The sequence below is a fragment of the Phyllobates terribilis genome, unplaced genomic scaffold (assembly GCF_046119375.1).
Source record: "Phyllobates terribilis strain yellow unplaced genomic scaffold, ASM4611937v1 Scaffold_1__5_contigs__length_1240528914, whole genome shotgun sequence".
Lineage (NCBI taxonomy): Eukaryota > Metazoa > Chordata > Amphibia > Anura > Dendrobatidae > Phyllobates > Phyllobates terribilis.
The window spans coordinates 902,176,137-902,248,225 of record NW_027362761.1 but is presented as its reverse complement, the minus strand read 5'-3'; the positions used below and the strand labels follow the sequence as shown (position 1 = coordinate 902,248,225).

Here is a 72,089-nt window from a genome sequence, read left to right as displayed (position 1 = left end):
ACAGTACTCCCTTCACAGGGAGAGACCTACGGGCTCTCACCACCCACCTTGTCCGGAAACCTCTTATGGAACTCACTGATGAGACGATTGGCATGTATATTACCTCTCGAGACCCAGGACCTCTCCTCAGGATCGTACCCCTTCAATTAATCAAATACTGAATGTAGTTCTGAACTCTAGAAGAGTCCACAATACTTTCTATCTCAAATTCCTCAGTATTATCTACCAGAACAGGATGCAGGGTAATAACCTTCTTTAATAATGTCTTGTAAAAAACATCGGGAACCCGCATAGAGGAAAGCAGAGCTATCCAAAAAGCCACCTTGTTGAAAACCTTGATAATGGGAAATGGTCCTATAAACCTGGGTGCGAGATTAGGAGATGGTACCTTAATCTTGAGATTCTTTGTAGACATCCAAACTCTGTCTCCCAAGGTTTGCAACCTTGATGATGCTTATCGGCCTGACTCTTCATGCTCTCCCCTGCTTTCTTGAGATGTATACGGGCTTCCCCCCAAACCTTCTGGAGGCGGTGGCTAGTATCAGAGATCGCCAGAAGTACATCGTCCACTCCATCAAAACAACCTAGGAAGAAATCCTAGATTACAGAGGAAGGGAAACATTCCCAAGCCCTGGTGGTGTCTAGGTATCTATTGTTTAGGGCGAACTCTGCCAAGGCTAAGTACGATCCCCAATCATGCTGAATATGGGAGCAAAAACATCCTAGATAGGACTCAAGACACTGGTTGGTTTGCTCCGTTTTCCCATTAGTTTGAGGATGGTATGCAGATGAAAACGAGAGTTCCGACCCAAGGCATTTACAGAAAGCCATGCAGAATCTGGAGACATACTGGGACTTACAATCGATCTGAGACAATATTCATAGGAACCCCCTGCAATCTTACAACCTGAACAAGGAACAAATCTACCAAGTCCTGCGCACTGAAAAACTGAGCCAAGGACCAAGGACGTACAGGAATGCGTAAAGGGAGAAATTTCCCTGCCGAGGGGACTCCACTCACCTTGTTTCTGACACAGATCTCACATGCCTTAACATAAGCTTTCACATCCTTACCCAAGGACGGCCACCAATACTTTTTGCTCAACAAGTGACATATCCCCTTAATGCCCGGGATGCCCTCTGTGACCAAGTCATGACACTCTCTGAGTAAGCCCAAACATAACTGCACCATCACGAATAATTTATCATGAGGTGTGCTGGACAGAGCCATCCCCTTGTAGACCGTGTACCAGGGTGGTCTCTCCCAGAATACATCAGGCTGAGGACAAAGTACTTGACCAGGCAATTTAAGTAACTACTTTTTACTAAGAATGAAAACTGAATTACCCTGACGACGCACGAAAGAAACACAGTTAAATTTCACACACACCTAGCCCAGGTCGGCTAAGACCTTTGCGCTGCACAACTGATAGGCCCAGTATGTTCTATAGGATACACTATAATTTGCCTGACCTGTGGTTCTGCCTGATGTTATAACCGAGAGTTACCCAGAGCAAGGATGTAATTAGATGGGTGCAATAGGCAGTCCCTGCAATGGTGCAGCGCAGAGATTCACAAACTTAACAACTCTCTAACATTACAAGTCTGTTATGCTAGCTGTACACAAGCTTACCCACTGGGGGGAGTATCTAGCTAAGGTTTGCACAGTCATATTAAGCAAATAATGTCTCTTACTGAGAATCTATGTTTGTCGCCAAACTCTCTCTAAAATCTGTGTGCACACTCCCACCGGGATCCCTGTGGTGGGGCCTGAGCTCAGGACTTACCAGCCATAACCTGATCGCTGAAGAGGCTGCCTGATCATCGGTTCAGCCGTTTAGCTGGGAGGCCGAAGAGTGGATACTTGACTTGTCACCTGGAGCGCAGTTTTAGCCTTATAGCCCAGCAGAAGGCCATTCACGTCACAGCAGATGCCAGGGGGGGAATCCAATTCTGCATGCAAACGTAGTCCCCCCCCCAAAGTAGTTCTTCCTCTCTGACAGGAGTCACAGGAACAGCTATATCGTTCCTCAGTAATCTGATCATCTCCTAGCACACTGCACACACTGAGCTTCCAGGATGTCACAATATTGTCCTGCTCAGTCAGCTTCCTGCTCCAACTGACTAAAACACTATGAGGTCTGCCATAGAGTCTATTCCAGACGCAACAGTGACCTCTTGTGGCCGGAGTCCGATACTGCAACAATGTCCAATCATTCCCATCTTACACGCTGAGCCTTAACCACCTCCCAAGATAAATTAACAGAAGAGACTACAATGCCCCTAGGAAGAATTAAATCAGGTTCTGTAATTTCAGACTCACTGGGACAAAGACTCAGAGAGAGAGCATCTGCCCAAACATTCTTGGTCCCAGGGAGGTAAGAGATCGAAAAATTGAATCTGGTAAAAAATAAGGCCCATTGGGCTTGTCTCGAGATCAGTCTCTTAGCATTCTCTTAAAAATAAACAGATTCTAATGGTCAGTAAGCACCATGAATAGGTGCTTAGCTCCCTCAAGGAGATGCCTCCACTCTTCCAGAGCTAACTTTATGGCAAGAAGTTCACGATTGCCAATGTGGTAATTGAGCTCTGGAGGAGAGAATTTCCGAGAAAAATAATGCACAAGGCCTCAAATGCGTTAGGGTGGTGAAACCTTGGGAGAGCACTGCTCCCACCCCTACCTCAGAAACATCAACTTCCACCACAAAAGGCTTATTGACATCAGGCTAGACCAAAACTGGAGCGGAGGAAAAGGCCTTCTTAAGTGTATTAAAGGCATTAATGGCCTCCAGTCCCCAATTAAACACGTCTGCCCCCTTATGGATGAGATCGTTGAGGGGTTTCACCACCTTGGAAAAACGCTACTTCGGTCGGGGACAAAGGCCTGGGCCAAGACATTTTCAGCATATAATGCTGCCAGCAGGGAAATTCGGGATTACCTCCCCTGTCCCTTTAGACTTTGCATGCCCCACCCCCATTTGGGCCTCCTCACCTGTTGGGACCCTCAGTATGGAGTGGGTTGCTTTCCCAACAAACCATTGTCCTTCTGATACCTCTCGACCAGTCTGACCAGTTCATCGGTGTTCTGGGGATCATCCTGGGCAACCAAAGTCTGTATTGGCCTCGAAAAGAAATGCAAGAATCGGTTCATCACCACTTGCTATACCATCTACGCAGGGGTAGAGGACTCTGGCTGCAACCATTTTTGAACCAGGTACAGTAGGTTAAACATTTGGGAGCGAGGGGGTTTATCATGGTGATATGCCCAGTGGTGCACCCGCTGCGCCATGACAGTCATCGTCACACCGAAGTGCGCCAAAATTTCAATTTTTAGCTTGCCCTATTTCCTGGTGTCTTTGAAGGCCAAATCATAGTAGACCTTCTGGGGCTCCCCCGTCAAGTATGGCGCCAGCACCTCTGCCCATGGCCATGACCTCTGCACAGACCACGTGTCAAACAACGGACTCTATCTTAACAAGTTAACCACACCCAGAGGTGGGGTATGTGTGCAGCCAGACCCGACCATCTCTCAGGCTGCTCGTAAAACATGGCCCAGATGCACCAAACAATCCTCTTAGCGCTATGTGCACTAGAGCAATACTCCAGGATTACATCACAGATGACAATCATCTCTGTGATACATACCTTCCATCAACTGTGTCCGGTGGCTACCTTACAATGTGTATGTAGCGTATAAATGATGTATGTGCATATGTGTCTCACGCATATGACGCGCCCCTGGGCCTGTGTCGCGCTGCGATGCACACGCGGGAGCTTACCCGGAGCCGGATCTCTTGAGGGTTGTAGTCTCGTGGCGGCGACCCGGTCCGTGCCCAGGGAGTCAAACTGAGCGGCGATGTACTAGCAGTAGATGGTTGGTGACTACGCCACCCGTTGAATGCAGCTATAGAGCTGCCGCTGCAGGGCAGACCGCTGAGGCCGGTGGAAGGATGGTGCAGCGTGGATGGTATAACCCCCAACGGGAGGGGTATGGCCTCAGGGCAGCCGACGTGGATGATGGGGGTAGCAGGAACCACTCAGAGACGGTGCGGTGTAGTTCAGGGTCTTTACTGGTGACAAAGAAAGACCCTCCCGGAGTACTTGCTAGTGAACGGGGCCTGGTCAGTCCTTGAGCAGATGGGATTTCCCCTGGCCAGGCGGAGTTGTAGGCCTTCCCAACTAACTGTACTCTTCTGGCTACCTTGCTAGAGGCGGGAATAAGTAGCCCACGTCCCTGAGTGTACCGTGTGGTGCTCACCCGTATGGCCGGTGACTCGGGGCCTTCTAATGGCTTCCGCTCCACGATGGCGGTGCTGGTCCCACGCGTGTGACCGTGCCTTCGGGCTTCTGGGCCAGAGGACCTGAAATCCTCTGCCGGACGGTTTCTGCTGCTGGGTAGGAGTTAGTCCCCACAGCCTCGGACTCCGGGTCCGGTTAGAAATCTTCTCAGTCAGGGCGAGCTCTGCAGCTGCCAGCCCCTGACTCATTGTAACACTGCTCCCCACAGAGCTCCTGATGTCTCTTGCTATGCTGCTTCTCTTCTCTACTCTTGTTCTGTCTTCTTTCTCACTCACTCTGCATCAGCCCCGGGTTTATATAGGGGAAGTCCTTCCCCTCCCAAGACTGGGCAGGAGGTGTGGCATGCACAGGATCCCCGACCAAAGGACCTCCCACCTGCTCTCAGACGTAATATCTCTATCACTGTGGCAACCAGACCCCTGGGGTGTCACATTCCCCCCTAGTGAAATTTAGTACTCCGGGACTAAACATATTTTTTTTTTTTTTTTTTTTTTTTAGAAAAACATAACAAGGTATAACAATAACAATACAATAAGAAAAACACATAAGATGGTTACGGCGTGTCCGCAACCGGGTGCAGTTTTGAAAAGCAAGGTGTCCATTTCACCAAAACAGGGAGACGTAACCAGGTAGGGGCCTGTCCTGCCCCGAGTCCTTAACAGTCTTTAGTCCATCCTGGGTTACGCTCCAACTATGTACAAGGATTCCCGGTAAATCCACCAAGGACTCCTAAAAAGAACTAGAAACACAAAATTATACACAAGCAACTATAAACAAGTAAACATATAAGATAGCTTGAACATTTAGATCCTCCAACGTGCGGGTAGCTGGCCTCTAGTGGCCCTAGTGGACCTACGGAGCTGACTGTCTGGCCCTGAACTACAGGGTGTAGGGGCTGTCGAGGGTAAACTGGGCAGCTGTCTATGGGCCCTCTGGCTCACTAGGGGTATGGCAGGCTCACTATAAGCAGAGGGTTGATTTTCCGGGTCTGCTTGTGTAGAGTCTTCTGCCTCCTGGACCGGCTGTTCTTCCAGCTCTACCGGTTGCTCCGTAGGTTCTTGGGATGATGGTTGGAGGAAGGTGAGTACGGGTACCACAACTGCACCATTGACTTGAGTCCAAGACCGAGGGAAGTCCCCGAGCACGGTACTAACCATATCTTCCCTTTCCTCTACGGATCGATGGTCTTCTTGTTCCTCTTCAGGGTTCCTCAGTTGTTCGGGACACTTCTTCAGGTGGTCCCGGGATACAATGGCTGTGGTTTCCCCTCCGTCTTTACTGATGGTACAGACCTTCGGGTTTTCGTGGCTTGAGGGCAGTACGGTGTACGGGTCCTTCTCCCACTGGTCGTCCAACTTGTGGAGCCGTCTCTTCCTCTTCAAGACCTGCTCTCCGGGTACCAGGGGAACAGCGGGAGCATACTGGTTGTAAGTTTTCTCTTGTCTTTCCCTAGCCTGACAGAGACTTCGCTCCACGCTCTCCTGTACTCTCCGGTACTGCTGCTGCCTCTCTGTGTCCCAGTCTGTTTCTGGTGAAGTGTCCTCGGGTGTCAGGACTCCCATTTCCAGGTCAACAGGTAACTTACCAGGTCTTGCCCTCATTAGATAAGCCGGGGTACAGTTGGTGGAACCTACCGGGATGTGGTTGTATAGGTCCACCAGATCGGGCAACTTTTCAGGCCACAGACTGCGTTCTTCCAGGGGCAACGTTTTTAGAAGATCCATCACTACCTGGTTCATTTTTTCACAAAGTCCATTAGTCTGCGGATGGTAGGGTGTCGTCCTTATCTTCCGGCAGCCATACAGATTGCAGAATTCCTGGAAGACCTCCGCTTCAAAGGCAGGTCCCTGGTCCGTCAGCACTTGGTCCGGGTACCCGTGTGGACGGCAAAAGTGCTGCTGGAAGGCTCTAGCTGCTGTTTGAGCCGTTAAGTCCTTGACGGGGACGACAACCAGAAACCGGGAGTAATGATCCACGATGGTTAACGCGTAGACGTAGCCACTTCTGCTTGGGGTCAGTTTTACATGATCCAAGGCTACCAGTTCCAACGGTTGCCGGGTGACGATGGACTGCAGGGGAGTCTTCTGGCTGGCGCGGTCCTTCCTTCTCAGGTTGCATGGGCCACAGTCTCTGTACCACTTCTCAATGGTTCCCCTCATGCCTACCCAGTGGAATCGCTCGCGCAGCAGGAACTCCAGCTTCTTCCACCCGAAGTGTCCAGCTCCGTCGTGGTATGCCTCCATCACCATGGCTGCGTCTCTTCGTGGCACCACTACTTGCCAGAGTAATTCATGCGTCCGGGAGTTAACCATTCTACGGCACAACTTCCCTTTGTAAAGGAACAGTCGACTCTTCTCTGCCCATAGTTGTTTGGCTTCCTCCGGAGCGTCTGGTTCAAGGCGAGCCTCCGGCCGAGTCAGCATCTCCTTCACCAGTCGGACGGCAGGGTCGCTGTCTTGCGTTTCCGCCCAGTTGTAGTGAGGTAAGGGGTTCAACGTAGCAGCCTGCTTACTCCTTACCCGGTGGGAATACTGGATAGTCCCATGACGGTGGAACGCAGGGAGTTCAATTTCTTCCAGTCCCTCCGGATCTTCTCCTTCGTCCGGCAGGTTGGGCATCCTGGACAGGGCGTCCGCGTTAGTATTGGAGCGCCCTGCCCGGTATTTGATTATGAACTCGTAGTTGGACAGACGGGCCATCCACCTCTGCTCCAGGGCACCGAGTCTTGCCGTGTCCAGGTGTGTCAACGGGTTGTTATCCGTGTACACGGTGAACCGGGAAGAAGCAAGGTAATGCTTAAAGCGCTCAGTGACTGCCCATACCACGGCCAGGAACTCTAGCTTAAATGAGCTATAATTCTCGGGGTTCCTTTCGGTGGGTCGCAGTTTTCGGCTGGCGTAGGCGATTACTCGTTCTTTCCCCTGCTGGATCTGGGACAGTACGGCTCCTAGCCCGATGTTACTGGCGTCGGTGTAGAGGATGAAGGGCTGGCTATAATCCGGGTACGCCAAGATTTCATCCCCCGTGAGGGCCATCTTCAGCTGGCGGAAGGACTCTTCTTCTAGCTCTTCCCATTTGAAGGGCGGCTTCTGGTTCTTGGCCTTCCGGGACTGGCCTATCAGGAGGTCCTGCATAGGCGCTGCCTTTTTGGTGAAACCGGGAATAAACCTTCGGTAGTAGCCTACCAACCCGAGGAACTGCCGCACTTCTTTTACGCTGGAGGGGCTTGGCCATCCCTTAATTGCGGTGATCTTATCGGGGTCGGGAGCCACTCCGTCAGCGCTCACCACGTGTCCCAGGTACTGCACCTTTGGTTTCAGGAGGTGACACTTGGAGGGTTTCACCTTTAGGCCGTAACTCGCCAGAGCTTCGAACACCTCCGCCAGGTGTTTCAGGTGGTCCTCATAAGTTTTGGAGTATACGATGACATCGTCCAGGTACAACAGGACCGTCTCGAAGTTTCTGTGGCCCAGACAGCACTCCATTAATCGTTGGAAGGTTCCTGGGGCGTTGCAGAGTCCGAACGGCATGCAGGTGAACTCACTAAGTCCCATCGGGGTGGTGAATGCGGTCTTCTCCCGGTCCGCCTCTGCTACAGGAACCTGCCAGTACCCGCTAGTGAGATCCAAGGTAGAGAAGAAGTTAGCAGATCTTAAAGCAGCCAATGACTCCTCTATCCTTGGTAAGGGGTACGCATCCTTGTGTGTGATACGGTTGATTTTCCGGTAATCTACACACATCCTCATGGTGTTGTCTTTCTTTTTGACTAAAACTAGCGGGGCTGCCCAGGGGCTACAGCTATCCCGGATTACCCCAGCCTCCTTCATGTCTCTAAGCATCCCCTTGGCGTGTTGGTAATGTGCAGGGGGTACGGGTCGATACCTCTCTTTTATGGGAGGATGATCTCCCGTGGGGATGCGGTGTTCTACCCCCTTGACTCGCCCGAAGTCTAACGGGTGTTTACTAAACACTCTCTCATACTCTTGAACCACCCGGTAGACTCCCTGTTTCTGGTGGGAGGGAGTGGAGTCAGTTCCCAAGTGTAGTTGCTGACACCAATCCTCCATTACTTTCTTAGAGCCGTTACCTTCCTCCGGGTGAGATGGAGGCAAGGGTTCCACAGACTGTATAGAGTTTTGGTTGATGGTATATAATTTTGCTAGCGTGGCATACCGGGGCAGGTACACTTCCCTCTCCCCGATATTGATTATGCGAACGGGCACCCTCCCATGGCGTACATTGACCACCCCCCGTGCTGTCAAAATGGTGGGCCTACTGTCTGAGTAAACTGGTTCTACCATTGCCTGGTAATCTCTACCTCTCAGACCAATAGCTGCCCGGCACCAAATCATCATTTCGCTTTTTGGGGGCATGGCAATAGGGAAAGGGTCACACATTCTTACGCTACCAATCTCACCGCCGGAGAGTTCCACCTGTTGCCGTCGCATCAGTGCCCGGATCTCTTTCTGGAGCACTCGCTGCTCGCCGGAGCTGGCGTTCTTGGCAACCTGCTGTAGAAGGAAAATCACCTCTGCAAGACAATTCTCAATTACATTAGTTCCTAGAGTTATTTTTGGGTGGCTTTCATGTTTGTCAATGTCTACAATGATCAGTCCCTGTGCTGCCAGTTCGACTCTACCGATTTTGATGGTCACCTCTTTAAATCCGATCTGTGGCACGGGCTGGCCATTGCTGGCGATGATACTCAAGTCGTCGTCAGGGTAGCGGGTAATATCCGAGTCATTCCAGTACTGCTTAAAGAGCACGTACGGGATAGTGGTGACCTGTGACCCGGTGTCCAGTAGGGCACTCATGGGAATGCCATCCAGTACCACAGGCAAGACTGGACGTCCTCCCACATATCTGTCGCGCCAGTTCGATGGGCCTGGTGATCTTTTTCCTGGGGGTTGGCCCTCTACCCCAGGTTGTGCCCGTTTAAAGAACAGTACCTTTCCATATGTCCGGGTTGATTGCAGCGGCGGCAGATGGGTCGTCCGTCCTCGCTGTATCGGTCACTGGGTCTTCCTCTGGCCGGTGGGGTTCTCCTTGGTCGACGCCACGGGATGTCCTCCGGTCCGGATGCCAGCTGGATCTTCCCTGGGGTGGAAACCTGTAAAGACTGCACAGTTCGGGTTAGCGCAGCAACGCTCTTAGCTAGCTCTTGGACCTGATGGCGTAGGTCTGGAGCCGGGTCATTGTCCAAAGCCTGCGCATCAGCTCCCACAGGTCCTGCCGACTACGCCAAATGTTGACGCGCCCCTGGGCCTGTGTCGCGCTGCGATGCGCACGCGGGAGCTTACCCGGAGCCGGATCTCTTGAGGGTTGTAGTCTCGTGGCGGCGACCCGGTCCGTGCCCAGGGAGTCAAACTGAGCGGCGATGTACTAGCAGTAGATGGTTGGTGACTACGCCACCCGTTGAATGCAGCTATAGAGCTGCCGCTGCAGGGCAGACCGCTGAGGCCGGTGGAAGGATGGTGCAGCGTGGATGGTATAACCCCCAACGGGAGGGGTATGGCCTCAGGGCAGCCGACGTGGATGATGGGGGTAGCAGGAACCACTCAGAGACGGTGCGGTGTAGTTCAGGGTCTTTACTGGTGACAAAGAAAGACCCTCCCGGAGTACTTGCTAGTGAACGGGGCCTGGTCAGTCCTTGAGCAGATGGGATTTCCCCTGGCCAGGCGGAGTTGTAGGCCTTCCCAACTAACTGTACTCTTCTGGCTACCTTGCTAGAGGCGGGAATAAGTAGCCCACGTCCCTGAGTGTACCGTGTGGTGCTCACCCGTATGGCCGGTGACTCGGGGCCTTCTAATGGCTTCCGCTCCACGATGGCGGTGCTGGTCCCACGCGTGTGACCGTGCCTTCGGGCTTCTGGGCCAGAGGACCTGAAATCCTCTGCCGGACGGTTTCTGCTGCTGGGTAGGAGTTAGTCCCCACAGCCTCGGACTCCGGGTCCGGTTAGAAATCTTCTCAGTCAGGGCGAGCTCTGCAGCTGCCAGCCCCTGACTCGTTGTAACACTGCTCCCCACAGAGCTCCTGATGTCTCTTGCTATGCTGCTTCTCTTCTCTACTCTTGTTCTGTCTTCTTTCTCACTCACTCTGCCTCAGCCCCGGGTTTATATAGGGGAAGTCCTTCCCCTCCCAAGACTGGGCAGGAGGTGTGGCATGCACAGGATCCCCGACCAAAGGACCTCCCACCTGCTCTCAGACGTAATATCTCTATCACTGTGGCAACCAGACCCCTGGGGTGTCACACATACAGTACAGACCAAAAGTTTGGACACACCTTCTCATTTAAAGATTTTTCTGTATTTTCGTGACTATGAAAACTGTACATTCACACTGAAGGCATCAAAACTATGAATTAACACAGGTGGAATTATATACTTAACAAAAAAGTGTGAAACAACTGAAAATATGTCTTATATTCTAGGTTCTTCAAAGTAGCCACCTTTTGCTTTGATGACTGCTTTGCACACTCTTGGCATTCTTTTTCTAAATATATACACCAACCCATAGACAGCCATGATCCGATCATCAGATGTTTGACTATATGGTAATACGTTCAGTTATTCAGAGAAGGCTGAGCCTCAGGAGACATATGTGAATAACCATCTTACTTCTGTGAGGTTCTGGTCATTTAAATGCCTTTTTGCCGGTGACTACCTCTTGAAGCTCATCATTTCTTTAAATGAGAAGGTGTGTCCAAACCTTTGGTCTGTACTGTATGTAAGGGGGGTCATAAACTTCACAGCCTTCAGTTCTTAGTGAGGTGTTACCACAGAACTGTAGGTAAGGCTATATTAGCGGTGAGAGATAACATGTTTGAGATCTTACACAGAACATTGCTCCAGTTCTTCTCCACAGACATAGTTTGTCCCATCTCTAGCTCCCGTTATAAATCTGTAGGCAGATAATGATTTTTTTTGAGATTATCACAACATTGCATATGCCAAAGTACCGCAATAATAAATGAAGCATATTAGAAAGACGTAGAGTAACCGTCGCTTTCATGTTTATCCCATAAATCAATAGTGCACAAGGAAATAAGCAACTTTGTAATATATCTTATCAGAGAAATCTGCTTTTGTGAACCATGGTCCCTTCTAACAGGTGATCATTGGTGGACACTTACAAAAGGGACCCTGCACAGGAACAATATATGGGGCCTTATGCAGTACATGAGCTCATCACAATGCTTTGGAGGTGTTAATGGGCCTCCTTACCTCTTGGCCCCTGTGTGGCCGCATAGATGGCGTCAATGATATGTCCGTCCATGTGGCTAATTATTGGTGGTGATGGGAGTCTGACTCCTACTGATCTAATATGAAAGATGTACCCTGTCTATTTATCAATGTCCAGAAAAAAATCAGCTGTGATCTTACATTTTTGGTCAACAGTCACTGTAGTTGACTGTACTTGCAAAACATGTGCACTACACGAACAATCATCCTTGAAAGAAGAACAAACGGGGGAGACATGCAAACATGTACATGCCTGATGAACATTGGTTTGTCCTTCACCTCATTGATCATGCATGGCCACACACTGTAACTATCAGTATCCACTAAAATGTGTAAGGCTGCATCAGTGTAATGATTTTTCACCAGACAAATGTTCATTTGATGGCTGTGAAACTATCATCCTACTTAAAAGGGTTGCTCCAGTCCAGTTATATCAATAGGATAGGTCATCCATATCAGATCGCTGGGGGTCCTACACCCAGAACTCTCACTGATCAGCTGTTCACAGTGCTGGCCCCGGACGGATGTCACCAGTTGTAGGGCTGAGCAGCACCGCTTGATCAACTGTGTAGTGTCTGTGGCCAGTAAGTGCACAGGTGCTCCTATTGGAATGAACAGGAGTGGATCAGTATTACCTGGCTGGACACTACACCGCTGACAGAGCTGTGCTGTCCAGCCCTACAACTGCCAACCTCTATCCAGTCGTCACCGGCACAGAGAACAGCTTATCAGTAGGGGTGCCAGGTGTTGGACATTCAACGATCTAAAACGAATCACCATTCCTTACGATAGGTTATAAATGTAAAAGTAGTGGAACAACCCTTTAATCTAATTTTTATGGCTTTAAACCGGGTTTGTCACCGTATTTCACAATACAAACAGCATACATTAGAAAGATCACTTAGATCTGGTGCAATTACCTTTTTAATATCCATGTCGGAATGGCTGCATAATCCTTTTTGAAAGTTTAAACTCAATCTCCACCCACCTAGCCTGGTTGATAGCTCCTTGGTGCTCCTCTGTGCTGCTGCTGAGATCTCACACTGCTCAGTACACGCTTCAGCTGTAAGACAAGATGGTTGGAGACTGGATGAGATGTCTTTCTTTAGCTGCGCTCATAGCATGTTCATCTTAATATCATGATAGAACATCCATTTTGACATGTATTTTTATAATAAGTACACCATTCCCATCAAGTCTGAGATCTGTTTAATAAGCTATGCAGCTTGTATTGAGAAATCTGGTGACAAATGCAATATTATGACCTAACCAAAAAGCCATTTAAAATTTTATTGAGATATAAATCAGATTTAGCTTTATTCCAAATGTAGTGAATATCTAGCCTCTCCCCATATTAATAAGCTGTAAATATAGCTGCTCCTATTTTTTTCAGGATGTTGCTTGCTCATTGAGCAGATACATTATCTAAAGATATGTCACAAAACAAGAGTCTCTACAATTTGAATATAGAACATTGCAGTCTTTATCTGATAAAGGCCTTATCAAGGTATCGATTCATCTTGCGCAAAGTAGGGAGTCTTTAGGGCAATGTTCCCTGGGAAAAGAGTATGTAACAACTTTCCAGTAGGAAGTAGATTGTCTCATCTGAACCACCTATGTTTGGATACCTAAAGGGAGTCTGTGACCCCCAAAACTGAAATTGAACTATTTAGTCATACATTTAGTGGACCTCGCATCTATGAAAATCATACTGGTACTGTAAAACTGTAGATTTTAGTACGTTTGTTTTTTATAAAAAGTTTTATTAGATATGTAAATGAGGGGGTTAGTGCAACTTTGGCGTGGCTAAGGGCACGGTGCACCGTCCCACCTCTTGATTACCATTCTTTGCTCCTCCTTAGGCTACATACTCACAATGAGTTTTTGATGAGTATTTGAAAAAATGCTAGTAACTTATCTTACTTAATGGTGCAGAAATTATGCAAAAAAATCTGCTACATCAAAAACTCACCAAAAAGCTCATCGTGGGAACTTAGCCTTATGGTGATTGACAGGGCTAGATTTAAGTGCTGCCTGATCTAAATCCCAAGCTCTGCACATACTGACAATTCAGGGGCTGAGAGCCAACAGTGTCAATGTGTACAAGGGCCGAGCACACAAAATGTCTGTGTAAGAGCGTTCTCATCCTTCCCCCTGTGTGCAGCGGCCACTTGCTGCACATAAGATCACACAGCAGCGGACGGCAGGAGAGGGATGAGAATGCACTCGCAAGCACTGACACTGACAGTTGTGTGTGCAAGGCTGGGGATTTAGGTCAGGCAGTGCTCCAAAGCTAGCACCGTCAATCACCATAAGGGGAGGGGTGAATGATGGTACTTGAAGGGTCGGAACGGTGCACTGAGCCTTTTGCCATGCCAATAAGGTGCACCTAGGAAATCTAGAAACAGCAACTGCAATCCTGTCACAGGTTGTCCTTAGTGTGCGCTGTCTGTATATGTGACGCCCGGGTGGAGGAGAGACGATGTCGGGGCAGACACCTCTCCTTCCCCGCTCGCTAGCCCACCCTGAGAGTTCGAGGGTACTCGGAGCCGGGCCTTCAGTGGAAGGTGGATGCAGTCGTGGCCTAGGCCCGGTCCGTGCCCAGGATTGTCACATAAAAATAAGGGCTAGGAGGGACGGTGGTATTCGAGTGGATTTGAATGACTACGCCATCTGTGGTGTCCGATGATCCGCCACCAGCATTGCGGCAGTCTTCTGAGGCGGGTGTTACGGCAGCCGAAGGTAGTACTACTCCCCACAGGCGGAGCAGGGCCTCAGGGCAGAGGAAACAGGAGGATGGGAGTAGTGGTAGGAGATGTGGTGCGGTGTGGTGCAGTGCCGCGCTTCAATAAGGAACCGGAGGCAAGGGATGCAGTCTTCCAAACTTTACTCACGTTGTTAGGCGTCAGCTGCAAGGCTTCTCCTTGTTCCTCACGGTGCGCTGCGGCCACCAGGAAAGCGATTCGGCACACTCCGGGTAGTTCGGGTGCAACAATCAGGACCCCCCGCACAAGAGTGTTCCTAGCAAACTCCCACTAGGTCCTCTCCTGTCCGTGTGTGCTACGTGTGGTAAGGCCGGGTCTCCCTCTGGACTATGCACAGAACAAGGGTACGGGTGGCGTCTCCACTCCGTCCGTTACCCGATGGGATCCACTGAGCCTCTGGGCTTTTCTGACTGAGACATGAAGTAACAGAGTCAGATATCGGGGGCCGGTACCCCTTTTGCAGCAGGAGTCCCTCTGACTAGGCCAGAATAAAGAGTACAGGTGGCGTATGCCGCTCCGTCCGTATTCTCCGGGATCCTTTTGCCTGTGGAGCTTTACTCCTCCGCTCCCCTCCAGGCCATCTTAGGTAGGGACCTTGACCGTGTAGAGACAGCCGTTAACTCTCACCCGCTCCTCGCCTCAAGGCCAGAGTACGAGGACCGTGTATCTCCAACAGCTGCAGGTTCTTACAGAAAGCCACGTTCAGTGATGAAGATCACAATCAAAGACCTTGAACCTAAGATGGCTGTTTGTTAGATATGAATTAGTAAGTGTAACCTCTAGGTGTGTCCTCCACCCTCACCCACTACTAGGTTCCCCCTATCTTTTGTTCCCCCCCATCTCCACTTATCCCGGCTGGGGCAGCACCCTGGTGAATATTAGCCCCCCTACAGGTGGGAGAGGTGTAGTGTTGAATGCAGAGGTGGGGTCCTGACAGGCGCTCCATCCTTACAACGGAGAGGAGATACCACACCTCATTAAAGAGATGCAGTACCCCTGTGGCGACCGAACCCTCAGGGGCGCCACATATAGAGAGACTGATTAACTCTTTATAGACAGCCATTGTCGTCTTATGCTCCATTATGCATAGGGACATCTTATTACATGACTGATAAATAACCACATTCAGTCAGCGAGCAAGTTTAGTCTCCTGGGTTGTTGGGAGGTAAATGTTTGGCTGATTTACTTTTGGTGAATTTCCGAGAAAAATTGGTGAACCAATTCTCACATTCTATTAAATAGACTAATGAGTTCCCAAAATGGCTAAGCAGGCCAAACCCTGAAGGATCTGAGCACAAGGTTCCATAGGATTATAGAATTGGCTCCCCCCTCGCAGTATACACCCCACCAGATTTTCGCTCACTCTGGTAAAGTGAAAGCAAAACCTTTGTCCCTGTAATACTGAGAGAAATAATTGTACTTGCTGATGTCATATATTTGAAACCATTTTTAATTTCATCTACTGTCAATTTTTTATGTTTTTCTTATAACTGATACTTCTTCTTTAAAGAATTTGACACATATTGGACATTTATGACTTTTCAATTAAAATTTTTGCAGGGGACATTTATGGCATAGCCATAGAATAAGCAAAAAAAAAGTCTGATAAATGTGAGTCCCACTGCTGGAATCCATATCTGTCTTGAAAACATGATTCTGCCATGATAATCTGAATCTTAAAGGGGTTTCTCCCTTTTAATTAAGTTTCTATCCTGGTTGCCGTTAGTTATAAAAAAACAAAAAACAATCCGTGCTATAACCACCTTCTCCAGGTCTCCTTGCAAGTCTCCGCCACTGCTCCCGGTGTCTGGTGTTGACGGCCTCCGCCCCTGGTCAGGGAATCAGGACTGCCAAAGCTTTCCTCTTGTTCATAGTAAATTGCCGATACACTTCCCAATAGGAGTTATTCTTAGAATGTACCGTATTTTTCGGACTATAAGACACATCGGACCATAAGACGCACCTAGGTTTTAGAGGAGGAAAATAGAAAACAAAATTTAAGCAAAAAATGTGGTCACGATACACTGTTAAGGGGGAGCGGGTCTGCTGCTGGCACTGGATAGGGGTAATGTCCCCCAATTCTGATAATATCCCCCATCCTGGTAAATATGCCCCCATTCCTATTACACGTGGCTCCCATCCCCATCCTGATATGCATGGCACCCCTCCATCCTGATATACATGGCACCCCTCCATCCTGATATGCATGGCACCCCTCCATCCTGATATGCATGGCACCCCTCCATCCTGATATGCATGACACCCCGCGTCCTTATCCTGGTATGCATGGCACCCCTCATCCTTATCCTAGTATGCATGGCACCCCTCATCCCTATCCTGGTATGTATGGCACCCCTCATCCCTGTCCTGATATGCATGGCACCCCTCATCCCTGTCCTGGTATGCATGGCACCCCTCATCCCTGTCCTGGTATGCATTGCACCCCTCATCCCGGTCCTGGTATGCATGGCACCCCTCATCCCTGTCCCGGTATGCATGGCACCCCTCATCCCTGTCCCGGTATGCATGGCACCCCTCATCCCTGTCCTGGTATGCATGGCACCCTTCATCCCTGTCCTGGTATGCATGGCACCCCTCATCCCTGTCCTGGTATGCATGGCACCCCTCATCCCTGTCCTGGTATGCATGGCACCCCTCATCCCTGTCCTGGTATGCATGGCACCCCTCATCCCTGTCCAGGTATGCATGGCACCCCTCATCCCTGTCCTGGTATGCATGGCACCCCTCATGCCTGTCCTGGTATGCATGGCACCCCTCATCCCTGTCCTGGTATGCATGGCACCCCTCATCCCTGTCCTGGTATGCATGGCCACCCTTCATCCCTGTCCTGGTATGCATGGCCACCCTTCATCCCTGTCCTGGTATGCATGGCCACCCTTCATCCCTGTCCTGGTATGCATGGCCACCCTTCATCCCTGTCCTGGTGTGCATGGCCACCCTTCATCCCTGTCCTGGTATGCATGGCCAGCCATCATCCCTGTCCTGGTATGCATGGCCACCCTTCATCCCTGTCCTGGTATGCATGGTTACCCTTCATCCCTGTCCTGGTATGCATGGCCACCCTTCATCCCTGTCCTGGTATGCATGGCCACCCTTCATCCCTGTCCTGGTGTGCATGGTCCCCCTAATCCTCATCAGGCTGAAAATAAAAAAAAATAAACACTCCTACTCACCATTCTTCCCTCCTCCAGCACTGCGTCCTGTCTGCCCGCACTGATCTGTACATGTGAGCCGCGCATGACGTCACTGCCATGTGTTGCTCACAAGGAGAGATCAGCTGCCGGAAGTCACTGCTCCCCACGCCGGGACTGTGTGCTCGGGGAGCAGTGACTTCATGCTCCTTAATAGCCGGCACACAGCGTAGCCGCAGTGCGGCTCCTGCTGCAGCCGGGCGATCGCGTGTGCCTGCTGTTAAAGGGCATGAATATTCACACCCTACCCACTCCCATGGGTGTAGAGAGGGGGTGAATATTCATGCCCTTTAATAGCGGGCACACGCGATCGCCCGGCAGCAGCAGGAGCCGCGCTGCTGATACACTGTGTGCCGCTATTAAGGAGCCTGAATATTCACTGCTCCCCACGCCTATGGGCGTGGGGAGCAGTGAATATTCATTGTTTTTAGCAGCGGAGACAGTGTAGGCTGCAGCAAGCGGCTGCTGCCTACTGTGCCCCGCTCCTCCGTCGCTGTCGCTTCACCCACCACCCACAGCATGTGTGTATATGTATGTGTGTGTGTATATATATATATATATATATATATATATATATATATATATATCCAAAAAGAGAATGGAGGCAGCACACAAACGGATGATAAAAAGACGTTACCATTGATATTCTATTTAAATTTCCATGTTTTTTCACTGGTTTATTCAGCAAGCAATTGCGGTCCACTCCCTTCACTTTATCCTTCCATTTATCTAGGAGTTTACATGGGTAATTCCTCACCTTGAATTTATCAATCATTGAATCCAAAGAAACCTCCAACATAGTATCCTCACTTACAATCCTCCTAACTCTCAACATCTGGCTATAGGGAAGCGACTCAACCATTTTACGTGGATGGTGACTATCATATTTCAATAAATAGTTTCTATCCATAGGCTTAACAAATAGTTCTGTACTTAATCTATATATCACGGCGCCGGCATTTCCGGTCTTTGGAACGCAATTGCGCTCCAGAATCATTATATTCCTTCCGGACATGCGCAATAGAGATAGCGGGGACGCCGAGATTTCGGCTTTTCTCCCGTTTACATTATGGGGTGAGTCATGTGGTTTTCTAAATATGTACAGCTGGTGATTATGATCAATTACTAATAGAGTTGAGCGATACCTTCCGATATCGGGAAATATCGGATCGGATTAGATCGGACCGATACCCAAAAAATATTGGATATCGCCGATTCCGATACCGGAAACCAATGCAAGTCAATGGGACACAAATATCGGAATGAAAATAAACCTTTTCTTTCCTTGTACAGTAGGTTAATTCTACATGAAGGAAAACAACTAAGAATAATGTAGAATGTATTGGGGGAGGTGGAGGAGACATTAAAGGCATAGAGGTTTAGCCCAATCAAATGGAATAGCAGGAATTAATATTTTTTTTAAGACGTTCGGAGTTACAAAGATATTGACTATGTTAAGCTTTTTTATATTTGGTCAGATATTTATGTTTCACTACTTCCATTCTCTTCACCTTCTTTCTCCCACACTTTCTCCTTCATCATCCTCAGCAGCAGCATCTTTTTCATCAACTTTTTCTTCACCTTATTCATCTTCTTCTTCTTCATCTTCTTCCTATTATTCTTTTTTTTTACATTCTTCATATTCTTCTTATTCAACTATTATTCTTCTTCATATTCTACTTCTTCATCTTCTTCATCTTCTTCTTCTTCATCATATTCTTATTTGTGACAGGCATTGCTGTAGCTGTTATCTATAAAAGTTTGATGATTACACCTTCCGTTCTGCCTGTCACAAAAGATTTACAACAGGATTTGTCCGCGTTCAGTTTGGCCTGCAGCAGCAGGTCTTTTCCAGGGGCACCACGAGGAGGAACGGACTCACCCCCATACACTGCTTAGTTTTCTTCTGCTTATAATTTAGATAATATCTTTTGCTCTGATTTTTAGTCTTATGCTTAATGTTCTGCTTTTTGTTCTGCAGCTTCTTTTTCTTCTGCTTCTTGGTCTTCTGTCTCTTGTTCTTCTGTATCTTGGTGGTTGTCTTCTTGTTCTATGTCCTCTTGGTCATCTTCTTCAGGGTAATCTTCTTGGTCTTCTTTGGGGTGGTCTTCAGGGTCGTCGTTTTCGGGGTCCTCGTCTTCTTTGGGGTGGTCTTCAGGGTCGTCGTCTTCGGGGTCCTCGTCTTCTTCGAGGTGGTCTTCAGGGTCGTCGTCTTCAGGGTCCTCGTCTTCGGGGTCCTCGTCTTGTTTGGAGTGGTCTTCAGGGTCGTCGTCTTCAGGGTCCTCGTCTTCGGGGTCCTCGTCTTCTTCGGGGTGGTCTTCAGGGTCATCGTCTTCAGGGTCGTCGTCTTCGGGGTCCTCATCTTCTTCGGGGTGGTCTTCAGGGTCGTCGTCTTCAGGGTCGTCGTCTTCTTTGGGGTGGTCTTCAGGGTCGTCGTCTTCAGGGTCGTCGTCTTCAGGGTCCTCGTCTTCGGGGTCCACGTCTTCTTCGGGGTGGTCTTCAGGGTTGTCGTCTTCAGGGTCATCGTCAGGGAGATCCAGAGTGATTACCAAAAACCATTTCAAAAAGCTTGAACTTGGAAATGTAGCAGAAGGTACAAGAAGGCTGAGGAACTACCGACAACCAGCTGACGGTACTGGAACCCGGATGGGTAGCAGAAGGTACAAGAGCCAATGGAACCACAGAGGACCAGCTGATGGTACTGGAACCCGGTTATTAAGCAGGAGGTACCTGTGCCAGAAAGCACTACCAAGGACCAGCAGACGTTGGTGGAACTCGGATACCGAGAAGGAGGCACCTAAGCCAAAGGCACTGCCGAGAACCAGCTGACGGTACTGAAACTCGGATGGGTAGCAGAAGGTACCCATGAAAAAAAAAGTTGCAAGGCCTCGAGCCGGCCGGAGTTACCGAAACCCACAGTCCTACAGGGGGTGCTTGTCCTATTGGCACTATGGTACCAGCCTTCATTGCCAGATCCCGCAGCCCACATAGGAGTCACCTAAACTGCAGGCACCATAGAGTCGGCTAACCCGACTGCAACACGACAGGACAACGTATTGGAGGCAAAGTGACGTTGACACTATCTGGAAACAGCTGGCATGCTGGAACCAGGCTGGGCAGGAGGGAGTACCCGTGCCAAAGACACTGCTGGGAAACAGCTGGCGGTGCTGGAACCCAGGGTAAATACTAAAAACAGAGTGGAGCCAGAGGCCTAATTGGAGCAACTTTAAAATCAGTAGTAGTGACAATGTGGACAGAGCAGGAGAAATTGCCGGACACACAGCAGGGGATCAGCTGACGTTACTGAACCCCAATAACACTGGAGCAAGCGTTGACTGTGCAGACGGCACTTCTGAGCAGCAACTGGCGGTGTTGGAGCTCAGGGTAAATACTAAAAACAGAGTGGAGCCAGAGGTGTAATTGGAGCAAGTTTTAAATTAGTAGTAGTCTAGATGTGGACAGAGCAGGAGATATTGCCGGGCACACAGCAGGGGATCAGCTGACGTTACTGAACCCCAATAACACTGGAGCAAGTGTTGACTGTGCAGACAGCACTTCTGAGCAGCAACTGGCGGTGTTGGAGCTCAGGAATAATACTGAAAACAGAGGAGCCAGAGGTGTAATTGGAGCAAGTTTAAAATCTGTAGTAGAGTGGATGTGGACAGAGCAGGAGAATTTGACGGGCACACAGTAGGGGATCAGCTGACGTTACTGAACCCCAATAACACTGGAGCAAGTGTTGACTGTGCAGACAGCACTTCTGAGCAGCAACTGGCGGTGTTGGAGCCCAGGGTAAGTACTGAAAACAGAGTGAAGCCAGACAGAGGCCTAATTGGAGCAACTTTAAAATCAGTAGTAGTGACAATGTGGACAGAGCAGGAGAAATTGCCGGACACACAGCAGGGGATCAGCTGACGTTACTGAACCCCAATAACACTGGACCAAGCGTTGACTGTGCAGACGGCACTTCTGAGCAGCAAATGGCGGTGTTGGAGCTCAGGGATTACAGTTCAGGTGGTGGAAACATGAACACAACAGGAGACCTGGATACTGTTGCCAACCAATTATTTATTCTGGAAGAGGACTGGCAAATTCATGCGACATCCAGGCCTCGTTCATTTTCAGAAAAGTAAGCCGGTCAACGTTATCGGAGGATAGGCGCATGCGACGGTCTGTTTGTACACCACCTGCGGCACTAAAGACGCGTTCCGATAATACACTAGCAGCAGGGCAAGCCAGCACCTCCAATGCATACTGGCTAAGCTCTGGCCATGTATCCAGCTTAAAGACCCAAAACTTGAAGGGGGAAGAGCCGTCTGGGAGTACACTGAGAGGGCAAGACATGTAGTCTGTCACCATCTGACGGAAACGTTCCCTCCTGCTGACTGGAGCCGTCTTTGATGGTGTAGACATTTGTGGCGGGGACACAAAACTTTGCCACTTTTGGGCCATACTGGTCTTGCCTTGTGCTGAGGCGTTGCTTCTGCTCCCTCTTTGTGCAGAGCTTCCTCCACTGCCTCGACGCACTGAGCTGCTTTGTAAAGCACTAGCAGCACTGCTCTCGGTTGGAATGGAGAACATGATGGAATGCACCAATGTGTCTTGGTACTCCCGCATTTTACGCTCCCGGTTCAACGGTGTTATGAGGCTTTGTAAGTTGTCCCGGTAGCGAGGATCTAGGAGGGTGGACACCCAATAATCAGCCGTGTTGAGAATGTGGGCGATGCGGCGGTCGTTTCTCAGGCACTGCAGCATGAAATCAACCATGTGCTGCAGACTGCCAACTGGCCAAGAAACGCTGTCCCCTGCTTGAGGCGTGATCTCTGCCTGCTCTGTATCACCCCACCCTCGCTCTAAATACTGACTACTAGAACATTGTGTACCTCCCTCCTCTGGACAGATGTCTTCCTCCTCCATTGACTCCTCCTCATCCTCCTCACAAAGTGTCCCCTGCCTAGGCCTTTGTGAGGAACCACGTTGCGCAGACTGTACAGAAGCAGATGGCATTTGTGACTCCTCATCCTCCACCTCTTCCAAAACCTCCTCCCTTAGTGCTTGCAGTGTTTTTTCAAGCAGGCAGATAAGGGGGATAGTCATGCTGACTAGTGCATCATCTGCACTCGCCATCCGCGTGGAATAATCGAAGGCACGCAAAACGTGGCAAATGTCCTTCATAGAGGCCCACTCAGTGGTGGTGAAGTGTGAACGGCGCGCACTGCGACTTGTTTGCGCCTGTTGCAACTGGTACTCCATTACTGCTGCCTGCTGCTCACACAACCTCTCCAACATATGTAACGTTGAATTCCACCTGGTGGGTAGGTCACATATGATGCGATGTTCCGGAAGGCGTAATCGGTGCTGCAGAGCTGCAATGCGCAATCTTGCGTTGCTGGAACGCCGCAAGTGAGCGCACTCTATGCAGACCTTGTGCAGCAGTGCATCAAGATCCGGATAGTCCCTCAAAAAACTCTGCACGACCAAGTTGAGCACAGGTGCCAGACATGGGATGTGAGTGTGGATGCCTAGGCCCAGAGCTGCCACCAGATTTCGGCCATTGTCACACACTACCATGCCTGGCTGGAGATTCGCTGGCACAAACCACACGTCGCTCTGCTGCTTGATGGCATTCCAGAGCTCCTGCGCTGTGTGGCTTTGATTCCCCAAAGAAATTAATTTCAATACGGCCTGTTGACGTTTGGCCACGGCTGTGCTCATATCGGTCGTAACAGGTAACCGTTCACGGGTCGATGTGGAGGTAGGCCGTGACGGCTCCTGCAGCGCTGATTCAGAGGAACTGGAGCATGAGGAGGAGTCAATGTGTACAGACTGGATTCCTGCAATCCTTGGAGTTGGCAGAACACGTACAGCGCCACTCTCAAGATCTGTACCCGGCTCCACAACATTTACCCAATGGGCAGTGAGGGAAAGGTATCGTCCCTGTCCATGCTTACTGGTCCACGCATCGGTGGTCAGGTGGACCTTGCTACTGACGGCGTTTTGTAGTGCATGTTTAATTTTTCCCTCCACATGCTGTTGCAGGGCAGGGACGGCTTGCCTGCTGAAATAAAAGCAGCTGGGCACGTTGTATTGTGGGACTGCCAATGCCATCAAGTTACGGAAGGTGTCAGTCTCCACCAGCCTGAATGATAGCATTTCAAGGGCCAGTAGTTTTGCAATGCCAGCATTCAGAGCCTGTGCTCGGGGGTGGTTTGCCGAGTATGGGCGCCTTTTCTCCCATGCCTGTGCTAACGATGGCTGTAGACTGGCCTGGGAGTGTGAGGATGACAGGGAACGTGGTGCTGTGGGTGGAATTACACTGTGTCTCTGTACAACAGTGCCAGAGGTTCTTCCATGGTGATCCTGTGAGGAAGCCGAACCAGCTGTGTGTGAGCTGGAGGAAGAGGCTACAATATGAGCTGAAGAGGTGGTAGGTGGCGCTGTAGGTTGGCCTAGGTCTTCAGTGTGTCTTTGTAACTCCACCACGTGCTTGGTCCGCACATGCTTCCACATATTTGTGGTATTGAGGTTGCTGACACTTTTCCCTGTTTTCACCTTCTGATTACACAGCTTGCATTTGACAAAGCAAATGTCATCTGCAACTGTGTCAAAAAAGGACCAGACACTGCAAATCTTGGGAGCGCCCGTTTTGGATTTTGGAAGAGGCATGCTCCTAATGGATGCCGAAGTGGAGGCTACAGGCAACCAAGTCTGCCCCCTCCCTCTCCCTCCTTTTTGGGCCATTCGGGGAATCTCTTCCTCAGAGCTGCTCCCACCACCTTCCTGTCCCTCACGCCATGATGGGTCAAGGACCTCATCTTCTACACCACCCTCTTCAAACAACTGCTTCTCCTGGGTAGTCTCGACAGCACAGTACGCACCAGAAAGTGGCACCTGAGTCTCATCATCAGATGCGTACTGAGGTGTGCTGCTGACCATAGGCGCTGGCCCACCTGCCTCTTCAGATTCAGAGAGACAAAGCGGTTGCGCATCACTGCATACTACCTCTTCTTCTAATTCTAGAATTCTACTTGGCTGGCCCCCTCTTTCCAAGCTAAGAGATTCAGAGAACAGAAGTAGAGATGGCTCCTGTGCAGGGCTCTCTGACTGCCTGGGCAATTTGGCAGGTGGTGAAGAGACAGAAGGTGCTCTTCAGTGCTCAGGACCTGAGAGGATCTGGAGAGTCGATGCGTTAGCTGCCATCCATCTGACAACGGCTTCAATTTGGTCCTCCCGCAGCAGTGGGGTAGAGCGACCTCCTAAAAAGCTGCGCATAAAGGACTGTTGCCTGGTAAAACTGGGGGATGCTGACAGGGCCGGCTCCAAGTTTTTCTGGGCCCCAGGTGAAAGAGTCTCAGTGGGCCCCTTTAATACATACCATTATTCATGATGCAGAGATACCGCAGAGAAATATATATATATATAGTACAATGTAAAGATTTCACTTCTGACATTACATGAGCGATATCTATTGTAAATTCCACAATAGCTCAGAAACCGGCGAATCGCTCCACACAGAATACTGGCCCCCATATAAAGCCCCATACGGAATACTGGCCCCCATATAACGCCCCATACGGAATACTGGCCCCCATATAACGCCCCATACGGAATACTGGCCCCCATATAACGCCCCATACGGAATACTGGCCCCCATATAAGGCTCCATACGGAATACTGGCCCCCTTATAAGGCTCCATACAGGATACTGGCCCCCATATAACGCTCCATACAGGATACTGGTCCCCTTATAACGCTCCATACAGGATACTGGCCCCCATATAATGCTCCATGCAGGCTGTTACCCCCCACATAATGCCCCATACAGGCTGTCCCCCCCCCTTATAATGCTCCATGCAGGCTGTTACCCCCCACATAATGCCCCATACAGGCTGTCCCCCCCTTATAATGGTCCATGCAGGCTGTTCCCCCCACATAATGCACTATGCAGGCTGCCCCCCCCTTATAATGCCCCATGCAGGCTGTCCCCCCCCCTTATAATGCCCCATGCAGGCTGTCACCCCTCCTCTTTATAATGCCCCATGCAGGATACACCCCCCTCTTTATAAGGCCCCATGCAGGATGTCATCCCCCCTCTTTATAATTCCCCATGCAGGATGTCACCCCCCTCTCTTTATAATGCCCCATGCAGGATGTCACCCCCTCTCTTTATAATGCCCCATGCAGGATGTCACCCCCCTCTCTTTATAATGCCCCATGCAGGATGTCACCCCCTCTCTTTATAATGCCCCATGCAGGATGTCACCCCCCTCTCTTTATAAGGCCCCATGCAGGATGTACCCCCCTCTTCATAAGGCCCCATGCAGGATGTCACCCCCCTCTTTATAATGCCCCATGCAGGATGTCACCACCTCTCTTTATAAGGCCCCATGGAGGATGTCACCCCCCCTCTGTTTATAATGCCCCATGCAGGATGTCACCCCCCCCCTCTCTTTATAATGCCCCATGCAGGATGTCACCCCCCCATATTATGCCGCATGCAGGATGTCACCCCCTCTCTCTATAATGCCCCATGCAGGATGTCACCCCCTCTCTCTACAATTCCCCATGCAGGATGTCACCCCCTCTCTCTATAGTGCCCCATGCAGGATGTCACCCCCCCCTCTCTTTATAATGCCCCATGCAGGATGTCACCCCCCCTCTCTTTATAATGCCCCATGCAGGATGTCACCCCCTCTCTCTATAATGCCCCATGCAGGATGTCACCCCCTCTCTCTACAATTCCCCATGCAGGATGTCACCCCCCTCTCTTTATAATGCCCCATGCAGGATGTCACCCCCCCTCTCTTTATAATGCCCCATGCAGGATGTCACCCCCTCTCTCTATAATGCCCCATGCAGGATGTCACCCCCTCTCTCTACAATTTCCCATGCAGGATGTCACCCCCTCTCTCTATAGTGCCCCATGCAGGATGTCACCCCCCCCTCTCTTTATAATGCCCCATGCAGGATGTCACCCCCCCTCTCTTTATAAGGCCCCATGCAGGATGTCACCCCCCACTCTCTTTATAATGACCCATGCAGGATGTCACCCCCCCATATTATGCCCCATGCCTCCATACATTAAAAAAAAAAAAATCAAATACTCACTTCTCCTCACCTGCTGCAGCTGCTCGGGTCTGGACTCTAGCGTCGCCAGCCTCCTCCCACTCTGCGCTGCCTGTGACGGCTCAGGGGAGGGCGCGATTGAAAGACGTCACCGCACCCTCTGACCTGAGACGTCACAGGGAGCGCAGAGTAGGAAGACAGCGGATCTGCGGAGGCACGGGGAGAGGTTAGTATCCGGCTGCCGGGGCCCTGAGCAAGCGGGGGAGAGGGACGGGCGCTGGCACCGCTCTCCTCCGCCCATAGCCCGGCGGGGTGCGCGACCGCCAGTGGGCCCCCCTGCCTCCTCAGGGCCCCGGCACTTGCCCGGGTGCGCCGGGTGCTGATGCCGGCCCTGGATGCTGAGTCACTGGTGCCTGCAGCAGGCAGAGAATCCCCACATCCTCTCCCTCCAGAAACTCCATGCCCACGCCCACGAGCCTTACTCCCTGCCTTCTTCATCTTGGTAGACTGATAAAGATAGGCAGAAAAGTAGTAAGGGCTTAGTGTGCTTATTCCTGAACAGCTGCTAACAGGTATAAGAAACACTAATTTTATAAAGTGTGGACTAGACTTTAATATGAGCTAATGTGGCCTACACAACTGTAAAGTGGAGTGTTTGGTGAACTTTATTTAGGTTTTTTTGTCACAAAAAGACACTGGATGTGCCCAAAAATTTAATACCGATAGTATCACAAACTTTTTGTAGCTATTACAATGCAGGAAGGTAACCTACAATGCAATAGATGAGGCTACAAAAAATAGGCTAATACTAATCTGGATGGGGTTGCAGGGCACAAAGCAGCAGAAAGGCTCCTCTATCTACTTCTATATAGTGTGTTTGGGACCAATTTAGCTGAATACGGAAGGAACCACCACACTAATAGGAGATATCAGGAAAAATTATGAATTGGCAAAAAAGGACAATGTATGAGGCAGTGACGCACGCTGAGTGCACTACAACCAGACGTGGCTGAAGCACACACTACAGCGTGAGCTGCACTCACACACACAGACCTTGCAGAAAGCGGTGAACAGCACAGAGAACTGTGCACTAGCACTGCAAGGCACAGCGATTTATAAAGTAGCTTGGGTAAAGCAGAATAGAGCAAATAGGTAGCTAAAACTGTCCCTCAGAACAACAGCGTCCTATCCCTAACTGAATTCACAGCAGAGTGAGCCCAAAATGGCGGCGGCAGCTTTTATAGTGCATCATGACATCATTTCAGCAGCCAATCACAGCCATGCCATTAGTTAACATGCCTACATGCCTAACAGGATGTGCCCACACTTCTTAGGATCCTCATTGGCTGAATAAAATTACACTGGCTCATTGCATTATGGGAACTTCCGATTAAGGTATCCGATATTGTAAAAGTATCGGAACTCAGTATCGGAATTCCGATACCGTGAATATCGGTCGATACCCGATATTTCAGTATCGGAACGCTCAACACTAATTACTAATAGAAATGGTTTTTATAATGATCGGAACTTTCTTTGTCTCTTTAGCACTTTTGCACTTTATATATTGCACAGATTGTATGAATCATGATAAATAATGTATTGATTGTATTTGTATCATGTCTAAAATGTATATGTTATATTAATTACTGCTAATCAATTTGTGTGATTAAGCAGGCTTAAATACTCTGCACATTGCACTTTCACATTGCTTGAGAAAGGTCCACATCTTGGGAGCGAAACGTTGCTACAGCCACATGGGCTATTAAAAGACAATTTTTTCATCATCCGTTTGTGTGCTGCCTCGATTCTCTTTTTGGATATATATATATAGGACTGGTGTGTACCTGCTGGGGGGCTTTGCACCTCTTTCTGTTTTTTCTGTGCTGCTTTTGATCTATTTTTATATATATGGCAGGTCCAACTGTTACTCCCCAACTGCCGGTCTGCTCTCCACAACCAACTGTCTCTTTCGCACGAGCCCAGACACCTGACTTTCTCTCTTCTGCCCCCCTCCTCTGTCCCCCAGCACTGTCCAGGAAGTCCCCCGTGCACTCTTAATCCCGTCCCCTGACACACTGGGCAGGACCCTGGCAGTTTCGGCGCCGGAGCTCCCCACCTGGCCCTAGGCAAGTCTTCCTTCTTACATATATATATGTGCTCATGATCATATTTAAGGTGTTGAGCTCTGTAATTGCCGGTAAATGCTTTGACAGTTCACACCATCAAGCCATAAATTTATGTTAGCACAGATTAAAGAGGCTGACAGATTAATAGTGTGAAGTGTGGTCTCGGGATGGTATTCCCTAGCCAAACTATTTATCTTCAGTTCCTCTCCTGAATTTGCGATCGGTGCGCCCGGCCGCACATGAATAGCTGGGCTGATAGCAGCACGTGCTTACTCATAAATCTCCAGGATAGTTCACACATGAGATTGCAGGGTCAGTATGCTCTATTATGTCAAAACCACAAGACAGTCGGTCAGTGCACAATGCTGCAATGATCGTAGGTAAGCTAAATAATGAAGTCTCTAGGTACCACACACATAAGACTGCGGTCTGCATGCTATACCACGCTAAGATCACAGAGCACCTGAACTGCACGTGTGCTATATGGATCACAAGCTAGCCTGAGGACCTTAAATCAAAGTTGCTTAGAATATGATTCACTGTTATTCATTGGTATAATCAAAATTCCCTATCCACCTATACTATCAGAACACGGGACTCAGTCCCTGACTCGCGTTTCGCCGGTATACCGGCTTTTTCTAAGGGCCTTAGAAAAATTTTCCGTTCACATCTTTTCCTCTTTTCCCTTCCCAATCTATAGTTGATTTACCATACGTGTAATTTCCATGGGAGTAACCTATTAACGGGGTTGTGCAGTCACAGATTGATGACCTATCCTTTGGATAGGACATCAGTATTCTATTGGTGGGGATTTGACATCCGGCACACCCTCTATTGAGCTGATTTAAGCTATGGCGACAGCCAGATTGAACTGTGCTGCAAATTGCAGCTCCATTCAACTGACTGACTGGTACTGCACATTAATTCCTGTTATACTGAATTCTCTTGTATGGGAGCTGTTCTGCAGTACCCCACAGCAGCCACTACACATTGTATGGAGCTGTGCTGTGCAGCTCTGTAATGTGTTCACATTTTTACACCATCCAGAGCTAATAACAGCTGATCGTAAGGGAGTCTGGTGTCCGACCCCCACTGATCTGATATTGATGACTTATCTCCAGGATAGGTCATCAAAAACTCGGGACAGCCCCTTTAAACATGCCACACCGCTGTAAAGAAAGTACTCCTCAATCTCTGTGCAAATATGAATTTAGTATATGACCTGTTTAGGAAGATGTTAGCTAATCACTGACAGATTTGTGATTTTTCTTTTTCTCATAACAGGTGATTTTTGTTGTCCCAATGGATACTATTGAGACTGCAGTCATTGAAGTACATAAAGAAACTCCAGGCAGCGAAACACACAACGGCTTTCCAAGATCTGTCTCCTCAAACAGTGAAGATGACAAAAATATTAAAACTAAACCCAAAACTTTATCCAATGGTCTACGTAAAGGTACAAAGAAGTATCCAGACTATATTCAGATAAGGTTGCCAGAAGACGCTAAAAATAAATATCCTCTAGAATGGTGGAAAACTGGAGTTGCCTTTGTCTATGCGCTCTTCAATATGATCCTCACCACAATAACGATCACAGTTGTTAATGAAAGAGTTCCTCCTAAAGAGGTGAGCCCACCTTTACCGGACAAGTTCTTTGACTACATTGATCGAGCACCATGGGCATTTACTGTCTCGGAGATAAATGGAATGATTTTGGTTGGAATATGGTTTATCCAATGGGTTTTTCTAAGATATAAGTAAGTACTGGTGATATTTCAGGAACACACTACCTTTTAAATAGTTAATCTTGTCTTAAAATAATATATTTTTTCTATCGTTTTTGGGGGCTTTTTTTTATAAGGCACCAAATAAACTGTTTCTGAAAATGCTGTATAATTTTCAAGAGGATAGAATCCTGAAATTTGTGGTTTTAAGGCAAACCATCAAATAGGGCTGATTTGCAAAGCCAGAATTTAGGATTGTCTAGGTAGCAATCCCAATACACCAAACTATTTTGTTGGTTCTTATACAGAGCACGGTCTGACTACATTGTTCACTGGTAAAGCCGCTAATGGTGTGTTCAGACAAGGCAGAGAATTATTGAGGCAGAATTTAGCTGAGAGGAAGCTGCAGATGTGTCAGGTATAATCACACACAGCTCTGCAGGGAGATCAGGAGAGCAGAGAGCGGCCATTATATGTCTCACACTGGTAATATCTTCTATCATTTATGGTACGTTCTGGAGGTAGATCCAGCACTTCCAATAAAACGTATATTTTTATTCAGAAAATTTCATCCATAAAAGATATATAATTCCATAAGAAATCCACAAAAGCATATGGAAAAGTGTCATCTGAGGAAATAATCCCAAGGGAGATACATTCAACGTATTGGTTGATGCGTTTCAAAGTGAATAAGAAGTATCACTTCGAAACGCGTCAACCAATACCTTGAATGTATCTCCCTTGGGACTATTTCCTCAGATGACACACTTTTCCATATGTTTTTGTGGATTTCTTATGGAATTATATATCTTTTATGGATGAAATTTTCTGAATAAAAATATATGTTTTATTGGAAGTGCTGGATCAACCGCCTCTGTTATAGGGTTGATCCTACTGGCAGATTCTCTTTAAGAATTTGAAATATAAAATGATTTCTTGATGTTACCTGCCATTCAAGGTCCTGCACCGTGTAAGTTCCCATGTTGAGCATTTGGTGAATTGTTGATGTTGCAGATTTTCTGCAACATTTCTGCACCTATTAAATGATTTGTGTTTTTGAGTGCATTATTTTTACATGTGTTCTTATTGCATTTTTTTCTGTGGTTTTTGTCTCCTTTTTTGATGTGTCCTGCTTTTAAATGAAGTCACTTTGTTTTGAATACACAATAAATAAAGTTTTATCGACGCTAAGTAACTTGTGTGCGGACTACCTTCAATTTTTTTTTGTGCATGTCTGCTACGGAAGCACACTAAACACTTCTGTGTGGTTTTTTTTTACCTGAAGATTTTACTGATAAAATGCTTATTTATTGCAAGAGAAATTGACTTTTTGTGGATTTCAGTAGCGTAAAAAAAGCACAGGGAGCATGAGATTTCTATCATTTATTCACTTTGCTGTAACTCTGATATGAAATATCAAAAAAGAAGCAAATACTTATCATGGGAACTTTTTTTAAGGACTGCTGTCAACTACTTGAGAAGTAATTATACTTGAATTATACATAATAAATAGATATGGATGGTTTGCTGTAAGCCAACTTTACAGTTGATATATGAAGGAGGCCTCCTGTCTTCTGTTTTATAGGATATTTGTTCTCCTGGCAGGTGGTTAATGTAATGTTTCACAGAATGGTCTATTTAATACAGAGAGCTGTAATAAATGGAGAGAAACTCATTTTATCTATGTCATCCATACAAATGCACAATGGCTGCAGATAAATATAGGTTGTTTTTCTTAATTACTGGCTCCCTTTAAAGCGAATCTGTCACCCCCTGGGACTTTTCAGACCGATAATATGGGCATACAGGTGATAGAAATGTGAATCTATACTTACCTGTATGGCCCATATTAAAGGTCTTGTTGCTAAGCTTCGCGTCCCCCGGACGACAAGAAATCCCCGCCTACTAGCCCTATTTCCATATTCACCCCACCTCCCCTGCACAGGGCGCTGTGAGGTGCAGTTCCCGGCCGGATCCCGCGCCTGCGCTGTTTCCTCTGTACGGGCGGAGCTCTTCTCCCTGCCGTCAGTGTAGTGTTGTGCACCAGGGATCTTCTGCGCAGGCGCCGTTGAGTCACTCTGCCTTCCCAGCGCCTGCGCAGAAGATCCCTGGTGCATGTCACAGGGCCCTGTGATGTGCAGGGGAGGTGGGGTGAGTATGGAAATAGGGCTACTAGGCAGGGATTTCTTATCGTCCGGGGGACGCGAAGCTTAGCAACCAGACCTGTAATATGAGGCATACAGGTAAGTATAGATTCACATTTCTATCACCTGTATGCCCATATTATCGGTCTGAACAGTCCCAGGGGGTGACAGATTCCCTTTAAATCACCACTCCAGCAGTTTGTATTTTTTCAGCACTGGAGTGGTGATTCTAATTTAAGGTCCCTGCCCCTAATGTCATACTTACCAGCCGCCGTCTTCACCTATGATCGGTGCCACTCTGGCCCGCTCCGTCATGTTGTGACCACAACTTCTGACTCAAGTCAGAAGTACCGGTCACAAGCTCCCAATGCACGTCTATGAGTGGCAGAACGAGGCTGTCATAGACTTACATTGAAAAGTGACCACCAGATCGCTCCTTAGATTAAAAGCACCACTCCAGCAGTAAAATAAATAAAAACGCTGAAGTGGTGCTTAAAAGGAAAGGTTTTTGATACCCTGATTCTAGTGATGTGTTACTTACTAGTCTGTTGTTGCTTTTTCAATAAAATCAGTGTTTTATCAGCAGCACATTATCACTTGAGGACTAGATGTCTGATGCCATGTAGTCCTCCTTTTTTTTAATACCGTGCCCCTACCACTGATTGGCTGCTTTCTGTGTACACTGTGCAAAGGCAGAAACCTGCTAATCGGTGGTGGGGGCGCGGTTATACAGGGGTCAGCATTCTGAGCATTTCTACATCTGCTGCAGAGAAAACGGTGACCTATCACTGGAATCAGAGTCTCTGCCCCTACAACATGCTGCTCTCAGATTACATAGAAACACATGGTGACAGATTCCTTTAAACAGTACAAGTAAATTAGCATAGATACAAATGTCTATGGAGTTTGCACATCATGTATTTATACACCTGTTGCGGCTCATAAGACTTTCTTCCTTTTTTGCTTACAGATCCATTGTGGGCCGCAGATACTTTTTTATTGTCGGGACTTTGTACTTGTACAGGTGTATTACAATGTATGTTACGACGCTTCCTGTGCCCGGAATGCACATCCAATGTGCCCCAAAGGTGAGGACTTTCACATTCCCACAGGTCTTATTTTTTATATTTAGACCTAAATGTCACACTGTCTTATATTATGCAGAGTGATCCAAAGACTTCTATTTGAACCATATTATCTTTTGTATACCCCCAATTTCACTTCAGTTGTCATGATATGACATTTTGTCTTTTTATACTCCTTGGGGAGAATAAGTCTGCAATATGGCGCCGTACGGAGAACCATAGTGGCACATGGCTTGCTTACTGTTTTGCAGTTTAGAATCAAGTAAATGTTGTGAGCCTCTTTAAAGCCTCTTGCATGTGGTACTGCCATGTGCGGGAGGCCTAAAGATGGCTATCTGGATCATTACATCCACATCTACCTAATTCTTTACCTGTTTAACTGGTCTGGTAATGGGACTGCTAGAGCTTTATCTTTGGTTTAGTGTAGCTGATAGACTCCCCATCTAATGATCCTTAGAATGGTAGAAAAGATGTGTAAGAGGGCATGATGTGTTCAGAAATTGCCTAAACATTTTTTCGGAAATACACATTTTCTATTTTCCATTACATTTTCTTTAGTGATTTTGCAGTAATTGACCTAAGCTGAAAGTATTTGCTTGCCAAGTCCCCAGAGGCAGGGTTGGTGTGCTTCACTAACCATGTCCATCCATCTCTGAGCAGTAGTTGCCATGGTCCGGGTTAGCCATGTCATTCGATGTATTCATGAGACAGTGTAATATAAGAAGATCATGTACTATTATACCAGTATAGACTGGAACATATGAAAAGCACTTTTGATAGCATCCTATCAGTTTTTGAGCTGGGAAGGTGTCTGGTATCTGTTTAGTAACGGGGAATTTATGCATAGCAGTCATATAACTGTTTTTTTCTGCAATTTTGTGAAAATCACAAAAATCAATGCAATTACTCATATCATGTGAATAATTCCATTTACGTGAAGTATGTTATATAAAGTCAGGGCTGGACATATTCAAGAACCACCTATTCAGTTCAGACAGATGTCTTCTATTGCCATTCTTAGGGTGTATCTTGATTAACATCTATGGGCATTTAGTCCTACTCTATTTTATCCATTCCTGACTTGAGTCAAATTTCAGTCTATAGAACAGTGTCTCCCCAGAACCCACCACTGTTCTGCTCAGACCTGCTGTGTGCTCCTTGAAGGGTGATGTTGGTAGAATTTGTTGTTGGCTGAAACGAGTAATCTTGGCCGCCATTTGTTTGTATGGCCAAGTTGCATACCCATAGTTCAGGGTTAAACAACATTTTTGCCATGAGGACACATTTTCACTATGTCACATAACAGTTTTCTGAAAACAGTCAACGTCAATTTTCAATTTCTTCACAAGTCACATGCTTGTACATCCCAGGCTTGTTCATGTGCATATCGGGAAGAGCTCAATATGTATGGGTACTTCTGGCCACTCACTTATTCAAGGAAGGCAGATGCACCCTGGGTTTCTGCCTCTGCTTGGATTAAGGCTTAGAAGGGTTGTCCAGTGAATAAAAGTTATCACTCATTCGCAGGATAGCTGATAATTAGCTGATCGGTGGGTGTCCGACTCCTGGGACTGACACCGATTGGCAGATCGGAGAATTTTTATCCCTGACTGGGAACACTTCTCCCCAATACAAACTGGAACTATCACTCCATGCATTCTTTATGGGGCAGCTGGAAAAAGCTGAGCCTAGCTCTTGGCAGCACCATAGGGAACTAATGGTCCGGCTGTTGAATAGTATGAATTAATATCTCAGATGAAAACCCCTTCAGACCAGTTGGGACAAGTGAAAGAATAAGTGTCCAGAGAAGAAAAGGTGAGCGCTACCATGAGTCCTGTGTCATGCCAACAATAAAGCATCCTGAGACCATTCATGTGTGGGGATGCTCTTCACCCAAGGGACTTGGCTCACTCACAATTTTGCCTAAGAATACTTCTGTGAATAAAAAAGGATATCTAAATATCCTACAAGAGCCCCTTCTCCCAATGATCCAGGAGCATTTTGGAGTGAACAATTCTTTATCCAGCACCATCTGAGAATGCAAAAGTGATAACTAAGTGAATCGGTGAACAAAACACTGACATTTTGAGTCCATAGCCAAGAAACTCCCCAGATCAATCCTATTGAGAACTTGTGGTCAGTCATTAAAAAGTAGATGGACAAAGAATAACACATTGAGATAAACTTCAAGCACTGATTAGACAAGAATTCGTTGTCATCAGTCGGGATTTGGGCCAGATGCTGATATCCAGCCTGCCAGGGTGGATTGCAAAAGTTTTGGAATAGAAGAGTCAATGCTGTAAATATTGAGCCTTTGCAGAAACATGATGTATTTGTCAGTAAAGGTTTAAATATGTATGAATGCTGATAGTTGTACTTCAGTAACCGTCGAAACATTCGACTAAAAGATCTAAAAACACTGAAGCATCAAACTTTCTAAAAAACAAAATTTGTGTCAGTCTCAAAACTTTTGGCTACGACTGTAGGTTGGTAAAATTATGTATTATGTGTTGCTTTCTTCTCATCTGCTTTATTTGGTAATATAATGTAGGTAGACTACTGCTGGAGCCATTTCGCTTTTCTTTACTGCATTGCGTTGTCTGTGAACACCCATTTCTTATGTTCTGACGTTTGTTTTTTTTCTTATGTTTTTAGTCAAATGGAGACTCGTATGCTAAATTACAAAGAATCTTTCGATTAATAACAGGAGGAGGATTGACGATAACAGGATCTCACGTCTTATGTGGAGATTATCTGTATAGCGGTCATACTGTCATTCTCACGCTCACTTACCTATTCATCAAAGAATGTAAGTTGTGGGCTTTACGATAGGTTATTTGCACCTATTGTGAGTTATCTATTTTAATTCTAAATATTTTTATGTCTCAAAAGTACAAAATTGTCTATGCGAAGCCTAGGGATATCTTAGGAATGCAAGAATTTTAAATCTACACTTGCTATGAGCAGTCATGGATTAGCACTATATAATTACACCAAATTTTTGCTGTAAATTTATAGTAAATCTGTGGACTACAGTTGGTCATGCCATCTAGCTCTAAAAGGGAACCAGTCAGCAGGATTTTGCTATTTAATCTGAGAGCAGCATAGAATAGAGCAGGAGAGCCTAAATCCAGTGATATGTCACTTATTAGTCTGTGTGTTGTAGTTTCATTGCAATTAGCATTTCATCAGCAGGAAGATAACACTACAGGACTAGGTCTCAGGTGCAGCCCAGGCCAGCTAATCTGCGTAAACCCACCCCCACCACTCATTAGCAGCTCCCTCACATTGGAAAGTGACGCATGAAACAGCCAATCAGGGGTGTGGGCCGGATTTACACAGTTTAACTCTTAGCTCTACTACATCTCCAGCAGACAAGACAGATATTCTAGGAAAACTACACCAAGCAGCCCAGTAAGTGAAACATCCCTGGAATCAGGCCTTCTTGCCCTCAAATTATATAGCACTCAGATTATATAGCAAAAACTGCTGACAGATTCACTTTAACCTCACCAACCCCTTTTTATTCTTCTAGAAAATGGGTATAGAATTAAAAGTGGCATGAAGCCAAATTTCCCCCAATAAGTCCACCCTGGGACAGAGCAATGGACACATAGCTGAGCTATGGTGCACACATTAGCAGTCATGCCTTCCCTGGAACTGGTGCTAATGATTATGAGGCTGTAGTCATCACAGGAATGATTGTATCTGATTTCTTTCAAAATGCTATTGCTAAAAACCAGAACACCATTTATGTAGCATCCTGTACCATTAGATGAATATTAGCTTGGAAGCCAAGTCACTTATCAGTGCTATGAAATTCAGGATGTTAAATGAGGTAATGATGTCTTTTTATAGGCCCATGTTCTCGGGATGCTGGAGTGATGTCTTGATAATTAGATGATTTTTTTTTTTTTATAAACAGTTGCAACATCACTATACAGGTGCATCTCACTAAATTAGAATATCATCAAAAAGTTAATTTATTTCAGTTCTTCAATACAAAAAGTGAAAGTCCAATATATAGAGTCATTACAAACAGAGTGATCTATTCCAAGTGTTTATTTCTGTTAATGTTGATGATTATGGCTTACAGCCAATGAAAACACAAAAAAGAACTGAAATAAATTAATTTTTGGATGATATTCTAATTTAGTGAGATTCACCTGTATATGGGCAAAGAGGCTTGGGTCAGCACCAACAAAAGGGCCCACATGTGCGAGGGTGCCCAGGCAAACGATCCAGCACACCGAATCCAGAGTAAATGCCAAAAAAGCGGTTTGCCAGAATGCATGCAAAAAAAGGCCTCAGTGCAAACCAATACATGTTGTGTATGTAAGGAGGTGGAGGTGTTGCTCACGTTCCCTCTGGAGGACATATGTTTTGTTCCAGTGTATTTTTATGTGCAATGTGTTTAGTAATGTGCTTTATTAGTGAAAGGTTGTGTTCTGCACAGCCACAGGTAGTTGATAAAGACAGGTAGAGTTAATGGTTGGGACTAGCCCAGAGTGGAAGGAGCTAAAGTGAAGGAACAGAGGGAGTTCCCTGTCAGGAAGACAGATTGGGCCTAGCCAGGAGCTAGAACAGACCTTTTGGGCTGAGTAGTCAGCAGAGTCGTATGTATTGAGTTTCCCGAAAGTAATCTGAGACCGAGATAAAAAATGGCGTAATTCAGAGGGGAGATGAGGAAAAGCATTAGAAGGAGAGAGTGATTCTCTGGAGACGAGGTCTGAGGCAGAAATTCTAGCAAGACGGTACAGAGTTATTTAACAGTCAAGTGACTGAGCATCTCTGAGAAGGAAAGCGGGATGAAGAGAGAGTTCCCTGTGAGGTAGTTCTAAGGTGTTGGCAAGTAGAGAAGCTAAGTAATGGCCATAGTGGCGCAAGTAGCTCCCTAAGGGGGAAAGGACGTGGAACTGTGGGTTGAAGAATATGACTCTTGCCTACTCGTTAATGGTGATGTTGGAGGCTAGGAAAGCTCCAGAAGTGTTGTGCTGGGAAGAGGTGAACCCAGAGAGAGAGGTTACCCTGACAGAGAGCGAAGCAAGCTCAGGAATGAACGGAATGTGTATGAAGATGTTCTATGTTTTAAAGGAAACGTCCACAAAGTGTTGTACCCACTATCCACTGTACATACTCCTCCCCATGCTCTTGTTCAGTAAAAGACAGTTTGCTTTTGAATGGTGGTCTTCTTCATTGAACCTTATATCACCTAGTCCTGGCCAGCCGAAGTCACCCGCATCATGCGGTCTGCAAGGGCGTATCGCCTCTACAGTTACAGCCCACACACCCAGCCAGAACCCCTATTTTCCTTTAGCGTACCAGGGCGTTGGCATATTTTGTGCTTTACTACCTCACAACCTGAAATTCCACCGTTTTTTTTTTTTTTTTTTAGGGTATTCATCAGTTCCTTTAAAGAACATGCCGGCAACTGTCAACATTTGGTTTTCTTTTTATTGTGTAGCAAACAACAAATAGGACAAAATAACTGAAAACTTCAGTGTGCATGACTATTTACCCCCTAAAGTCAGTACTTTCTAGAGCCTTCCTTTTGTAGCAATTACAGCTGCAAGCCACTTTGGATAAGTCTCTATGAGCTTTCCACATCTTGCCACTGGGATTTTTGCCTCTTCAAGGCAAAACTGCTCCAGCTCCTTCAAGTTAGATGGTTTCCTCTGGTGAACAGCAATCTTCAAGTCTGATCACAGAGTCTCAATTTTATTAAGGTCTTGGCTTTGACTAGGTAACTCCAAAACATTTCCCCTTAAACTACTCGAGTGCTGCTTTAGCAGTATGCTTTGGGTCATTGTCTTGTTGGAAGGTGAAAATCCGTTCCAGTCTAAAATAACTGACAGACTGAAACAGGTTTTGCTTAATAATATCCCTGCACTTGGACCATTTTCCCTGTCCCTGCTGCCGAAAAACATCCCCACAGCATGATTCTGCCACCACCATGTTTCACTGTGAGGATGGTGTTCCTGGGGTGATGAGCTGTGTCGGTTTGACGCCGGACATAGTGTAATGCAGGTGCCGGAATGCAACGCACAGAGACACAAGGCGAGAACAGTCAGAAATGTTTGTAAACAGTTTTATACAACAGGTATACTGAAACAAGGGATTAGCAACAAGGGTAATGAACAGTGGTTTGAAATATCAGAAAAATACGAAATTTCTCAAAATAAGGCGCAGTCTCTTAAAATAAGGCGCAGTCTCTTAAAGTAAGGCGTAGTCTCTTAAAGTAAGGCGCAGTCTCTTAAAGTAAGGTGATGCCCTCAAGCATGAGAAGCACCACACAAGTTCTTTAACCGTGAATTTGGCCCTAGCGGGGGTCACCGGTTATTCCCGCTAGGCCGTGAGTCTCTTTCCGGATGAATTCAATTAAATCACGTTGTGCTACTTTAGCCCCAACCGTCCCCCTCCCAACCTGAGTACTTAAACCCAATTGTCCCCGGTACCGTGGGTGAGCAGTGGAAGTGACGGCCCTGCTCACGTATGCAGCTCCTCTCTGCTTGGCTGTTGGGGGCAGTCTCTCGAGCCTTGGATAGGGGGGTCCAGGCCTCGTCTGTCGGCGGCCGACGTCGGGTTCCGCGAACTCACTCAGCACAGCGATCAGGTTCCTAGTATCCTCAGCAGGCACAGCACTCGAGTCACAACTGTGAGGGATCCGGAGCTCTTTTACCGGTGCCCGGCTGGAGCACCTCTCAGGCCTCTGGATTTGGCCTGTCACACGGGGTTTCTCAGGACGCAGGGAGCACGTCTGCTCCTCTCTGCTGCTTGGCGCCAAAGACCCCTCAGGTTTGGCGCGCTGGCCTCTTATCTCTCTGAACTCCTTCCTGGAAGTCACCTGATCGGGTCCAGCCTCTGAATCTCCCCTGCCTGCAACTTCCTTTGTGTATTTTGGTTCCGCTTGACTGTCTCTGGCCAGTAGATGGCAGTCTCGCTCCATCCTTGAAACGTCATGTTGAAGTTCTGTTACAAGCTTTTTAGCTCGTTCTACATTCCTCCCTCCTTTTTGCTCGCCAGTCCTCGGGCGAGTGGACTCCTCGCAGAATTGATGTCTCCTTCCAGGCAGTGCAAGCTCAGACAGGAGTTGGGCACACTCCTGCGTTTTCTGTTGGATTCGAGACCAGATAAACTCTTCCTGAGCATACCGGTTAGGAGGAATTCCGGCATTAGCCCGCTCAGTTCTGCGGGGCTCTTCTTGCGGAGGAGACTCCGGGAGATCCGAGGAATCAACTACTGGGGATTGCAAATCATTTCCTGACTCATTCTGACTTCCACTCGGGAGTGGCACCAACGGTTCTGACGGGCCCAACTGCATTGTGGCCCACCCTTCTTCATCCCCCAAGGTTCCTGTATGTGGCACTTCAGCCAACACGTCTGAGGGCCCAGCCCTGTTACAGACTTCTGCTTCAGAGGAGCAAGGTCGCAACATATTACGGTGCAACACCCTGGATGTCGCGGTGTCATCCCCTTCGGGCCTAACCTCGTAGACGGGGTTGTCTGGGTGAACCTTCTTCACCACCCGATATGGTATTGCCTCCCAACGATGGTCCAGCTTACTCCCAAATCGTTTAGCCCTCACCAGCACTCGGTCTCCTGGCTGAAGCGATCCACCTGTGGTCGGGGGCCGAACTGCATGCTCTACTTCCTGAAACTTCTGAGCAACCAGTCTTCTCACGGTATGGAGTTGACGCTGGTGTTCTCGAATCCAGGTACTTGGGCTACTGCCCGGACCGGGGTCTTCTGAGTCTAGCTCCAGTTCGGTGATTTCTCGGCCACTTCTTCCAAACAGCAACATGTAGGGGGTGTAGCCGGTGGTTGCATGAACTCGATTATTATACACCCACACCAGCTCGGACACGAATTCGGGCCACTTCATCTTTTTGTCCGCTTCCAGTGTTCGCAACATTTGCAACAGGGTTCGGTTAAAGCGCTCGCAAGCCCCGTTCCCTTGCGGGTGGTAGGGCGTTGTCCGGGAACGGTCGATCCCATAGATGCGGTATAGCTCATCCATCACTCGTCCTTGGAAGCAGGCCCCCTGGTCAGAATGTATTCGCTTCGGGCACCCATAAATCCGGATGAAATCTTGACAGATGGCCTTGGCTGCGGCTTCTGCCGTCTGATCTTTAGTGGGCGTCACTACTGCAAACTTGGTGAAGTGATCAGTCATGACTAAACAGTGTCCATAACCGTTGTATGAAGTTCCTACCATCAAGTAGTCAATCATCAAGACTTCCAAGGGGGCAGAAGTTCGGATGGTCTGAATGGGAGCTCTTTGCTCCGGGGGCTTGTTCAATTCACACTGGCAACATGTTCGGCAGACCCCCTCGACTTCTTGTCGCAGTTGAGGCCAATACACCAGCCGTTGCAACCACCGGAAGGTCTTTTCTACTCCGAAGTGAGCACCTCTTCTATGAGCTTCTTGGGCTAGCTGTGTTACTAGTGCTCCTGGAACTACCACTTGCCAGGTAACATCAAACTCTCGAGGCAGCTGGATTCTTCGGCATAGCAAGCCATCCTTCAGGAGGAGCCTCTCCCACTGGCCTAGGATTTGTAGGGTAGTTGGAAGTGAAGCGGCTCTGGTTTCCTCGTCGGGTCTCTGATTAAGGGCGACCCATTCTCTCAACTTTGCTAGCTCCGGGTCGGATTGCTGCATATGTATCCATTCGTCTCTTGAACGTCCCAGAATCTGAGTGGGCCTCGGCTCCCCTCTGGTCTCTTGGGCGTCGACCACAGCAGCGGCGAACTGGCTGAAATCCGGGATCTCGTCGCCTTCGAGCTCCTCATCTCTGTCCTTCTTCGGCCCCGCCTGAGTGACCCGGGACAGGGCATCTGCATGTGTGTTCAGGGCCTTGGACCGATAGGCGATTTTATACTGGAATTTGGACATCCTTGCGACCCACCGCTGTTCTAACGCGCCCAGTTTGGCGTTCTCCAAGTGGGCCAAAGGGTTGTTATCTGTCCGCACTTGCACTTCTGACCCTGACAGGTACTCAGCAAACTTCTCGGTCATGGCCCACACCAGTGCTAGTAGCTCCAGCTTAAACGAACTGTAGTTGTCCGGATTCTTCTCCGTATCTCGGAGTGACCTGCTGGCATACGCGATCACTCGCTCTTTCCCTCCTTGTACTTGAGCCAGCACTGCTCCCAGCCCATGCAAGCTTCCATCAGTGTACAACATGAACGGCTGCGAAAAGTCAGCGTAGGCCAGAATCGGGGCATCTGTTAGCGCCATTTTCAATGCTCGGAATGCCTCTTCTTGTTGTGGGCCCCACTGAATGGGCTGCCGCTTGGCTCCCCCGGCTGTTCCTCTCAGCAATTCATTGAGCGGGTTCGCAATCTTAGCGAAGTCTTTAATGAATCTGCGGTAGTATCCAGCGAGCCTCAGGAATACCCTTAGTTCCCTTAGATTGGCGGGCGTGGGCCACTTCTGCACGGCAGCTACTTTCTCCGCAGTGGGGTGCACCCCTGCACTGGACACAGTGTGCCCCAGATATTTAATTTCTCGTTTGAAGAGACGACACTTACGAGGCTTAATTTTCAGGCCGTGCCTTTGTAGCCGTTCTAACACTTGTTCCAATCGGCGGAGATGATCCTCAAACGTTGCGGAATAGATAATTATATCGTCCAGCAGGGCCGGCGTCAGCACCCGGCGCACCCGGGCAAATGCCGGGGCCCTGAGCAGGCAGAGGGGCCCACTGGCGGTCGCGCACCCCGCTGGGCTATGGGCGGAGAAGAGCGGTGTCAGCGCCCGCCCTTCTCCGCCGCTTGCTCAGGGCTCCGGCAGCCCGATACTTACCTCTCTCCGTGCCTCCGCAGATCAGCTGTCTTCCTGCTCTGCGCTCCCTGTGACGTCTCAGGTCAGAGGGCGCGGTGACGTCTTTACACCGCGCCCTCCCCTGAGCCGTCACAGGGAGCGCTGAGCGGGAAGACGCCGACAACGCTGGAGTTCGGAGCCGAGCAGCGAGCAGCGAGCGGCGGGCAGCAGGCAGCGGGCAGCGGGCAGCAGGTAGCAGGTGAGGAGAAGGGAGGTGAGTATTTGATTTTTTTATTTTTTTTTTAATGTATGGAGGCATGGGGCATTATAAAGAGGGGAGGGGGGGCATCCTGCATGGGGCATTATAAAGAGGGGAGGGGGGGCATCCTGCATGGGGCATTATAAAGAGGAGGGGTGACAGCCTGCATGGGGCATTATAAGGTGGGGAACAGCCTGCATGGGGCATTATAAGGTGGGGAACAGCCTGCATGGGGCATTATAAAGAGAGGGGTGGCATCCTGCATGGGGCATTATAAAGAGGAGGGGTGACAGCCTGCATGGGGCATTATAAGGTGGGGAACAGCCTGCATGGGGCATTATAAAGAGGGGGGGATTCCTGCTTGGGGCATTATAATGAGGAGGGGTGACAGCCTGCATGGGGCATTATAAGGTGGGGACAAGCCTGCATGGGGCATTATAAAGAGAGGGGGGGACATCCTGCGTGGGGCATTATAAAGAGGAGGGGTGACAGCCTGCATGGGGCAGTATAAAGAGGAGGGGTGACAGCCTGCATGGGGCATTATAAAGAGGAGGGGTGACAGCCTGCATGGGGCATTATAAAGAGGAGGGGTGACAGCCTGCATGGGGCAGTATAAAGAGGAGGGGTGACAGCCTGCATGGGGCATTATAAGGTGGGGAACAGCCTGCATGGGGCATTATAAAGAGGGGGGGATTCCTGCTTGGGGCATTATAATGAGGAGGGGTGACAGCCTGCATGGGGCATTATAAGGTGGGGACCAGCCTGCATGGGGCATTATAAGGTGGGGACCAGCCTGCACGGGGCATTATAAAGAGAGGGGGGGACATCCTGCATGGGGCATTATAAAGAGGAGGGGTGACAGCCTGCATGGGCCAGTATAAAGAGGAGGGGTGACAGCCTGCATGGAGCATTATAAAGAGGAGGGGTGACAGCCTGCATGGGGCATTATAAAGAGGGGGGGCAGCCTGTATGGGGCATTATGTGGGGGGAACAGCCTGCATGGAGCATTATAAGGGGGGGGGGGCAGCCTGTATGGGGCATTATGTGGGGGGTAACAGCCTGCATGGAGCATTAAAAGGGGGGGCCTGTATGGGGCATTATGTGGGGGGGAACAGCCTGCATGGAGCATTATAAGGGGGGGGCAGCCTGTATGGGGCATTATGTGGGGGGTAACAGCCTGCATGGAGCATTAAAAGGGAGGGGCCTGTATGGGGCATTATGTGGGGGGTAACAGCCTGCATGCAGCATTATATGGGGACCGGTATCCTGTATGGAGCGTTATATGGGGGCCAGTATCCTGTATGGAGCGTTATATGGGGGCCAGTATCCTGTATGGAGCGTTATATGGGGGCCAGTATTCTGTATGGAGCCTTATATGGGGGCCAGTATTCCGTATGGAGCCTTATATGGAAGCCAGTATTCCGTATGGAGCCTTATATGGGGGCCAGTATTCCATATGGGGGCCAGTATTCCGTATGGAGCCTTATATGGGGGCCAGTATTCCTTATGGAGCCTTATATGGGGGCCAGTATTCCTTATGGAGCCTTATATGGGGGCCAGTATTCCATATGGAGCCTTATATAGGGGCCAGTATTCCATATGGGGCCTTATATGGGGGCCAGTATTCCGTATGGAGCCTTATATGGGGGCCAGTATTCCGTATGGAGCCTTATATGGGGGCCAGTATTCCGCATGGAGCCTTATATGGGGGTCAGTATTCCGCATGGAGCCTTATATGGGGGTCAGTATTCCGCATGGAGCCTTATATGGGGGTCAGTATTCCGCATGGAGCCTTATATGGGGGTCAGTATTCCGCATGGAGCCTTATATGGGGGTCAGTATTCCGCATGGAGCCTTATATGGGGGTCAGTATTCCGCATGGGGTCTTATATGGGGGTCAGTATTTAGTATTCCGCATGGAGCCTTATATGGGGGTCAGTATTCCGCATGGGGTCTTATATGGGGGTCAGTATTCCGTATGGGGTCTTATATGGGGGCCAGTATTCCGTATGGGGTCTTATATGGGGGCCAGTATTCCGTATGGGGCCTTATATGGGGGCCAGTATTCCGTATGGGGCCTTATATGGGGGCCAGTATTCCGTATGGGGTCTTATATGGGGGCCAGTATTCCGTATGGGGCCTTATATGGGGGCAAGTATTCCGTATGGGGCCTTATATGGGGGCCAGTATTCCGTATGGGCGTTATATGGGGACCAGTATTCCGTATGGAGCCTTATATGGGGGCCACTATTCTGTGTGGAGCGATTCACCGGTTTCTGAGCTATTGTGGAATTTACAATAGATATCACTCATGAAGTGAAATCTTTGCATTGTACTATATATATATATTTCTCCGCCGTATCTCTGCATCATGAATCGTGGTATGTGTTAAAGGGGCCCACTGAGACTCTTTCGCCCGGGGCCCAGAAAAACCTGGAGCCGGCCCTGTCGTCCAGATATATTAAAGTGGCTTCAAAGTTGAGGTCCCCCAAGCATCTCTCCATCAGCCGTTGGAAGGTTCCTGGCGCATTTGTTAGTCCAAACGGCATTCGATTGAACTCAAACAGGCCCATAGGGAGAACAAAAGCTGTCTTCGGACGATCCTTCTCAGCTACTGGGACCTGCCAATAGCCACTGGCCAGGTCGAGGGAGGAGAAGAATTTGGCGCTCCCTAGTGCAGATAGAGACTCTTCGATTCGGGGGAGTGGATAGGAGTCCCGTACTGTACAGGCATTCAGCTTCCGATAGTCTACGCAGAATCTCAGGGTACCGTCCTTCTTTCGGACCAGCACGATCGGAGCCGCCCAGGGGCTCTGGCTTTCACGGATCACACCGTTCCGCAACATGTGGGCCAATAGCTCTTTCACCTCCTGGTACATTTGAGGCGGGATCTGCCGATATCTCTCTCGGATGGGAGCAGTATTTCCGGTGGGTATTTCGTGCTGAATGTCCCGAGTGCACCCGAAATCATCTTCATGCTGTGCAAACACTCCCTGATATCGCTGTAGAAGTTGTTCGATCTGCCTCACTTGTCCAGCAGAAAACTCAGTCAGGTTACCTTCCATTTCTTCCAGGAGGTGGCGTCCAGCCAACGGTTCTCTTCCATGTTCCTGGCTATTGAGGGACACCTCTAGGGTCCATGGTTTTCCTTCCACAGGTGCCAGCCCTATAGCGTCAGCTCTAGTAAGGGCCTCCGGCATTACGCACACTCGCGCCACCTCTTGTCGGGGCAACAACTGTAAACTGGTGCCACTTAAATTGATGCAGCGCACGGGTACTCGACCGTGCCGCACGGTGGCCAGAGTTCGAGCAATCAGGAGTCCAGAGGGCGCTTCTTCTCCCTCCATTGGTTCAACTTGAATGTCCACGCCCTCTAAGGACACATGTGCCAGCACCGGCAAAGTGAGTACAGTCTGTCCCACCGGCAGTGTTATTGTGGCTTCGGGCGGTATCGATACCTTACCAAGGTACTGGGAGGTAGTGGACAACTTTTGAATCTGACTGACCCGCACGAGGTGCTGGAACACTCTCTTGTTAGCTGGGTCTCGAGTGGCGCGGGTCCAGTTGTTTTTGCTACAGCCCTCAGCCAGGAACTGTCCGACTTCTTTCAGCACATTCATGCCCAGGGTTACAATGGGCCCATCGCCTCCGGGCCCGGTGGTCAGTACAATCCCTTTTCGACCGAGGTCCTTTCCACATGCCCGCACAGACATCCATACTACTCCCGCTACTGGGATAGGTAGTTGATTAGCCGCCACCAGTTTGACAGTGGGTTCCCGGCAGGAACGAGCGACTTCAGGAAAGTGACTTTGGAAGTACGTCTCAGGCATAGTGGTCACTTGAGACCCAGTGTCCATCAAACAACGGATCCACTGCCCATTGAATTCAGCCCAGATAATGGGCCTCTCGGAGACAATGTCTTCAGAGCTCCCTCTTCTACTCTCTGAAGCTCGAGACCCCACGGTATGCTCCACAACCGTGGGGCATTTTAGTTTAACAGCTGTCCCCTCCTCCTCCTTTCTCGGTTGGGACAGTCTTTGGAGATATGCCCCCTACCTCCGCAGGTCCAGCACTCCGGTCCTCGTTCTGCCGATAGGTCGGGTACATGTCGTGCTGGGGCTGGATAGGAACGTCTTTCTCGTTCTGGTCTCCGTCCGCGTTGAGCAGTACGGTCCGTCGGCAAGGGGGCAGTAGGAGTCTTCCTAATAGAATTCAGCTCACCCCGAATGTCTCGAATTTCCTGACGTATTTCCCGTACCCAATCAGGCTCTTGGTTGGTGAATCCAGGAGCAATTGCCTCATGACTTCTAACTGTGGCTTTGAGAACAGGAACTTCTCTCTCCAGGACTCTAGCTTCAGCCCCTACCTCCAGGAAGCCCATATCAGGGCTCAGTCGCAGCCGCTCCTTCAGGATCTGCCTCAAGGAAGGGTCTTTCAAGCCAGCAATCAGTTGGTCACGCAACACCTCATCCAATGGTCCCAGTCCTCGGTTCCCATCTCGAGTTTTCTTAGTGATATGGGCCGTCACTTCCTGTAATGCATTAACATACTGATTTACTGTCTCATTTTCCCCTTGGACCCGCTGAAACAACCGTAAGCGCAAGTGTCCCAAATCTGTAGTGTCACCGTGCATGTCCTCTAGAATTTTTATCACTTTATCCACGGTGTCACGGTCCCCAGGTGGGCGGTACATCACAGTCTGTCGGGCCTCTCCATCAAGGGTTAGGAGGGCCAACTCCGCCTGGGCTAGAGGGTCAAGGGGATACATACGTAGCATACTTCTCAGTCTTTCTGCCCAGTCCCAAAGTGACATGCCATCCCCTGTAAACTTGGGAAGATGGCTGAGCATAGCCCCCAGGGGTATATGGCTCCGGCCGGACCCAGCCATAGACTGATCCGCCATCTCTGCGTCTGAATGTTGCATCCTGCCGACTACGCCAAATGTAATGCAGGTGCCGGAATGCAACGCACAGAGACACAAGGCGAGAACAGTCAGAAATGTTTGTAAACAGTTTTATACAACAGGTATACTGAAACAAGGGATTAGCAACAAGGGTAATGAACAGTGGTTTGAAATATCAGAAAAATACGAAATTTCTCAAAATAAGGCGCAGTCTCTTAAAATAAGGCGCAGTCTCTTAAAGTAAGGCGCAGTCTCTTAAAGTAAGGCGCAGTCTCTTAAAGTAAGGTGATGCCCTCAAGCATGAGAAGCACCACACAAGTTCTTTAACCGTGAATTTGGCCCTAGCGGGGGTCACCGGTTATTCCCGCTAGGCCGTGAGTCTCTTTCCGGATGAATTCAATTAAATCACGTTGTGCTACTTTAGCCCCAACCGTTCCCCTCCCAACCTGAGTACTTAAACCCAATTGTCCCCGGTACCGTGGGTGAGCAGTGGAAGTGACGGCCCTGCTCACGTATGCAGCTCCTCTCTGCTTGGCTGTTGGGGGCAGTCTCTCGAGCCTTGGATAGGGGGGTCCAGGCCTCGTCTGTCGGCGGCCGACGTCGGGTTCCGCGAACTCACTCAGCACAGCGATCAGGTTCCTAGTATCCTCAGCAGGCACAGCACTCGAGTCACAACTGTGAGGGATCCGGAGCTCTTTTACCGGTGCCCGGCTGGAGCACCTCTCAGGCCTCTGGATTTGGCCTGTCACACGGGGTTTCTCAGGACGCAGGGAGCACGTCTGCTCCTCTCTGCTGCTTGGCGCCAAAGACCCCTCAGGTTTGGCGCGCTGGCCTCTTATCTCTCTGAACTCCTTCCTGGAAGTCACCTGATCGGGTCCAGCCTCTGAATCTCCCCTGCCTGCAACTTCCTTTGTGTATTTTGGTTCCGCTTGACTGTCTCTGGCCAGTAGATGGCAGTCTCGCTCCATCCTTGAAACGTCATGTTGAAGTTCTGTTACAAGCTTTTTAGCTCGTTCTACAATAGCATTTACCTTGGTGGTCAGAAAGTTCAATTTTTGTCTCCTCTGACCACAGCACCTTCCTCCATGTATTTGGGGAGCCTCCCACATGTCTTTTGGCAAACTCAAGACGAGCCTTACAATTTTTGTGTGTAAGTTAAGTTAAGGCTTTTTTCTGGCCACCTCTATGGAGTGTATGGCTTATTGTGGTCATATGGACAGATACTCCAGTCTCTGCTTGGGAACTCTGCAGCTCCTTCAGTGTTACCTTTTGGTCTCTTTTCTGCCTCTCTGATTAATGCCTTCTATCCCAGGCTGAGAGTTTTGGTGGGAGGCCCTCTCTTGGCAAGTTTGTTCAAGTACCATGTTCTTTCCATTTAATGGTAATGAATTTGATAGTGCTCCGGGGATCATCAAAGATTGGGATTTTTTATTTTTTTTTATTTTTTTTTTTTTTAAGAACCCAGCCCTGACTTACTCCTCTCAACAATTTTTGTCCCTGACTTGTTTGGAGATATCTTTTGTCTTCATATTGTTGTTTGGTTAGTGGTTCCTCTTGCTTATTGGTGTTGCAGCCTCTGTGATCTTTCAGAAAAGGCGTGTGTATATACTGACAGACCATGTGACACTTAGATTCATAGAATGTAAGTCCACCTGTGTGCAATCTAAGTGTTGAAAGGGACCTCCAGGGTCCTCGTGTCTGACCCCCTGCTGAATGCAGGATCCAATAAACCATCTCACACAGATGTTTATGTAGCGCCCCGAGGGTTCGGTCGCTACAGGGGTATTGCACCTCAACCAGAGGTGTGATATTCCACTCCCGGTTAAGGATGGAGTGTGGACCAAGACTCAGTAAGCTGCATGCATCACACACACCCCATTTCCGAGGGACAGCTCAACGGTGCTCCCACTAGACAGAAGTTCAAGCACGACAGCATCTGTCCCTGGCTGGAGTGGGGAGGGGCGAGGAAAACCCAGTGATGTAGGAGCAGATAGAGGTTGGGTTTCTGGGCATAGGTAGGAGCCCATTGGTTGCAAGTCACCTGGGCTCATACACAGAGAAGGAGGTATATAAGGTGGGCACCATCTTAGGACAGTAGTTAGTTCAGTGACAGAAGGAGCTCAGCCAGAGAGGGCTGACAGGGAGCTGTGGCTCAGCCTGGGCCCAGCTCCACGAGGCAGGCCTGGAGTGAAGGCCAGAAACAGCAGAGAGGACAGGACCAGCAGAGAGGAACAGAAAGGAGAGGAAGAAAGGAACGGAACACTAAGAGAGGCCCAGAGACACGAAGACAGAAGGAACCCCAAAGGCCCAGGAAATTGTGGGTGACGGGTTGGCAGAACAGGGTACCGGATCCCAAGTTGGTGGAGGCGACTAATCCTCAGCCAAGGACCGGCGGTCGTGATCACATCTTGGTGCGACCCCTCACTACACCTACTAGAAAGGCATGCCACATAGGGTCAGGGAAGTGGACATCCAACATCCCAAGAGAAGGCCTGTGAAGGGAGTCCTGTGCCACACTCTGGAATTGCCTGGGGGTTGACCGAGCCCCTTGCCTGGTGGACGCAGCACGGCTTGGGCAGTCACTACCGGTACCGAAGTGATTTGGAATATAAAGAACTGTGAGTAAAGCCTTTGAACTGCAATCCCACGTCTCTGTGCTTCATCGCCGCGCCAGCACTACTAGTGCTGGAACGCTCGCACCATCACTCCCATCATCTACTACACTGCCCTGGGGCTCCACTCTTCCCGTGGGGAGTCACACTACCTCAGCTGCACACACCATCGGCCCCAGCGGTCTGCCTTGCAGCGGCGGTCCGCGCTGACCGCAATCCACGGGTGGCATAGTCGGACAATTAACCATAAAAATCCCATAAATAGACTGCCACTGGTTTGACCACCCTGAGCCACGGGACCGGGTCGCCGCCACGGAGACTACAACCCCCCAGAGACCTGGTTCCGGGTAACCCACACACGTGCGCAAACGCGGCCCAGGGGGCGAGTCATTTACACCTTTCAACAAAGTGGGCAGACCTGGCTTGGGCGAGAGTAAAAATAAGTCACAAAATTTGGGGACAACTACGAGTTGCCCAAAACATTTGCAACACTTTAAGCAGTTTTATGTCAGAATTCTGATGAAAACTGTTTCATGAATTGGCCCCTTCATGTACACTTGACTCATTAGTTCTGCAGAGCAACTATTCTGTTAGGGAAAGAAATTCACAGGTGACCATAGAATTTGTTCCCTACGATGCAGTGCTACAAGCGCAGGGGTCGCTAAACCAGTTCTTTAATGCAAGGACCCAGCAACGAGAATTGTAGATCAGAGTTGACTGAACCTGACAATTCTGGCTCCCGTCAAACCTGCGTTTCGAGTGAATGTGTATCATATTATCGAATGACTGAGTTTTCATTTTAGTTTATGTGCCAGTGAGTATGAATTGTAACCCATTAGAAGAGGATTATAAAATCTGATTATGAGGGAACGTTTTATTACGAGCAAGACTATGATGATGTTGCAATGAGTGTACAGAATCAGGAACAGCAGACACGGTTGTGTTCTTGGCCAAGTTTTCTGCACTACTACTTGGTTGAACATAATATCCAGACACTTAGCAAGTTCTTTATAGAAGAAATGTTATTAATGAATCTAAGGTTTTGACAGTTAGGTAGCCAAGTTATTCTGAAGTCAATTCACTGATGTAGACAACCTAAAATGTCTAACTCGCTATGCAAACCATCTCAGCAATTGGGGATGTAAATGGGTGAACTCTGAATGTGGCACAGACTTAAAGCTGAAGCCTTTAGACTTGGTGGTTTTCATGGTGATTTTGTTTTACAGATTCTCCTCGGCACTTCTGGTGGTTTCACATATTCTGCTGGCTTCTGAGCGCTTCAGGAGTCATCTGCATTTTAGTAGGACATGAGCATTACACCGTGGATGTAATTGTGGCTTATTTTATAACCACTAGACTTTTCTGGTGGTATCATGCCATGGCTAATGAGAAGGTAAGAAGAAATGTAATGTGTGTGTCTGTGTGTTTTTTGTTCAGTTTTTCAAGCGCCCATCTGTCAATGAATGGAAACCCTATTTACCTTACCATATCTTTAGGCTTCCTTCCCACGATGAGCTTTTGGTGAGTTTTCGATGCATATTTTTCTGCAGCATTTCTGTACCGTAAGGTAAATTACGTTACTTGCGTTTTTTTCTTTACATTTTTGAGTGCTCTTTTTTTTTTTCATGTGCTTTATCATGTTTTTAATACTGTAGTTTTTGTCTCTTTTTGATGCATCATGCTTTAATATAAATCTGATTTGTTTTTATTTTTTTCCTGGTATTTGATATTGTATTATCGTGTCTTTTTTAAATTGATTAATTAAATTATACATGTATCATTAACATAATCAAAATGGAGAGAAAAAAGAGTTTTTTTGTAGGCGTAAAAAATTACAATTTTATTACATCATTATTAAAAATATACAAGACAATAAAGATAATATGAATTAAAATTGCGTATAGATGGCAGCAATGGTCACTGGTGAAAAGGCCAATGATCACATCCCCAAAGTCACAGATTATATCTGAAAATTCCTAAGGGCAGCTAGATAATGAATTGTTCAAGGGAATGGGTAGTAAGGAATTTTGTATTTGTAAATAGACTATTTACCATAAATACCAGACAGACCCAAATGTATAACCCATGTAATATAGCAATGCTACCTGCCAATAAGAGGGATTAGTATAGCAGACGTGTATGATAACAAATCATCTTACCCAGTAAGGGGCCAGGAGTAAACCAGTGATACAAGGTGCGCAAAGGCAGCCCCCCCGACGCGCGTTTCATAGCCCGCAACGGCCGCTTCCTCAAGGGAAATGAGGAGGAATGGGAGAGCGGAGCTCTTATCGGCCATAGTGTCGGTCACATGTGGCCTCACGTGACCGATCACCTGATCTGTAAATAGGCTTAGCCTGGTGCTTGTAAATGGCGCATGCGCCGCTACCCCCCGCCCCAGGACGCGCACCCACGCCGTCAGGAGCTAGTGCGCAGGCGCGGGCGCACGGCACAAAAAGTAGCCAGGTGCCAGCGTGCGCACCAGCCCCGCACAGACAGCTGAGCGCACGAACCACGACGGAGAGAGCGGGGCACGCGCACAGCACCTAATGCATGCAAGCAGATCCAAAGAATACAGTGCGCTCAGCTTCTGAGTCAGGAGACAACGTCCACATAAATAAACAGTATGTACAGTATCTTAGTGCAGCATATAGGATGTTCAGGTTAGACAATAATTTTCTCATGTCGCACTTTGAATGATCCATCCACAGTCCTGATGCAGCACATAAGATGTTCAAGTTAAAGCACTTTATCTCCCCATGGCCTTAACGAGTCCCTGTCGTTTTCCTCATTTTTGTGAAATCATTGTGACTCCTAAATCAATGTAGTTTCCTCTGTATTCATTCCCCCTTTCTCTGCTTTGTGTTTCATATATCTTTTGCGCATTGGCATCATGTGTGTTTTTTATGCTTATATGAGGCTATTCCCTACTTTTATTAATTTTTGTTTGTCTTAGTTTTTATTGTATGCCCGGAGAATTGGGTCCTCTGTGTCGAATGACATGTATTCATGATTGGCCTGGACTATATATGCTGATGGATCGATCATCTAAAGTGCGACATGAGACCTTCACTGCTTTAACTTGAACATCTTATGTGCTGCATCAGGATTGTGGATGGATCATTCAAAGTGCGACATGAGAAAATTATTGTCTAACCTGAACATCTTATATGCTGCACTAAGATACTGTACATACTGTTTATTTATGTGGACGTTGTCTCCTGACTCAGAAGCTGAGCGCACTGTATTCTTTGGATCTGCTTGTGTAGCACCCTGAGGATTCGGCTGCTACAGGGGTATTGCACCTCAACCCAGAGGTGTGATATTCCACTCCCGGGTAAGGATGGAGTGTGGACCTGAGCTCGGTAGGCTGCATGCACTACACACATCCCATTTCCGAGGAGCAGACCGACGGTACTCCCACTTAGAAATGTGCAGGTACGACCGAGTCTGTTCCTGGCTGGAGTGGGAGGGGGGTGGTACATCCCAGTAGTGTAGGGGCAGATAGGGGGAGCAGCCTGGGTAAAGATAGGAGCTCATTGGGTGCTGGTCGCCTGAGCTCACACATAGAGGGTGTATATAAGGTGGGCACCATCAAAGAACAGGGTCAGTCAGCCACAGTCAGTCAGTCTGTGAGTCTTTGCAGAGAAGTCAGAGGAAGAGGAGCAGAGAAGCCCCAGAGAGAGAGAGGAGAAAGCCAGAAAGACCCAGAGGGGGAAACAGAAAAGGAACTCTGAGAACCCAAAGTCCATCAGCGGGTGAAGAGTTGGCAAAAGGGTACCGGATCCCAAGCTGGTGGGGGCAAAAGCACACCCTAGCCAGAGACCGGAGGCCGTGGGCAGTGTCTGCCACGGCCACCCACCACATCCACCCCGAAGGCATACCACGTGGAGGGTCAGGGAACCCAAGGCCAAGGGTCTCCCAACAGAAGGCCCGAGGGAGCTGGACCTGGGTGGATCACTAGTGGGGACGGCCAGAGGAAAGGACAGAAGGAGAGCTCAGGGTCACGCTCCGGACTTGTTTGGGGGTTGGCTGGATCCAGGACCTGGTGGACGCAGCACGACTCGGGTGGTCACTTGAAGCTGGAGTGACCGGAACATCAGCAGTGAGTAAATACCCTAAACTGCACAACCCGACTCTGTCTTCATTTAACATCTATGCTGCACCACCACAACCCCCATCCTCTGCACCTGACCCCCTGAGGCTATACCCCTCCCGTTGGGGGTTATACCATCACAAGCTGCACCTACACCATCAGCCTCAGCGGACCCTGCTGCAGCGGCGGCCATAGTGACCGCAATACAACGGGTGGCGTAGTCGACATAAAGAACTTTAGTAACATCAGTAAGGACTGCCACATACAACTGAGTTTGACACCCTGGGCACGGACCGGGTCACAGCCACTCGGAAGACTACAACCCCCATCTGATCCGGCTCCGGATATTCCCACTAAAGAATATGGCCCAGGGGGCGCGTCAACTTTGGCGTAGTCGGCAGGATTACGTGCCCGCAACACCCGGGTACTGCGTGCCTGAAGAAAAGTGCAAGTTTACCTCAAAAAGAAGTCTCCTGCCGGTTCCGGAGGGTCCCCGCCATCGGACTCCATCACAGGTCGATTCCCGCCGGTTGTCCGCCATTAACAGCGTTCTCCCGCCATCTGCAGAGTTTCCCGCCACTGGGAAGCGATTCCCGCCATTTCCAAAGGTTTCCCGCCTTGGAAGAGCGGACGCCATTATGGGCGTGCCAGAGGGTGGCGAGAGGCCACCTCCCATCGTGGGCCAGGACCGAAAATGGCGCCAAAAGTGGAAACCGCCCCCACCAACAGAGACTGTGATGCTAGAGGTGTCTGTCAGCGTGAAAGAACAGCCCCTGGAGCTGACAGTCACCAAGTGGCCCCGGGACCGCCCTCGAAGTGGGAGGAGACGAAAGAAAAGAACAAAGATGGGTGTCGCCTGGAGCAGTCTAGAGCGAGCGCACCCGGAGGCAAGAAGCCTGGAGAAGAATATCGGAGGAGCTTACCCGGAGATGGCGAGAAAGCAGAGCAGCACCGGCCCGTTGGCCAGGAGCCTGCTAGAAACAGAGGAGGGAGAGCAGAGCAGCACCGGCCCGTTGGCCAGGAGCCTGCTGGAGACAACAGTAGGAGAGCAGAGCAGCACCGACCCGTTGGTCAGGAGCCTGCTGGAAACAACGACCCCACTAGGACTAGTGGAGGTCCTAGCATAGCTCCCCCGAGACCGGGAGTGTGCACAGACCGCTCTGGAGGGCCTCGCAAGGAGGATGGCCCGGGTGCAGCGAGAGACGTTGGCGGAGTGGAGCCGTGAGATGGCCCAGCAGACCGAGACCTGTCAGCGGAGCACGCCACCCGAGACGAGGAAACAGACCGCCTCTGAGGATGGCGCGGGAGGATTGAAGGCCGGAGACGGCGCCGAGAAGGGAGCCGAACGAGTGGAGGCAGGTAAAGGGGACGTCTATACCCCAAACCGGGAAACCGCGTACCTGCCCCAGCTCCCCGTCGCAGAGCCCGAAGTCTATCCTGCCGTGCCCGTCGCTGCAACGTCACCGCCGCAGACTAGGCCTCAAACGGGAGCCGCGACCCCTGTGACGTCACACGCCTCGACCCCGAGCGTGACCAAGCAGGAAGTACCACCAGCCTGGTCGCAAGGCCTAGTACCCCCGGGCGCCGCAATACCAACAGCGCCCCCTACCTCCGCGGAGCCCCCGGCCTGGTCGCAGGGCCAAGTAGCCCAGGGCGCCGCCGTCCTTACAGTGCCCTTTACCTTCCAGATACCCCAGGCCTGGCCGCAAGGCCCGGGCAACCCGGGCGCTAACACCACCGCGCCCATAAGACCAAGAGTGCCGCATCTGGGAGAGGACCTGTACGCCCAGCACACGTGCCCGGATGGGCAGCCATTTATATGGCCACCGGAGTTTCACCATCCCCGACTCCGGAAAGAGAGAGCCCTAGACGAGCCCCTGATCCCGGCTCCAAAGCCCGTAAAGAGGATCTCGCCCCCGCTAGCAGAAGCGCAGTTTGAGTGGGACCCCACCGGAGAAGATCTCATGGGGTTCACTCAGGAGACTCGGGCAGCTGCAGCGGAGCATGCTGAGTGCTGCCGCCAACAGCTCGAGGTCTTTGAGAGGGAGCGGAGAGAGAGGCGGGTCCGGGAACAGCAAGCTCAAATAAGGAGCGCGGAGCAGAAGAGCCGGGCCAGGAGAGACCCCCGTGCAGCGCATAGTCCCCGCACCACCGGGACTGTGATAAAGTTTAACATGCAGCATGGGTGGGGCTTCATCCGAGACCACCGCACCCTAGGCGACGTCTTCGTGACCAGGAGAGACGTTGAGTCCCACCTACCGGAGGGACACAGAGGTCGTGACCTTTACATCGGGGACGAGGTCACCTTCACCCGGCACAAGTGTGCCAAAGGACCCTACGCCCTCCATGTGCATCGCCTGACGGAGGAGGAGCTGCGGTGTGAGGAGGAAGAGCAAGAGGACCCGGACGGGTCTGAAGCCAAAGGTAACCATAAAGCAAGAGCAGGAGGACGCCGTCGTTAAGTACAGCGAAGCAGAAGCTGTATATAGTTGCCCGTCGGGGCACCGTGAACTGAAACTGTTACTGTTGCTAAATATAGTCCCCGTTGGGACCAGCAAGTGTGAACTGTTACCCGTATTTCCCTATTCCCACTGACCGAGGACTGAGAGCGGTCATTCCTCCCTAATACCTGGCCGAGGACTGAGAGCGGCCACTACCCCTTTTGTATATAGTTGCGCGTCCTAAAGCGCCCCCTACCGGTTTTATAGGAAAACCATTTTTCAAGAAAAGACTGTCGCACTTAACCCGGTCACACGTTGCACAGTGACCGGAGGAGGAGCCAGAGGCGACGAGAATGTTTTATATGAAAAGTTTTATGCTAATATATGTTGTTTTATATGTTTTATATGTTTATGCAAAAATTTGTATGTTTTGTGGTGTTTTGTTCTTACAGCCCGAGGACGTGCTGTGATTTACCAGGGGGGAATGTAGCACCCTGAGGATTCGGCTGCTACAGGGGTATTGCACCTCAACCCAGAGGTGTGATATTCCACTCCCGGGTAAGGATGGAGTGTGGACCTGAGCTCGGTAGGCTGCATGCACTACACACATCCCATTTCCGAGGAGCAGACCGACGGTACTCCCACTTAGAAATGTGCAGGTACGACCGAGTCTGTTCCTGGCTGGAGTGGGAGGGGGGTGGTACATCCCAGTAGTGTAGGGGCAGATAGGGGGAGCAGCCTGGGTAAAGATAGGAGCTCATTGGGTGCTGGTCGCCTGAGCTCACACATAGAGGGTGTATATAAGGTGGGCACCATCAAAGAACAGGGTCAGTCAGCCACAGTCAGTCAGTCTGTGAGTCTTTGCAGAGAAGTCAGAGGAAGAGGAGCAGAGAAGCCCCAGAGAGAGAGAGGAGAAAGCCAGAAAGACCCAGAGGGGGAAACAGAAAAGGAACTCTGAGAACCCAAAGTCCATCAGCGGGTGAAGAGTTGGCAAAAGGGTACCGGATCCCAAGCTGGTGGGGGCAAAAGCACACCCTAGCCAGAGACCGGAGGCCGTGGGCAGTGTCTGCCACGGCCACCCACCACATCCACCCCGAAGGCATACCACGTGGAGGGTCAGGGAACCCAAGGCCAAGGGTCTCCCAACAGAAGGCCCGAGGGAGCTGGACCTGGGTGGATCACTAGTGGGGACGGCCAGAGGAAAGGACAGAAGGAGAGCTCAGGGTCACGCTCCGGACTTGTTTGGGGGTTGGCTGGATCCAGGACCTGGTGGACGCAGCACGACTCGGGTGGTCACTTGAAGCTGGAGTGACCGGAACATCAGCAGTGAGTAAATACCCTAAACTGCACAACCCGACTCTGTCTTCATTTAACATCTATGCTGCACCACCACAACCCCCATCCTCTGCACCTGACCCCCTGAGGCTATACCCCTCCCGTTGGGGGTTATACCATCACAAGCTGCACCTACACCATCAGCCTCAGCGGACCCTGCTGCAGCGGCGGCCATAGTGACCGCAATACAACGGGTGGCGTAGTCGACATAAAGAACTTTAGTAACATCAGTAAGGACTGCCACATACAACTGAGTTTGACACCCTGGGCACGGACCGGGTCACAGCCACTCGGAAGACTACAACCCCCATCTGATCCGGCTCCGGATATTCCCACTAAAGAATATGGCCCAGGGGGCGCGTCAACTTTGGCGTAGTCGGCAGGATTACGTGCCCGCAACACCCGGGTACTGCGTGCCTGAAGAAAAGTGCAAGTTTACCTCAAAAAGAAGTCTCCTGCCGGTTCCGGAGGGTCCCCGCCATCGGACTCCATCACAGGTCGATTCCCGCCGGTTGTCCGCCATTAACAGCGTTCTCCCGCCATCTGCAGAGTTTCCCGCCACTGGGAAGCGATTCCCGCCATTTCCAAAGGTTTCCCGCCTTGGAAGAGCGGACGCCATTATGGGCGTGCCAGAGGGTGGCGAGAGGCCACCTCCCATCGTGGGCCAGGACCGAAAATGGCGCCAAAAGTGGAAACCGCCCCCACCAACAGAGACTGTGATGCTAGAGGTGTCTGTCAGCGTGAAAGAACAGCCCCTGGAGCTGACAGTCACCAAGTGGCCCCGGGACCGCCCTCGAAGTGGGAGGAGACGAAAGAAAAGAACAAAGATGGGTGTCGCCTGGAGCAGTCTAGAGCGAGCGCACCCGGAGGCAAGAAGCCTGGAGAAGAATATCGGAGGAGCTTACCCGGAGATGGCGAGAAAGCAGAGCAGCACCGGCCCGTTGGCCAGGAGCCTGCTAGAAACAGAGGAGGGAGAGCAGAGCAGCACCGGCCCGTTGGCCAGGAGCCTGCTGGAGACAACAGTAGGAGAGCAGAGCAGCACCGACCCGTTGGTCAGGAGCCTGCTGGAAACAACGACCCCACTAGGACTAGTGGAGGTCCTAGCATAGCTCCCCCGAGACCGGGAGTGTGCACAGACCGCTCTGGAGGGCCTCGCAAGGAGGATGGCCCGGGTGCAGCGAGAGACGTTGGCGGAGTGGAGCCGTGAGATGGCCCAGCAGACCGAGACCTGTCAGCGGAGCACGCCACCCGAGACGAGGAAACAGACCGCCTCTGAGGATGGCGCGGGAGGATTGAAGGCCGGAGACGGCGCCGAGAAGGGAGCCGAACGAGTGGAGGCAGGTAAAGGGGACGTCTATACCCCAAACCGGGAAACCGCGTACCTGCCCCAGCTCCCCGTCGCAGAGCCCGAAGTCTATCCTGCCGTGCCCGTCGCTGCAACGTCACCGCCGCAGACTAGGCCTCAAACGGGAGCCGCGACCCCTGTGACGTCACACGCCTCGACCCCGAGCGTGACCAAGCAGGAAGTACCACCAGCCTGGTCGCAAGGCCTAGTACCCCCGGGCGCCGCAATACCAACAGCGCCCCCTACCTCCGCGGAGCCCCCGGCCTGGTCGCAGGGCCAAGTAGCCCAGGGCGCCGCCGTCCTTACAGTGCCCTTTACCTTCCAGATACCCCAGGCCTGGCCGCAAGGCCCGGGCAACCCGGGCGCTAACACCACCGCGCCCATAAGACCAAGAGTGCCGCATCTGGGAGAGGACCTGTACGCCCAGCACACGTGCCCGGATGGGCAGCCATTTATATGGCCACCGGAGTTTCACCATCCCCGACTCCGGAAAGAGAGAGCCCTAGACGAGCCCCTGATCCCGGCTCCAAAGCCCGTAAAGAGGATCTCGCCCCCGCTAGCAGAAGCGCAGTTTGAGTGGGACCCCACCGGAGAAGATCTCATGGGGTTCACTCAGGAGACTCGGGCAGCTGCAGCGGAGCATGCTGAGTGCTGCCGCCAACAGCTCGAGGTCTTTGAGAGGGAGCGGAGAGAGAGGCGGGTCCGGGAACAGCAAGCTCAAATAAGGAGCGCGGAGCAGAAGAGCCGGGCCAGGAGAGACCCCCGTGCAGCGCATAGTCCCCGCACCACCGGGACTGTGATAAAGTTTAACATGCAGCATGGGTGGGGCTTCATCCGAGACCACCGCACCCTAGGCGACGTCTTCGTGACCAGGAGAGACGTTGAGTCCCACCTACCGGAGGGACACAGAGGTCGTGACCTTTACATCGGGGACGAGGTCACCTTCACCCGGCACAAGTGTGCCAAAGGACCCTACGCCCTCCATGTGCATCGCCTGACGGAGGAGGAGCTGCGGTGTGAGGAGGAAGAGCAAGAGGACCCGGACGGGTCTGAAGCCAAAGGTAACCATAAAGCAAGAGCAGGAGGACGCCGTCGTTAAGTACAGCGAAGCAGAAGCTGTATATAGTTGCCCGTCGGGGCACCGTGAACTGAAACTGTTACTGTTGCTAAATATAGTCCCCGTTGGGACCAGCAAGTGTGAACTGTTACCCGTATTTCCCTATTCCCACTGACCGAGGACTGAGAGCGGTCATTCCTCCCTAATACCTGGCCGAGGACTGAGAGCGGCCACTACCCCTTTTGTATATAGTTGCGCGTCCTAAAGCGCCCCCTACCGGTTTTATAGGAAAACCATTTTTCAAGAAAAGACTGTCGCACTTAACCCGGTCACACGTTGCACAGTGACCGGAGGAGGAGCCAGAGGCGACGAGAATGTTTTATATGAAAAGTTTTATGCTAATATATGTTGTTTTATATGTTTTATATGTTTATGCAAAAATTTGTATGTTTTGTGGTGTTTTGTTCTTACAGCCCGAGGACGTGCTGTGATTTACCAGGGGGGAATGTAGCACCCTGAGGATTCGGCTGCTACAGGGGTATTGCACCTCAACCCAGAGGTGTGATATTCCACTCCCGGGTAAGGATGGAGTGTGGACCTGAGCTCGGTAGGCTGCATGCACTACACACATCCCATTTCCGAGGAGCAGACCGACGGTACTCCCACTTAGAAATGTGCAGGTATGACCGAGTCTGTTCCTGGCTGGAGTGGGAGGGGGGTGGTACATCCCAGTAGTGTAGGGGCAGATAGGGGGAGCAGCCTGGGTAAAGATAGGAGCTCATTGGGTGCTGGTCGCCTGAGCTCACACATAGAGGGTGTATATAAGGTGGGCACCATCAAAGAACAGGGTCAGTCAGCCACAGTCAGTCAGTCTGTGAGTCTTTGCAGAGAAGTCAGAGGAAGAGGAGCAGAGAAGCCCCAGAGAGAGAGAGGAGAAAGCCAGAAAGACCCAGAGGGGGAAACAGAAAAGGAACTCTGAGAACCCAAAGTCCATCAGCGGGTGAAGAGTTGGCAAAAGGGTACCGGATCCCAAGCTGGTGGGGGCAAAAGCACACCCTAGCCAGAGACCGGAGGCCGTGGGCAGTGTCTGCCACGGCCACCCACCACATCCACCCCGAAGGCATACCACGTGGAGGGTCAGGGAACCCAAGGCCAAGGGTCTCCCAACAGAAGGCCCGAGGGAGCTGGACCTGGGTGGATCACTAGTGGGGACGGCCAGAGGAAAGGACAGAAGGAGAGCTCAGGGTCACGCTCCGGACTTGTTTGGGGGTTGGCTGGATCCAGGACCTGGTGGACGCAGCACGGCTCGGGTGGTCACTTGAAGCTGGAGTGACCAGAACATCAGCAGTGAGTAAATACCCTAAACTGCACAACCCGACTCTGTCTTCATTTAACATCTATGCTGCACCACCACAACCCCCATCCTCTGCACCTGACCCCCTGAGGCTATACCCCTCCCGTTGGGGGTTATACCATCACAAGCTGCACCTACACCATCAGCCTCAGCGGACCCTGCTGCAGCGGCGGCCATAGTGACCGCAATACAACGGGTGGCGTAGTCGACATAAAGAACTTTAGTAACATCAGTAAGGACTGCCACATACAACTGAGTTTGACACCCTGGGCACGGACCGGGTCACAGCCACTCGGAAGACTACAACCCCCATCTGATCCGGCTCCGGATATTCCCACTAAAGAATATGGCCCAGGGGGCGCATCACTTGCATGCATTAGGTGCTGTGCGCGTGCCCCGCTCTCTCCGTCGTGGTTTGCGCGCTCAGCTGTCTGTGCAGGGCTGGTGGGCGCACTGGCGCCTGGCTACTTTTTGTGCCGTGCGCCCGCGCCTGGGCACTAGCTCCTGACGGCGTGGGCGCGCGTCCTGGGGCGGGGGGTAGCGGCGCATGCGCCATTTACAAGCACCAGGCTAAGCCTATTTACAGATCAGGTGATCGGTCACGTGAGGCCACACGTGACCGACACTATGGCCGATAAGAGCTCCGCTCTCCCATTCCTCCTCATTCCCCTTGAGGAAGCGGCCGTTGCGGGCTGCGAAACGCGCGTTGGGGGGCTGCCTTTGCGCACCTTGTATCACTGGTTTACTCCTGGCCCCTTACTGGGTTAGATGATTTGTTATCATACACTTCTCCTATACTAATCCCTCTTATTGGCAGGTAGCATTGCTATATTACATGGGTTATACATTTGGGTCTGTCTGGTATTTATGGTAAATAGTCTATTTACAAATACAAAATTCCTTACTACCCATTCCCTTGAACAATTCATTATCTAGCTGCCCTTAGGAATTTTCAGATATAATCTGTGACTTTGGGGATGTGATCATTGGCCTTTTCACCAGTGACCATTGCTGCCATCTATACGCAATTTTAATTCATATTATCTTTATTGTCTTGTATATTTTTAATAATGATGTAATAAAATTGTAATTTTTTACGCCTACAAAAAAAACTCTTTTTTCTCTCCATTTTGATTATATGTAATATGAGTTGGCATATCTTGGTGCTCAGGGAAAGTACCCTCTCCCAGATGCACCAATACGGCTACAATAGGGTTAAACTGTTGTTATGTATCATTAACAGTAATCTTGTACCCTGTCCCCATTTTTTTTTTCTTATTTACATTTATATATTGTAACAAATATTCAGCTGTGAATATTACTAGGTTTTGCAGCCTTTTGAATGGAAGAAATGCATTTTTTTTTCATACACACTAATTTTTCATTCATATATACATTTTCAATACACCATGATTAAAGGGGTTGTCCTCTTTCAGTTACTGTTTATACCTGAGCGCAGTTTGCTTTTAAAAAAAGACAAAAAAAAATAGATCAAGCTGTACTCGCCTCCCCTGTGTCCATCTCCCCTGTGTCTTCACTGTTGCTCCCAGCATCTTATATTGGCTGCAGCATTGACGTTGTCAGTGCAGCAGCCAATTAGTGGGCTCAGCGGCTCTGAGTGGGGCACTCCGTCTATACTGCCAGAGCTGCTGAGCTCACTGGTTGACATATTTGAAACGCTACATTGATGTGATCAATGTGCCGACATCACATCAACAACTCGCTGTTAATGTGATTTGATTTCAGCACCACGGCCAATGCCAAATACCGAGAGCAGTAGACTTGGCAGTAGAGCTGGGGAAGGTAATAGTACAGTTTGCTTTTTTTTTAATAGCAAACTGCACTCAGGGACAAACATTAACTGTAAAGGGACAACCCCCTTTTAAGCTTTATTTTAATAAAACTTGTTAACCTTTTAAATGAATTCCCAGTTTTTATCAGTCATTCTGAGTGCTCTGCTTTACAATATCGTTACTGACTCCTTAGCTAGAAACCGATGTATTTTATTTAACTATTGACTTCTTCAATACGCTTGGGATGCACTATGGAGCTTTTTTTTTACATGTGGGAAATGTACAGCGCCCAGTGACATGCCAGCTTTGCCCAGCTTTGTGGGTATAACATTAGGCGTGGCATACTGTGCTACTTGGTCAGGGGGACAGCAGCGCTCTATGACTTGCACCATGGACTTGCAGGTTTATTACAGCAGCAGGGGCCATCTCTTACAACTGATGCTGGTGCACTTGCTATGCCATTATTTCCGTAGACCGTTTTTTGCAGCTGCTTTAGCCAACTTTAGCCTCAGGTGGCAGTAAATTGTAATTCCCAGTGACGGGCACTGTTCCTTTGCCGTTTTGTAGTCAGTGTATTTTGACGTGCTGCTGTAGCACATAACGTTACTCTGGAACATTGTCACAACACGTGATAACATCTGTTTGTACTTTAGTCCTGAATCTGAAGTTTCTAATTTATTATTCGGAGAACCGTTTTATACAGTGTAGGACAAAAGCATTTTGTACTTTTATTATATACAGTATGTTCAAAAACATTGTAATATTTGCATTCCGTTCCTCAAAACTTACCATTGCTGGTAAAAAGTATGCTCTGTATATTAATCGGGCATCCTGACCAGCCCACTTGTCTAGATCAAAGGTTTATAGGGAAAGTTGGTTTATAATATAAAATGTACTGAAATATGCCACTATTTTTGGGCATTATGTAAGGGAAAAGAAACTTTGTATAGTCACTCAGATATTTTTAATGCAGAACGTTTTGGCTAAAAAAAAAAATATATGTCTAAAGATGGCAAATAAAATCAGGACTATAGGCGAAATAATTTGGAAACTTTGAGTATTTGAAGATGTTTATGCAGAATCCTCTCCAAAATTCATGTTAAAAAACTCCATTCAATTCTTGTAGTATTTTTACTTTAAAAAGAAAATAAAAAACGTTGCAAGTAGGAAAAAAATACTGCTTGATGAATTAATATAATAAAAGCTAATTTAGAACATACTGCTTGTCTCTTGGCATACAGTTATCACACAAGATTACAATAGGGGCCCATAACCGGCTCTGTGCTACAGATCCACAATATAGGAGCGCCTAGTACAAGCGCCTGTTTTGATAAAGAATAATATGAATTTTTCCCTCTTTCAGGGATTGAAGACCTCAACCGCAACCAATCTTCTTTCTCGAACATGGTGGTTTCCTGTATTTGCCTTCTTTGAGAAGAACATTCAGGGTTGCATCCCATGCAGCTTCTCCTGGCCCATTTCTTGGCCTCCTAGTTGCTTCAAATCTTCATGTAAAACCTATTCCAGAGTTCAGAAGACGGGGGAAGATGTTGAAAAATGCACCTAAATGCACCAATGAAAGGACCAAAAAGGAAAAAAAATAATTCTCAACCAAAGGAATACCTTCTTATCTTAAGAAGATGCTACTGTACATAATGAACTGGACCAAACATTTATATCTTTGATTACAAAGGTGGTTGCACACCAGATGCACAAGTTAATTCGGTCAGTATTTTTTCTCAGGCATGGGAGCCAAAACCAGGTGAGGAACAATCAGAGAAAAGGTATAATAAATGCAGAATTGGTGACTTGTTTCTATCACCCACTCCTGGTTTTGGCTCCCACTCCTTAGAAAAAATACTGACTGAATACTGATAGTGGGACCGTGGCCTAATGTATACTATCAACGGAGGGCATAAGTGCAGGAACAGAGCTTTGCTGATCTTCTTTAATGGAGTGGCAAAAGTTTATTCTTTTTAAGAAGATTACTGTACAGTACCTGGTGTAAAGGTTAGATTTCCCAGGCTGTAAATCACTAGAAAGGAATGCAGTCCATGCACTGATCCAACTGGGGCTTTTGTCGGATTTCAGCTCTGAAGCCCATGGAATTGTAACGGCAGCTCTGCACCTCTAATGCCAGCTTTTCTATTAAGATCAATACAATATATGTAATGCAATGTATTTACAAAGTTACCCAAGTTTTTATTTCATATATACTGTAAATTGTAGAATGGTGTTCTAAGGTGAACATTTACTTTTAGCTTCTGAGGTTTACGTATCTTTAGAGGTACTATAAAAAAATTAAAAGACTCCAATATATTATATTCCTGTTATCACATATTGTTATGTATGAATACAGCTGAATGATTCTAATTTATATATATGTCTATGGATTTTTTTTAGAATTTTTTTCTTTATAAATTAGAATAAGTTTAATAGGCTTTAAGAAGTAAGACCTCGTTTAATCCATGTCACCCAAATATCCAGGTTACTTCCTGCCATACAAGAGGAGGATGCTGGAAGTGGCAGGGCGTCCTTTACTGTATGTTATCTTACTGTGGTGTGCATGGTTTATTTAACTCTTATTTAACACTTGTCATTTTTATCATTGGTTGCACAATTTCACACTTCACTACCTTTTGACTTTTAAGAAATGGACTAATAACAAACAAAAAGACTTTTGGATTTGTGCAAATAACACATGGTGATTTTTCAGAATCATCTTGCAAAGAGAATAGGGGGACTTTTATTCTCCAACTTGAGCCAGAATTCTGTTAGGAAAAAAAGTGGCAAATTTTGGAGCACATTTGATTTGCTCAAGAATTTGCGACTTTTTTTCATTTTGCTCTGCTCTCAGCACTTTAAAAAAAAAAAAAAAGTGGCCAGGGCTTAGCTAGAGGTGTGGATCATTCTGCGGCCCAACAAAATAAGTGTAATTTACACCAGTAAAAATTGAAAGTAATAAAGTAAATCTACACCAGCCTATATAGCATTGCTATGCTCGCACATGAACAGAAAAGATGCAACAAACTTATTTAGAGGCCGTTGCCTTTTAATAAATTTGTCATACTTAAAGGGGTATTCTCATCTTCAAGATCCTGTCCAAATATGTAGTAGGTGTAATAATAATAATAATAATAATAATAATATTAGCACATACCTTCAATTAGAAATGTAGTGTAGTTCTTCTGATTCGCTATATCGCTTACCCCATGTGCTGAGCATTGCAGTAGCTTTGGTATCCATGGTTACAACCACTTGAAACTAGCTGTCACTATATCAATGGTCGTAACCGTGGATACCTAAGGCCCTGCACATGAGGTAAGCAACATGGTGAATTATAAAAACTATACTACATTTCTAATTGGCGGTATTTGCTAATATTATTATTATTACACCTTCTACATATTGGGATAGGATCTTGGAGATGGGAATACCTCTTTTAACTCCTGTTAATTTTTCATTAAGACCAGGTCTTACATAAATGTGCCCCATAGTCTTTTTGTTTTTTCCTAGGTTTCTTAAGGTGCTTACCACTCTTGAAGGGGGAGATGTTCACCAGTGGTGCCACTGGCTGGAACAAGGACTACTGCATTTCATGGTTGAAACTAACAGCCTAATATGCATATACGAAGCTGATAGTTTGGATCAGGAGGGCCGCTGTCAGTGTGGAAATTGTAGTCTGCACACGGACTCTGAAATGCAGACGTATTAAGCCGCCACAGTATAGATTACTTGTTTTGGAAAAGGTCAGGACCCTTTCTAATGTTGGGAATGACTTGAGAAGAAATCCCAGACTTTTTTTTGGATTTCTTGCAGATTCAGCAATTAATCTATAGAAGTATTGGGGCTAAAAAAAATTAAGACTTAGGTTGATTTTGAGACATTGTACAAGTTTTTTCTCTACTAAGAAAAAATATTTTCCTGAAGCAATAAATAGTAAAATATATAACTTTCATCCTGAAGCTTCACTGAATGTTATGTTCTCTTGACCAATCATTTCATCATTGTGTGTATGTATGTATTGTGAGCTCTTTATATGTACTCTGTTATTTTGCACCTTGAAGATATATTGTAGATTGTTGTAATTCCTTTAGTATATGGTCTAATGCCGTTCACAAAAAACACTCACTTGTACCAGTGTATTCATGAAGGCTGCATTCACACTGCGTTTACAGAGCCAGTTTGGTGTAGATGCCAAGAAATCTCCATGATCTTGCATCAACTGTATCCAGAAGCACCCATTCACCCGAAACCTGAAGAAGACCAAAAGCATGTATTTTTGGTTCCCACCAGGCTGGTATACTTTTTTTTATTTCCTGTATAGACTAGGCTATTAGATACAGAGGCATTATGCAAAAAGTATACCTCACATTATGTTTTTTACCACGGAAGCCTGTGGTTGATGGATGTCACTGTATGGCTATACAGTGGCATACGTCGGAGGTAAGCTTCTGGCAATCCTCCCTTCAACCACAGTTTTAATGCAGCCTTAATTTGAAGTTTCTTGATACCAAAAAGTGACTTAAAAACTGAGCTTTTATTCAAAGGCCGGTTAGTGTATAAATAGCATATTTTTGTACACAGTATGAGTTGTTTTTTTAATGTTCCATGAAAGTGCACATGGATATGGATTTTGATAAAATTGTTAATATGAAATAAACCAAGATGGTGCTGTCATGTCTGTGTCACATGGTCCAACTCCTCCGTCTATTTCTTTACAAACTTTCATGAAAAACAAAATTGTTACTTAGCAAAAGGGTTCAATGTCAATAATAATTTTATATTTTCTCACTAAAATTGTGATTGATGAAGCATTGGGTACCTTCTGCCACCATATAGCCGAGAACAATCATTCCTCATTCCTCTCCTATGGTTTCACATTATAGAAGCAAAGGCAGTCAATGTGCCCTCAAATGGTAGCTATATAATACGGCATGCAATGTAATATACAGTATTTAAAATCCAAAAGCCTATGAACAGCTTACTGGGATGCAACAACGCAGATAATGATGACGCGGACGTAGTCAACCAAAGCAATTTTTTTCCTACCACAGAATGAAAGTCTAATTATAGGAACTGATGGTTATTCAGGTATATGGAAACAAGCACAGTGTTAGCCATGTACAATGACAATATCAGTAGTATCACAAATGCTATATCTTATTCTAACCAGCTATTTCTCAGTTAAACAACGATTAATGTCTTTCTATCCTAGCTTAACGGGTGTCACTGTCAACAATAGACCCGTCGCCTTAATACGCTATTCAAGCACCTTTAATTGTTAAACGGGCACTAACTGGGGTCACCAGTACTTCCTTGAGTCACTTAGTTCCTTGTGTGTTCATCACACTGGCCGCCCTCTTTCCCTTCTGAAGCGCGGCCACAACCCACACCCTGTACTGTACGCCTACACAGGACGTAACGGCCCAGTTCACTCGGGTCTTCTTGAAACCACAGCAGACGTCCGGCCTCACCCAATGATCTGTGCCCGACCAGATGTCGGGTCTTGACTGATGAAGACTGGGCTTTGGGTCTTGACCGGCACAGTCTGGGCTTCAGTACTTGACCAATGACGTCTCACCTGCCCTGGTCTCCAGCCACTCCTCAGTCGCCCTCCAAAGTGCTAACTTTGCTTTTATATTTTATAACTGTGCCACAGGTGGCACTTGACCAGGTTTTCCTTTCAAATTCTTCCCTCAGGAAATACTTCAGCCATCTTTTAGTTCCGGCCTACTCAGTGCTTTCAGTAGATGGCGACATTAGGTTGTGAGTGCCATAGAATGTTGATGTTCTACATTTTCTCTCCACCCCCTTACAAGACAACAAGGTTTAGGGTGGACCCAAATATATGTACTAACAGTGCATTATGTATCCATACAACACAGATCTGTCGTGCATGGCACCCTAATATTTGTTGGGGTCAGCAATGTCCCATCTAGTGTAACATACATTCCCACCTGTAGCCTACTGTACATACACAATGATACAAGGACACACAATGATTAAGGACCTGTGCGTCTGAAATGCGTCTGTTATCTATACCTCCCCCAAGGGGTTGTGACTATTCATCTGATTTATTATACATTCACATTTTAAATATTTTCTAAATAAAGGATTTTTGGATTTTCCTTACATGGTTGCTACTATACATGTAGCACACTTTCAACCATTCAGTTTAACAGTAACATGGTGCAAAAGCTTGATCAACCTAAAAATACCTGTAAGCAAATGTCTGCCACCATAGTGCTGACTCTCCATTGCTCTTTGTTGACATGGCTGCAGAGGTGTTGTCACTTCTACAGAACATGACCTCTACAGCCAATCACTTGGCTAAGTGGTATTGTGCAGTTTAACTTGGTATGACGGCTGAGCTTACTGATTGTCTGCAGAGGTCACGTGCTGTAATTCGGTCATCACTACTGCAATTATGTGAACAGAGACCATCGCTGAGGTGACAGAGAAGCAACAGGGAGTAATATAGATTTTCTAACTTCAAGCAGATTAAGCCTTCGGACCATTTTACTGTGAAGATGGGCAAGCCCTTTAAATTTGTTAGACTTCAGATTAAAATATCAGATTTAGGTGTTTCAAGAAAATGCATAAATAGATTAGGTGGGGGGAAGGTATGCGATGGAGCACTTTTAGATAAATGATAACATGAGCCTAGTATAGTATGTATTTGATGAACGAGCTGTAGTATACCTCTAAGTGCTGCACAGCATGGTTAGCAGAATTTTTAGCTGTTTTCAGACATTGCTGACTAATACAAGGTGTATAGCTGTTAATGTTTTCCTGCCATCACTCAGTTTATCCATTAATCTACCGCTAAGGACTTTTCATACTGATAACACATTTTATACCACTTTCTGAAATATTGCTGTCCTTGCTTCTTAGACAATCTTTGACAAATGTATATAACTTTCATTAAAAATTTATCTTGGCTGTAAATTAAAACTGCTGAGGAACTGCCATAGCAACAAAAAGTAATATAGACCCTATATAAATGGTGGTCCTGAAGTGCAAGGCCCAAATATCTGGTTTAGGCTCATGTATAGTAGTTCTTCTAATGGTAAAGAGTTACCTATACAAAGTCCATCTCTGACAATACTGAACATGCCATTCTTTCTCTGAAGGATGCAAGGATTGGCGAGTAGATCATACAATTAATTTCCTACAAAAACGTCACCCTAAATGGGTAAAATTGCAAAGTGTTATCAAAAACAAGAAACTTTGCAATTTACCTGTTTATTATTTTGCCGTTCTTGAGAACCAAGGGTTTTTAAACGAGTTGACCACAAACCTCCTATACTAGCCTCAGGTGCTGGTGCCATTGCAGCGATGATGGCACTGGATCTCCCGGAAGAAGGGAATGCTGCTGCTGCTCTCAGACTTCTTCTGAATGTCACTTACAGCCGAACAAAGTCAGCATAAAGTGACTGCTGATCAGCTGCAAGATTTGTGACATAAAA

General features: G+C 48.5%; 1 protein-coding gene across 1 annotated transcript; it reads left to right on the top strand.

The window, feature by feature from the left end:
- The first annotated feature begins 29,999 nt into the window (after positions 1–29,999).
- Positions 30,000–66,233, top strand: LOC141171892 (phosphatidylcholine:ceramide cholinephosphotransferase 2-like). Its single transcript, XM_073655529.1, has 5 exons — positions 30,000–30,469; positions 33,551–33,668; positions 36,321–36,474; positions 52,426–52,592; positions 65,981–66,233. Exons 1-5 carry the CDS (start codon positions 30,015–30,017, stop codon positions 66,182–66,184), a joined length of 1,098 nt encoding a protein of 365 aa, XP_073511630.1. The 5' UTR covers positions 30,000–30,014; the 3' UTR covers positions 66,185–66,233.
- Positions 66,234–72,089: the final 5,856 nt, after the last annotated feature.

Excerpts from the sequence above, each read along its gene's own strand:
- LOC141171892 (XM_073655529.1), top strand. The coding sequence starts at position 30,015 with ATGGATACTATTGAGACTGCAGTCATTGAAGTACATAAAGAAACTCCA. Across the intron at positions 33,669-36,320 it reads ACATCCAATGTGCCCCAAAG|TCAAATGGAGACTCGTATGC; the intron begins GTGAGGACTTTC and ends TTATGTTTTTAG. Across the intron at positions 52,593-65,980 it reads ATGCCATGGCTAATGAGAAG|GGATTGAAGACCTCAACCGC; the intron begins GTAAGAAGAAAT and ends TCCCTCTTTCAG.